The 72,089-nt window shown below is 34.6% G+C and overlaps 7 protein-coding genes and 1 long non-coding RNA gene across 14 annotated transcripts in view; 2 read left to right on the top strand and 6 right to left on the bottom strand.

Moving 5' to 3' along the window:
* Positions 1-9,091: 9,091 nt before the first annotated feature.
* On the top strand, positions 9,092-11,907 carry LOC130995539 (uncharacterized). The gene is made up of 2 exons (XR_009092190.1): positions 9,092-11,609; positions 11,729-11,907. It is a non-coding gene; the product is annotated as an uncharacterized LOC130995539 (long non-coding RNA).
* A 6,202-nt stretch (positions 11,908-18,109) lies between these two features.
* On the top strand, positions 18,110-19,143 carry LOC130995541 (uncharacterized). Its single transcript, XM_057920867.1, has one exon. It carries the CDS (start codon positions 18,298-18,300, stop codon positions 18,985-18,987), a length of 690 nt encoding a protein of 229 aa, XP_057776850.1. The 5' UTR covers positions 18,110-18,297; the 3' UTR covers positions 18,988-19,143.
* A 334-nt stretch (positions 19,144-19,477) lies between these two features.
* On the bottom strand, positions 19,478-25,047 carry LOC130995540 (uncharacterized). Of its 5 annotated transcripts, XM_057920866.1 has the most exons (7): positions 24,791-25,047; positions 24,381-24,448; positions 22,059-24,305; positions 21,521-21,821; positions 20,712-20,751; positions 19,783-19,889; positions 19,478-19,689 (listed from the first exon to the last, which is right to left on the bottom strand). In XM_057920866.1, the coding sequence occupies exons 1-7, from the start codon at positions 24,930-24,932 to the stop codon at positions 19,679-19,681; spliced, it is 2,916 nt and encodes a 971-aa protein (XP_057776849.1). In that variant the 5' UTR covers positions 24,933-25,047; the 3' UTR covers positions 19,478-19,678. The 5 variants fall into 5 exon arrangements, with proteins under 5 accessions (XP_057776849.1, XP_057776848.1, XP_057776845.1 ...); XM_057920865.1 differs by having other exon boundaries at positions 19,478-19,889; XM_057920862.1 differs by having other exon boundaries at positions 21,521-24,305.
* A 5,585-nt stretch (positions 25,048-30,632) lies between these two features.
* On the bottom strand, positions 30,633-33,289 carry LOC130995542 (very-long-chain 3-oxoacyl-CoA reductase-like protein At1g24470). Its single transcript, XM_057920868.1, has 4 exons — positions 32,630-33,289; positions 32,457-32,559; positions 31,809-31,878; positions 30,633-31,144 (listed from the first exon to the last, which is right to left on the bottom strand). Exons 1-4 carry the CDS (start codon positions 33,123-33,125, stop codon positions 30,893-30,895), a joined length of 921 nt encoding a protein of 306 aa, XP_057776851.1. The 5' UTR covers positions 33,126-33,289; the 3' UTR covers positions 30,633-30,892.
* Positions 33,290-35,932: 2,643 nt separating this feature from the next.
* Positions 35,933-38,813, bottom strand: LOC130995543 (uncharacterized). 2 transcript variants are annotated; one of them, XM_057920869.1, is made up of 8 exons: positions 38,635-38,813; positions 38,468-38,514; positions 38,090-38,346; positions 37,741-37,801; positions 37,211-37,335; positions 36,674-36,736; positions 36,465-36,589; positions 35,933-36,278 (listed from the first exon to the last, which is right to left on the bottom strand). In XM_057920869.1, the coding sequence occupies exons 3-8, from the start codon at positions 38,228-38,230 to the stop codon at positions 36,137-36,139; spliced, it is 657 nt and encodes a 218-aa protein (XP_057776852.1). In that variant the 5' UTR covers positions 38,231-38,346; positions 38,468-38,514; positions 38,635-38,813; the 3' UTR covers positions 35,933-36,136. The 2 variants fall into 2 exon arrangements, with proteins under 2 accessions (XP_057776852.1, XP_057776853.1); XM_057920870.1 differs by having other exon boundaries at positions 38,090-38,383; positions 38,635-38,796.
* A 1,580-nt stretch (positions 38,814-40,393) lies between these two features.
* Positions 40,394-49,859, bottom strand: LOC130995544 (trans-Golgi network-localized SYP41-interacting protein 1). The gene is given in 10 exon segments (XM_057920871.1): positions 40,394-40,687; positions 40,937-41,018; positions 41,093-41,243; positions 41,946-42,583; positions 42,665-43,562; positions 43,564-43,647; positions 44,588-47,914; positions 48,022-48,318; positions 49,342-49,508; positions 49,692-49,859. Coding segments are annotated over 9 exon segments (5,706 nt in total). The 5' UTR covers positions 49,468-49,508; positions 49,692-49,859; the 3' UTR covers positions 40,394-40,584.
* Positions 49,860-54,989: 5,130 nt separating this feature from the next.
* LOC130995545 (E3 ubiquitin-protein ligase AIRP2-like) lies at positions 54,990-58,346 on the bottom strand. The gene is made up of 5 exons (XM_057920872.1): positions 57,515-58,346; positions 56,055-56,217; positions 55,834-55,900; positions 55,536-55,758; positions 54,990-55,449 (listed from the first exon to the last, which is right to left on the bottom strand). Exons 1-5 carry the CDS (start codon positions 57,604-57,606, stop codon positions 55,239-55,241), a joined length of 756 nt encoding a protein of 251 aa, XP_057776855.1. The 5' UTR covers positions 57,607-58,346; the 3' UTR covers positions 54,990-55,238.
* An 11,855-nt stretch (positions 58,347-70,201) lies between these two features.
* Positions 70,202-72,089, bottom strand: part of LOC130995547 (probable LRR receptor-like serine/threonine-protein kinase At1g67720) — a 6,119-nt gene continuing 4,231 nt past the window's right edge. For both annotated transcript variants that reach the window (XM_057920874.1, XM_057920873.1), the window contains 3 exons: positions 71,873-72,059; positions 71,664-71,796; positions 70,202-70,693 (listed from right to left, as the gene is read on the bottom strand). In XM_057920874.1, the coding sequence (XP_057776857.1) occupies positions 70,376-70,693; positions 71,664-71,796; positions 71,873-72,059 (638 nt within the window). In that variant the 3' untranslated portion in view covers positions 70,202-70,375. The remainder of the gene's footprint in view (positions 70,694-71,663; positions 71,797-71,872; positions 72,060-72,089) is intronic.

Consider the following 72,089-nt stretch of genomic DNA (forward strand, 5'->3'; position numbering starts at 1 on the left):
ATCTACAGGGACTGACACAACGAAACTACTTTAGCTATCTCCTAAACAAACTTAAGTAGTAGACATGCAACATAACGTATAGATTGGTTGGCTTAAATTAAAACACAAATAACAATAATTAAAATCACGTAGGAAATATCAAATATAAAAGACAACTGATCCTAGGGTAGTAAATTCATTAACTAAATCTACATAATTAACCTATTAATCATATGTACCAGTTTAATCCAGTTATGATGAGAGATCACTTAATTAATCAATTACTCTCGCTAGAGCAGCAACGATCGTATATTAGTAAATTCTCTATCTCCGTTAGGTCTCAAGAAAATCTACTAACTCCCAATAGCTCCTAAGAATAGCTCCTTATGATCCACCTATCTCCGCTAGGTCTCAAGGTTAAAATCATATCATACATTCCTGAATCCGCTAAACAGTTATCTCCGCTAGGTCTCAAACCGAATAGCTAAACATGCAAACTATTGATCAGATAATTCACAAGAAAATAAGCATCAGGAATTATGAATCATAAACTGGAAGGCACAAAGGTATTAACAAATAAATCACATAAATTCAATCAACTATTTACAAACCCTAGAATCAGCTAAAGGAAACTAGCTAGACATAGTAAAATAAAACATAAACATGATTAAAAAGAACGCAGTTGTAAAAACGAATTATATAAAAACCGAAGGAAAACTGAAGTAGCAACTTGAATCTTCAATCTTGATCCAAGCCTTGAAAACTAGAAAACAATAAAATTCTAAAGCTAGAAAACTGAAATATGAATGCTCGGGTTCGGGGTGTTTTTTTAATAGGTCAAAAGATGACCTATTTATAGATTTCAGATTTCCTTCGGATCACCATGGAAGTTACCATGCAAAGTAGAATTCTAAAGGTAATAGAATCGTGTGAAATAAGGCAACTCTCCAGCTGGATGCGCACTCCGGAAAATACTCATACTCTCGCCGAATTCGCAGCTCTCGCCAGAGGAATTGTGATTTCTCTGGTCTCGCCAGAGGAACGGCTATCGTCAGGGAAACAGCTACCGCGCCAGAGAAATGGGTCGCCAGCGGAATGGTGATTTCTCTGCAATCTCCAGAGAAACGGTGATTTCTCTGGCTTCTCGATTCCGCTGTAATGGACATTGCGATTCCGCTGTAATGACTTCTCTCCCCTCTGCTCTGACTCTCACTTGGCTGCTCTGATTATTGACTCCTCTGGTGATGACTTCGCTACACTGGCTTCTTGATTTCGCTGACTCCAGAGAAATGGTGATTTCTCTGGCGATTGATTTCACTGCACTGGAGACTTCGGTTCCTCTGCTCTAGAGACCAGAACACCTAGAAAACGCCAAATTCATCCAAAATTCTCCAAAACTGCATTTTTTCATCTCGAAAGCCTAAATCTCCTGCAAAGCATAAAATACACCATAAACGCACCAATTTCCAGAAGATTATCTTAAAACATGCACATACAAACCCTTAAAAATAGAGTAAATTAAGTATAAATCAACTCCCCCACACTTAGCCTTTTGCTTGTTCTCAAGCAAAATCTATATGAATCCTAGGAAGAGATTGATTTCAACAATGTTCATTTCCATCCAAACACTCACAAAGTCAATTCAACACTTTACAATCAACATACATCTCTCGGTCATGCAAGTAACTCAAAGTTTAAGAAGCAACAAAAGAGTAATGCAAGTAATTCGATCAGACCCAATTCTCCGCTAGAAGTGAGTTCCCTAATGTGATCGCCTTTATAATCAATATCACCAATTTTCACACTTTGTGTGCTTGAGATTTTCGACAGTTGAGCCAAAATTCATGAAATAAAACCATTTGGATGTAATCCAAAGTCTTTTCACGTGGTTTCCCATGCTCATAGTTAGACTAAAGGAGCAGAGACTCAGAGCTATCACATTTCAGAACAGGCCAGATGTTTCAGAGCTGGCAATTTTTAAAGTTGGCAATTCGTCCAACATTTTCACAGATAAGATACGATCGTAGGCAATCACAATGACAACACTCCTTCTAGCATCTACCGGACAAATCACGTTTTACTTACTTACAAAAGTGTTGCAACAAAACTCATAATTCTTTGCACAATCAAGAAACATATATTAAAAGTAAAGTAAGAATAACCACCACAAAAACACAAACCCTAAATGCACATCGAAAACCATATTCTCTTCCACAAATTCATAAAAATTAGCCAGATTCGAGACCAAAAACTAAGCATAGAAAAATAAATTTCGCCCAATTTTTGAAAAATCTAAGCTCCAAAATACCCCCCCACACTTAAAGCATGCCATGTCCTCAGGGCATAAAAAGAAATAAGAAGAGTGTAGAAAACATCCCTGATTATTGGCATTGACAAACTGAATCATCGTGAAAGGCGGTGAAGAGGGGAATTTGCGGTCTGTTGCAGAGGGAGAGTGGCGGCGCTGGGTAGGGCAGCGAAGAGTAGAAAAGGTTGCGCTGGACAGGGCAGCGAAGAGAGCGGCTTCTCTGGACAGGAAGACCTCCAGAAATCTGGCAGATAAACACATGTTCCTCTGGCGGTGGCATGAACAAAGCGCGAGCTCTCGCAACTTCCAAGCTCAACACCGCACTAAAAACCCAAACAAAACAACAAAACAAAAAGAAACAAAACGAAGCAAAACGAAACTGGAAGAAAGAAAAACAAAACAAAGAAAAACAGTTGGGTTACCTCCCAACAAGTGCTTAATTTAACGTCTAGAGCTCGACGATACCTCATGGTCTCAATGAACATCAAACACAGCGGGCGTGACAGAACCCTTAGCACGAACAGAGGTAGAAGACCCATGCGCATCATCTGCGTGAAAAATGACGTTTCCATTCGGCACATCTATCATAGCTCTTCCCGTAGCTAAGAATGATCGACCAAGAATCAACGGCGGATTTGTATCTTCAGGAATATCGAGGACCAAGAAATTCGTAGGGAAGACTAGCTTGTAAACCTTCACAAAGATGTCTTCAAGCTTTCCTCTCGGCTTCACTCTTGATCTATCCATCATTTGAATCTCCATCGAGGTCGGCTTGAGATCTCCAATTCCCAACCGCTTGAACACAGAGATGGGCATCACATTGACACTAGCCCCTAAATCACAAAGAGCCTCGGGAAAGAGCTCTCCTCCAATCTCGCACTCAATGGTGAAGCTACCCGGATCTTTCTTCTTCGACAGTAGCTTCATTGGCAGCTCAGTGCACACAGCTTTCGCCTGCGAGATTTTCTTATCCTCATCCCCCATCTTCTTGGTGTGAACAATTGCCTTTTCTTCTTTATCATTGGCAGAGGAACGGATGTTGGCAGAGAAATGGCTGATTTTTGTGCTCTGGCTGTTGAGCACTGAGCTTCGCTTCGCTGCTCTGATATCTTGAGGCTGTGCACGCCGGTCTGATTCTTCAAGTAGCCTCTCTAACTCATCCACTATGCATCTATGCTCTGTCTCCTCGGGATTGGCAATTTTTTTCTCATTCTTGCAATGGGAGACCTCCAGCTTGATTTCCTTGGCATCCTTGCCATCCCGCTGCTCTGGCTGATCCCGCTGCTCTGGCCCGCTTCTCAATTGAATTGCGTTACACTTTTTGCTCGGCTTCACAGCACATTGCTCTTCAAGTACCTCCCTCTTCATCAGACTACGGGGGAATGGAGCTTTTGGGATGTACTCCCTAAGTGGAATAAGAGATTTGTATGGTTCCTCACTTGGTTGTTCGTTCTCCTTGCTCATCCTCCTGTCTTTTGGAGACAGAGTGCCATCGAAAATAGCATTGCATTGGCCTTTTGGATTGACAGTAGTGTTGCTCGGGAATTGGCCCGACTTGTGCAACGCGGCTGCTTGGTTGGCAATCTGACCAATTTGAGTCTCCAACATCTGCATTTGCTTGGACAGTGTTGAGAAATTATTTTCTATGTTAGAAATTTTATTTTCCACATTTGTCTCCATTCCAGTCATCTTCATGAGCATCTGCTTCATTATGTCCTCCATTGAATCTTTCTTTGGCTCATTGATAACTCCCCCACTAGAAACAGAAAATCCTGGTGGAGGTTGCACAGCATTATTTGGGTTGCCATAAGAAAGATTCGGATGCGGGCGTCCTCCTGGCTGGAATTGCTGTTGACTCGGCTGATACTGCTGACCTCTGCTATATACTCCTGACTGTCCTTGCTGAAAATTCCCATAATTTCTGTCATTGATATAATTGACGTTTTCCACGCCTGATGGGTCTTTCACAGCTTGCTTAGGATGTTTAACATTAAATTCATTGATCTTAGCAGTCAGCTCTGCCAGCTGTGTAGCCATTGCTGTCTGCTGTGTAGCCATCGCTGCTTGTTGAGTCACCATTGCTGCAATAGGATCAGAACTGGACGCAGCTGCAACCCTCTTCAATTGTATTCGCTCAGATGGCCATTGAAAACTCGTAGCAGCCATACTCTCTATGATATTCCAAGCCTCTGAACTGCCTTTCTGAAGCAGCGAACCTCCTGCAGCTGTGTCCAAATGCATTCTTGTACGCTCTCCACAAGCATTATAGAACATGATAATGAATGTGCCTTCATCAAATCCATGGCTCGGACACTTTCTCAACTTCTCTTGATACCTATCCCATGTATCTGCCAGCTTTTCTCCCTCAAACTGCTGGAACTGCACAATGTCCATCTTTAATTTTAGGGTCAGGCTAGGAGGATGGAACTTGCGTAGGAACGCATGAGCCAAATCATCCCACACGATATTCTCTCCCAGCTGCAGCGTATGATACCACGACTTCGCCTTATCCCGCAGTGAGAAAGGAAAAAGACGAAGACGGATAATGTCATCGGGAACACCATTCATCTTTACCGTGCTGCATAGCTCCAGAAAATGCGCCAGGTGCGCATTAGGGTCTTCGGTTGCATGTCCACCGTATTGGCTCTGTTGGACCATTGTAATCAACCCCGTCTTCAGCTCAAAATTGTTCACGTTCACTCGTGGAGGTTCCTGGTATATATATTGCGGTATGAATGTCTCATTAATCGGAGGCTTATGAGCCTCTGCAGCCGCCTTTTCATCAAGTATCTTTTTCATTTGATCTTGCAAAGCTCGAATTTGAATTTGCTCAGGGGTAGCCATCGTATCTTCCTCAACTTGATTCTTCTGCTTCTTAAGATTGCGCAAAGTCTGGTTGATTTCAAGGTCCAACTTAAAAAGAGGATTTCCGTGAGATCTAGTGTTCATACGCAACCTACAGAAACACACCTAAAAAAAAAATTAGAACAAAAAAATAAAAACAAATAAAAACCTGAAGTACTATAAAGTCCTATCGGAAATATTAAAGTAACTTCTAATCAGTCCCCGGCAACGGCGCCAAAAAGTTGATCACTAATTTCTTAGCAACAAGAATGACTGCAACTAACACAGGTAATTGTACCAAGCAACAAGTAATCGAGTATCGTATCCACAGGGACTGACACAACGAAACTACTTTAGCTATCTCCTAAACAAACTTAAGTAGTAGACAGGCAACAGAACGTATAGATTGGTTGGCTTAAATTAAAACACAAATAACAATAATTAAAATCACGTAGGAAATATCAAATATAAAAGACAACTGATCCTAGGGTAGTAAATTCATTAACTAAATCTACATAATTAACCTATTAATCCTATGTACCAGTTTAATCCAGTTATGATGAGAGATCACTTAATTAATCAATTACTCTCGCTAGAGCAGCAACGATCGTAGATTAGTAAATTCTCTATCTCCGTTAGGTCTCAAGAAAATCTACTAACTCCCAATAGCTCCTAAGAATAGCTCCCTATGATCCACCTATCTTCGCTAGGTCTCAAGGTTAAAATCATATCATACATTCCTGAATCCGCTAAACAGTTATCTCCGCTAGGTCTCAAACCGAATAGCTAAACATGCAAACTATTGATCAGATAATTCACAAGAAAATAAGCACCAGGAATTATGAATCATAAACTGGAAGGCACAAAGGTATTAACAAATAAATCACATAAATTCAATCAACTATTTACAAACCCTAGAATCAGCTAAAGGAAACTAGCTAGACATAGTAAAATAAAACATAAACATGATTAAAAAGAATGCAGTTGTAAAAACGAATTATATAAAAACCGAAGGAAAACTGAAGTAGCGACTTGAATCTTCAATCTTGATCCAAGCCTTGAAAACTAGAAAACAATAAAATTCTAAAGCTAGAAAACTGAAATATGAATGCTCGGGTTCGGGGTGTTTTTTTAATAGGTCAAAAGATGACCTATTTATAGATTTCAGATTTCCTTCGGATCACCATGGAAGTTGCCATGCAAAGTAGAATTCTAAAGGTAATAGAATCGTGTGAAATAAGGCAACTCTCCAACTGGATGCGCGCTCCGGAAAATACTCCTACTCTCGCCGAATTCGTAGCTCTTGCCAGAGGAATTGTGATTTCTCTGGTCTCGCCAGAGGAACGGCTATCGTCAGGGAAACGGCTATCGCGCCAGAGAAATGGGTCGCCAGCGGAATGGTGATTTCTCTGCAATCTCCAGAGAAACGGTGATTTCTCTGGCTTCTCGATTCCGCTGTAATGGACATTGCGATTCCGCTGTAATGACTTCTCTCCCCTCTGCTCTGACTCTCACTTGGCTGCTCTGATTATTGACTCCTCTGGTGATGACTTCGCTACACTGGCTTCTTGATTTCGCTGACTCCAGAGAAATGGTGATTTCTCTGGCGATTGATTCCGCTGCACTGGAGACTTCGGTTCCTCTGCTCTGGAGACCAGAACACCTAGAAAATGCCAAATTCATCCAAAATTCTCCAAAACTGCATTCTTCCATCTCGAAAGCCTAAAGCTCTTGCAAAGCATAAAATACACCATAAACGCACCAATTTCCAAAAGATTATCTTAAAACATGCACATACAAACCCTTAAAAATAGAGTAAATTAAGCATAAATCAATATACTGATAATCTGATGGGCGAACTGAGAGCCCCTGAACATGTATTTCAACATGGCTAATATTCTGAACATGTATTTCTACATGGCTGAAATTCTGAACATGTATTTCTACATGGCTGAGCAAGTATAATCAAATATGAAATAAGAGCATATAAAAATATACATGAATATAACCACAAGCATATATATAATCCCTCACCTTAATGTCCAAACAAAACAAATCCAAAATGAAGGTTTTAATTGCGTCGCACCTAATCACATAAATATGATTACTAACTATACTCTAAAATTCTATAAATAAATCTTATATAATCGTGTATATACTTATAACAAATTTAATTAACTTCATTAAAAACTCCGAAAAAAAAAGTAGCAGCACTAGGCAAACGAAGTGAAAAAAAACAATCATTACTAAATTGAACTAATTCTCTTTAAAAAAATAATCCTAAACATTCGAAGGATTACTTGAGTAATTGAAATTGATTTACTCAAAACCGAAAAACACATGTTACGTGCATATGACTTACGTCATAATCACTTCATCTGAACAGTTTAATTAGTTCTTTCTACCTATAAGGCTATAATAATTCTAGCATATTCGGAACTAAAAACACCAAACTACCTTGCCTACACTTTAAATTAAAAATTATTAAAAACAATCGGTCAAAACGTAAATAAGAATAAGAGGAATACCTTATTTAATGCTCCCTTCAAGATGTTTGTATATATGTCTTAGGATAAATATTATGCCTCTATTTATACTAGTCTTTAAAGAGTTTGATAATTATAAAGATTGTATTATGTATCTATCTCCTAATAGAATAAGGAATATAGATGATAGAAAAGTTCTAATTCTAATAGGAATCAATAATAATAATAATAATAATCTAGATAAAAAAAATAAAAAAAATTGCTCCCTTCAAGATTCGAACCCAGGATCTGCATTCATCCAATAAGATGATACATCCACCGTAGATCTTGATAATCGAATGACTAAAAAGGGTTCTCCGTTCTTTTTTTATTTATGGTTCTTTCCTGAACCTCTCCCTAAATATATATATATATATATATATATATATATATATATATATTATAATTATCTAAAAAAAATAAGTTGTACAAGAAAATATTAATAATTAAACTTATATAATAAATCTAAATATTTGGGGTGTTACAAATTTTGTATATCCTTCCTTTTCTCATGATAAATTTACAACCAAAGAGAACGCACCCTAAAGGCATAAATTTTTGTTATCCCTCCATTTAGAGGGATAAAAAGCAAACACACCCTTAGGGTTTAAATTCTCCATTTAGGGTTTAAATTCTCCATTTAGGGTGTGTTTGCTTTTTATTCCTCTAATTAAATGGAAGGATAATATAATGAGGTATAAATTTATCACTTAAAGTGGGGACCAAAAATTTTATATCTTATTTGATTTGAAGGATAATATATTTATCCCAACTTATAAAGTGATATAAAATTATACTACCTTTTCTTAGGTATAAAATTATCCATTTCTCATAGGATAAGGAGCTGCCCGAAAAATTATACAACTTGCCCGAATTTTTTTATACATCAAAGAAAACGAGGTATAAGGTGATAAATGTAGCTTATCCCTTCCTTATACCTCAAAACAAACGCACCCTTAGCGTTTAGATTATCATTTAGGGTTCAGATTCCCTATTTGGGGTTTAGATTATCCATTTAGGGTTTAGATTCTCCATTTAGGGTGTTGCACGAATGGTACTTATAACCATATTAGTGTCATTAGTGCCATATATATACTCTCTCTTATGGTCACTAGTACCATTCGTGCATGGCACTATTGGCACTAATAGTGCCAAAAGTACCATCTTATTTAGATTTTTTATTTTTTTTCGGTTGATACTTTTGGCACTAATAGTGCCATGATCATATGTGCATACCTGCGGGCAAACTCGAATTCGGTCCACCCTATTAAGGGAAAATTAGTCTTAAAACGTAAAAAATGGCAAGATTTTGTGTTTTTCCAATTAGCAACAAAATATTGTGTTTTATTCTTCAAAATGGCTATTTCAAAAGCGCTCACATTTTAAAAAATAGGATTAATAGCAGTTTATGGTCATATTTTTATTGACTTTTTAATTTATGATCTTAGTTTTTATTTATTTTTAATTTATTGCTTCACTCTAATACAACCGCCTCTTACACTTCTCTCTCGAATTCTCTGTCGGTGCAACCCCTTCTCTGTGCAAACCTGCCCAAATCCATCATTCGTCGTCCGCCGTAACGACGAAAAAGAAGACAAGCTCCGATCCTCCATCGACGACCCTCGATTCTTTGGGGTTAGATGACGATATGAGCGACCTCATCGTCGCCGACTTACTGCCACCATGGTCCAACATATTTCTCGACGACATAGTAGACGAATCGATATGGGCAAGCACTTATGAAGGCTGGATGGATGTCCCCAAGACTGAGGAGCAGGTGGTTTGAGCGAAGCCTTCTACAAGTGATGACATGTTGTGAATCTTGCTACCCCTAATCTGCAAATTTGTGAGGAGTTTCCTTTTACACTTGTTTTTTTTATTGTAGGTAGGTTAAATTAAATTAAAATAATAATTTTTTTATCACACTATATTTGAGATATTTGAATGCCCTACACTCGATTATATTGTTACGATTTGGGGTACGTGGGCTAGTACTATGTCGTCAGTATTGAAATTATGCTGAAATGATTATTTTTGCCTACATTTTATTTGAAAATTTTCAATGATTTAAGGTTATGACCCTGTTGGATTGTGTGTTGTGGTTGTAGGCCGGTTGTTGCCTTCATATGTAAAGCATGTAGAGTTCATGGATTAAAAAAAAAATATCATCTTTACACCTTAAACAAGTAGACTATGTTGCTACACACATGTTTTCGAGGCATAAAAAACAGTGCCTTTACAAAAAAAAAAAAAAAAAACAATAGGCATCTTTACATGTTTTCTGTCTTTACAAAAATATCTAACATCATTTTCTAAATTCCTCATTGTAGGAACTGATCCATTAGCCCTTCCACACAAAGCATTGAAGCATTTTCAAATATGTAAATTATGCACTCTTCTACTAAGTTAAGTGGCACTTCCAAGTTAGTTAGGAGTAGTTGATCCACTCTCTAGTGCATCTTTTTTCATACGTAGTATCCTGTAGGCATTGTGGCCCATTTTATTCCGTGATTTCTTGCATTGTAGCCTTGCAAGCTCATGAATACTTTGTTTAAAGTATGCAGAGATAGTTGTGCATATGATTCATCAATTGCATTGATCAATTGGTCAACATTATAGCATGTTGATTCAATTTAAATACTTTGAATAACTCTAAATCATCTCAGATCATTCACATTTGTGTCAGGTGAATTTTGGAGTTGATGAACTATTCTAATGTCAAAGCTATCTTCAGAGGTTGTAGCCCTAGGGTCTGGGTCCTGAATGTGAGACTTTGCATTATCTTATTGAATGAAGATCATCTTGCATGCATTTGCATGCCACTTTGACCTTATTACTGGTAATTAATAAGGTGTGAAAACAAATTTCATTGCATACACCACTAAAGAGCAGCATTACATTGCATACAAATTATAGGGTCTTTCCATACCTTATTGATAAAGCATACCTTGATTACATCCTTGGTAAGTGATTGAATAGACTTTGTTTCAAGTGTCCCCAAAGGCCTGTTTTTATTGTTTCTTTGGGCTAGAACTTGATGTGTAGATGGGAAGATATCTATCTTATGCGGTTAGCCGCGTTTTTGAATAAGTGGGAGAGTGATTAAGTCATGGTCGAAGATAGTATGGGACAATTCAATTATTTAAAAATAACTATTAACGACAAATTATTTATTTATCTATTGATATGTCTTTAAATTAATTATAAAAAAAAGGACCACAAGGCTATTACTAATTTATAGAACCGTGACTTTTAAAAAAAATTGTCTTCCATCAATTACCCAAATTCCATTATTAGATTATATCATAAAATAAATTCCAAAACACATTAAAACTTTCAAACTCTTCAAATAATACTCCATCAGCGAAGTGGAGTTAAAAGTGGGGTGAGTTGGAGCTACTTTCATCCAATTCCCTATTTTTTCGATTTATTAGAGATGGTGGGATTTCTTCATATCAATCTCTTAACAATCATAGATTCATTCGTATATTTAAATGAAATAAAGAGCAGCACAACTCATTTTTCTTTTCATTATATCTGTTTAGCTATTCATTGGTCTGCCAACCCAGCGAGGTGGGATCACCATAGCCTACGAAGCGCATGCCAAATAGAGATCCCATCTACGACTGCATTATCCATATTTTGGTCCTCATCTTATTATTGTTCCCAATGTTGTATTTGTAAACTGGAAGGTAAGGGCTCATTGTTGTACCTATTTGAATTCTTAGATGGGATCTAACTGTGATGGTGAATGAATTTCATTAAAGTTGATTATTTTTTGGAAGGTAAGGGGCCTAAGGGCCCATTGTTGTGTTTGTTCCCAATGTTTCTCTTTGTCTCGTTTTGATGATGTCTAATATGTCGAAACATTTTTACTTCCAAGTGGGGTGGTGAAAAAGAAGATAAGTTCTTTGCTACAGATTCCATTCTTGCGCTTTATGTGCCTGAGTTGGGTGAGGAAATCAATACAATATTCTTATAATTTCAATACATTTACATCTTAGTTATTTATACTTTATAATATATGATATTGTGCATCTCAAATAATATTGTGTTTTTATTATCTTAACAGAAATAACTGAAGCAGATTGTCAAGATGCAATTAACCAATACGTTGGATTATTTTTCGTCAACGAAGCTTCATAGAGTAAAATTGTTTGATCAATTGTGTAGTGTTATTATGTAAAGCTTGTAGTTGTGACATAAATAATGTGCTTTGATATTATTAATAAAGTAAATATTTTTATATAATCATTTTTTTATTACCCATAATTAAATTTATTTATGACATAAATAAATATTATTATTTTTTTGCAATCAATTATCAAATGCCACGTAATTTCCACATCATTATTATATTATAATAAAAACTTATTACCCACTCATATGATATATCAATTACCTACACATATAAATTGTCACCTGTCAATATCAAATGCGACATCACCATCCACGTAATTTCCACATCAACATTATATTATGACAAAAACCTATTTAACCACACATAAAAACCATTTTTGGCGACATATATATGTGTAGGCAATATTAATAGATTTATCCACACATAAATATATGTGTGGATAAAAACTTTTCTCTACACTTTTATTGTGACACATGTTGACATTTTTATTATGTGTGGGTAAATATGTATACCCACACATAACCTTACCTTTAACCACATTTACGTGTGTGGCTGAAAATCCAAATTCTTGTATAGTTTCTATTTTTTAGGAACATGATGTCAATCAATATTCCACAAGCTGATTGACTAGCAGTTTTTTGGGAGTGGATTGTAGCGTTTGTATGAGGGTTATAAAAGTGGGAAATGGAACAAACTGACTATGACATGTAACTCTATAAAGGCTGCAAGATGAGGCTCTCTCACGCACGACTTAAAAATGTGATTTCACCGAGCTAACATTCACCATAACCATTCGTTATTTTTCTGCTGCAAACGTGATACGATTGCTTCAAGTCTTGTTTTAACAGAGGATTCTTCGATAGTTAATCTGTAAATGATATATATGTATTGTCGGGAGGGCAAGGACAAGAATCGAATGCCAAGTCATCATTGGAGCGTAACAGGTTATTATTTGATCGTTTAACTTTATGTTACTCGATTGGATTTTTTCTATGTTGAATCAATATTCTAAGAACAGTTAGTAGAGAGATGTGTTAATGTCAAGTAACAATTCTATTAAAGTTAATCACCAATAATCTTGTATTATATCTTTGTAATGTTGTTAAATATAGTAAATTTTGTATTTATATAACCAGTGAAAAAGTATCTTGTGTGTTTTTTATTTTCCGTTCCGTGTTAACTCGAGTCTTAGTAATATTCCAGTTAACATTTGCTCTTGAATATTACACAATTTACTTATGATAATTTAGAGCATTAAATTATTTCAATAACAAAGTAAATACTCCCTCCGTCCCTGAAATGACTTCCTCTTTGGGGACGGCACGAGTTTTAATGAAAACTTGTAAAGTGTATTGATAGTGAAGAAAAAGTGATATAATTATTATTGGAAGTTGTGAAAAGTGTTATAATTAGTATTGAGAGTGGTGAAAAGTGAAAAGTAAGAATAAATAAAATATTATTAGTGGTGGGATAGGTGTCCAAAAATGGAAAGAAAGAAAGAGGAAGTTATTTGGGGGGACGTCCCAAAATGGAAAAAGATGAAGTTATTTTAGGGACGGAGGGAGTAACTTTTTCTTCTGTATTAATTAAAAATCAATTTGTACCATTAATGGTTATATATATATATATATATATATATATGTAGGGGAGGGCTACGGTAAAAACACTTCTTAAAATATAAATATAAACGTTTTTTAATGTACAAATTTTATCCAACAGAGTTACGAATTCATCAAACATGGTTACGAATTGTGAAAAATAATTTTTTGCTACCTTTGGGATTCGAACCCAGGACCACGAATTCATCCAACAGGGTTACGAATCAACCGTAGATCTTGATGATCTAAGGGCTGAAAATCATTTATATTTTATACACTTAAGAGTGTTTTTATTCTAGCCCTCCCCTATATATATATATATATATATATATATATATATATATGATAGAGAGCGCTTTTGAAATAGCCATTTTGAAGAAGGAAACATAATATTTGGCCACTAAATGGATAATTTAAACCCTACGGGGAAGTGTTCAAAATAATCATATAACTATACTCATCTAAATAATATGAGCACACAAGTATTAAGTATATGATACTAATGACACTAATATGGTCATAAGTAATATTCGTGCAGCACTGAGTATATGACACTAATGACACTAATAGTTGTGTCTAACCCGTGCGCAAACCCGAATCTGGTCCGCCCTAATTAAGGGCAAAATAGTTCTAAAACGTAAAAAAATGACAAGATTTTATGTTTTTTCAGTTAGTGGCCAAATATTGTGTTTCCTTCTTCAAAATGGTCATGCAAGTATATTATTTCTATATGATATACGTATCGTCGTTGTTGTTAAAAGAAACAGTAATATAATATACGAAAAATATTAATATATACATACATACATTAATGTCTATATAAATGAATAATGATTTATAGTTTCTACCGATTAAATTTTTTATAATAACTATTCATTTTATTTATATTAATTTCTGAACAACTTAGAAACTGTAAAATGAGGGTATATATATACATCAATGATTGGAAATTTGAAACGTAAAGGTCGGCCACTCTCTCGAACCCAACTCTATAATGTGCACTAGGTAATATTTTACTAATTTCCTACGTTTTTGCTCAACTTACAAGAGATGCTGAACTTCCCCTTAAAAAGTAGACTTCATCATATGCATCCATCTGGTGCAATAGCCATAATCAAGATCACTAAACTTAACTTACCCCTCATGAAAAAAAAGATCACTAAACTTAACTTACCCCTCATGAAAAAAATAGTGAAATATCGAGTGTTTAAGGTTTTTTTTATTTCAAAAAAAATAATTAATAAGAATTTCAATTTATTATTTTTTGATAAATTAATAATATATTATCAATATTAAATAAATAAATTTAAAGAACACGTCATAGGGGCTCGAACTAAAGACCTTTGACCTTGAGCATTAATCTCTTACAAGTTGGCCAACAATACACACACATTAATAATTATTTATTAATTCTTCATGTGGTGTTTGAAACGTCCTATCGCCTGTTAATTAAATTTTTCAAAAAGACGATAATAATGATTTCTCATTTCATCATCTGATAATTGAAACCTCCAACATGTTAATGTTAATAGGAAGGGAGCTCCTCTTTCAAATTCTCATATTTATATCAATAGATTGAGCTAAATAGCTAATTAATCCCACATCATTTGCTTATACCGTTTACTTCTCATACATGTATAACTAAAATTTCTTGACATGCGTAGGAAAGTAAATGTACATAATTTTTTTATAAATAGTGACACTTATAAATATAACTGATTAAAATTGTGACATGTTTAAGTAGTTGTTTTGCGTGTCACAAAAATAAAGATATATCACTATAAATTTAGTGACATTTGAACGAATAACTATTTTTATGACATGTAAAATCATTTTTGTGACATGTGAAAGTGCAACTATTTTTTTATAACAATATAGTTTATAATTAATTAATTATTTAAAAATAGTTTTATTAATAGTTAAAAGTAATATAAGTAATACTTGTGTGTATATATAAAATATTTGTGAGTGTGTGATACATCATACATTCACACACATAAAGAGAAAAAGAGAGAAAACAAAATATATTGTGACACCCAATAAAATATTTTGTGATAATTTTTGGATGTCATAAAATCTGTGTTCTAATATCTTTCAGAATAACTTCTTATTAAAACTAATATATACTCACATGAAAATTATGTCCAATTTCCAATCTTTGATTTATATATGTTTCATACGTGTGCTACCAGCTACCATGCAAACTCTGTAGGGGTGTGCAGACCCAACCCGAACCTGTCAAATCCGTCCGGACCGACGGGTTCGGCCCGGACCGAACCGACCCAAGACCTATGTTCGGTTCGGTACGGGTCAATTTTCTTGGACCGAACTTTTGTCGGGTCGGTCCGGGTCGAAATTCGGTCGAACCCGTCGAACTCGGACCGACCCATGTATTTATAAATTAATTATATTTAATATATTTAATATTTAAAATAGTATTAATAAAATTAAAAATTCAAATTTCTAACCCTAAAGATTGAGTTTGGATTGCAAATGATGGAACTATGATATTGATATGTATTGGTATCGTATTTATTATGTTTTATGTATGAAAATTAAGTGCGAAATAGGAAAAAAAATAATTTCGACCTCGGCGGGTCGGATCCGGACCCGTTGTTCGGATTCGGTCCGGGTCGGCCCGCACACATTTTTCGGTCCGTTCTCTCAAAATTTTCGGTCCAGCAAACCCGGCGAGTCGGTCCGGGTCCGACCCGCTGCACACCCCTAAAACTCTGTAGAGTTTACTTTTCAAAAAAACATGTGGGGTGTGTTTACTTTTTATCCCTCTAAATGAAGGGATAATATAATGAGGTATAAAGTGGGGACTATATTTTTTATATTTTGTTTGGTTTGAAGGATAATATATTTATCAACTCCTTATAAAGTGGTTATACACTTTGCCCGAATTTTTTCATACATCAAAGTAAACGAAGTATAAAGTGGTAAATATAGCTTATCCCTGCCTTATACTTCAAAGTAAAGGAAACACAGCCGTAGAGTTTTCTCCATAACATATAAATGTAATTTCTTGCACGTAGAAAATCCGGTATCATATCATTTGAAGGGCAAGAAAAACAAACCTTTCTTTCACAGCACCACCAGACAAAACTCACAAAATTTCACAGCACCATCAGACTGTTAAATAACATAATTTGTCTCTTGACCTTTTGCATTGTAGTGCATATTCAGTGCCTTGTTAGATTAAGAGTCTTTCATAAGTGTGGTATGTTAAAAGTCATGCATTTATTAGCCTATTAATACCTAGTGTCTCTAGAATCATCCATTGCACACTATAAATAGTGTTGCTCATTTGTAAAAACAAGAAAAACATATTAATTAAGTAAAAATATATGAGTCAATAAAGTTGTAGAGATCTTCCGCAAAACCAACACAGACACCATAATTAAGCACGATTCAGTTTGATGGGAAGGGAGACAAACTGCAGATGTAAATAAAACATTACATGCACATTATATAATTGAGAGAGCTTAACACTTAGGAAAATTGAGGAGGGAGACAGTAGAGGGGTGGACCACCCACCCTCGCAGGGGTCGAGGCGGACGCGCAGCGGCGAACAGGGTAGGGGTCGGATCAGCGCGGGGTAGGCGGCGCAGCAGGGACGGGACTGAGGGTGCTCTAAGCCCAACTGCCAAAGAAGAGCTAGCCACCTCCAAAATATATACTGTTTTCAACAATATATATGTACGTAAAATGTTCAAAAAAAATATATATGTAAAACCTTTTCACCGCGTATGAGATACTCGGTCCATTCTATTATAATTTTATAAATGGTTTATTTCATAAATAGCAAAAAATAACCATTAAAAAAAGATCCTATTATTTTTAATTAATTTACACTTTTTCATTATGCTCAAGAGTTTTTTTCTACTTATAATGAAATGAAATGAGTTCAATTTATTCGACATAGAAGTGAAAAGAGAATTTGAAAGAGAAATAAAAAGGGATGCAAGTCCAAAAATAAAATAAAATAGTATTCAAATACAACTGAAACAAATCGATTGAGTTGTGAGATTCTTCATGCATGTCGAAATTTGAATAGCTATCAATATATATAATCACGTCTCACTAGTGTTGATGATTTTATGTTGTCTTCAAACACAAGATAATTTCGCCCTTTACTTACGCTAAATGAAGTGATGAATATATGAACGTTCTATCATTGAAATTAGCAACTCAACTTTCATACTACAGTAGCTAGCATATATAATTTGCAGCGTACAGGATAGGAGGCCCATCAACATGTAATCAATATATATATGGGGTTTGTCTAGTGACATTCCCAGACTTGTTCTCTACAACAAACCACATTATCAATAAACGTTCATTTTATATCAACGACAACATTTAAAGAGTCTAAACCAAAGTAGCAATTATTTATTTAGGTTAATAATGTGTGTACTATAGTGTACGTTACTGATATGATGTAACAAAGAAAAAAGAAATAATGTATATATGTACTTGATCTATTAATGCTTGTCAGCTACATACATCTAAAGTTCAGTGATCAAGTAAAGTAAGACAAAATAAATAAAGCAGAGTTGTTAAATGAAGGCGATCATTCAATTCATAAACAGGTAGCGATCGAATATTAGAAACAATTAGTTTAATAAAATTTCAAAGAAGGCCACACCAAACAAAACTCTCTGAAGTACGTCATTGCAATATTAAAGATATATTAAGAATATTAAAATCGTTTCTCCAAAAAAAAAAAAAAAAAAAAAAGGAATATTAAAATCCTGTGGCTCTATAGGGCAACAACACATTGATATAAGCGCGTAGTCACATATGTTGAACATGCATCTCCACACTCTACACCTGTTGTATAAGTTGTGCAAAAACAGACATGCAAAGCAGTGTATAAACTAGGCATGCAATTGCAAGATGAAACCCAAACCCAAACACATCATCACCTTTTTCATCCTCTCCATTCCTTGTCTCTTCCTCCTCCTCAATGTCTTCATCTCCCCCAAAACCACCCCGGGCCTCAAGATCCGACCCGGATACACCTCCTACGACGCCTACATCCAGCGCCAGCTCAACAAAACCCTAAACCCCAAACTCCGCAAGATATGGACCACCCGTGACTGGGAGCGCAAGATCCGAGTGTTCGCCGCCTTCTTCGAGGATCTGAAGCGCAGCGGCCTCCTCTCCAACTCCTCGAGGGCGCTCTGCGTCGGGGCCAGAATGGGGCAGGAGGTGGAGGCTCTCAGGCGGGTCGGGGTGTCCGACTCCGTGGGTCTGGATCTCGTGCCGTCTCCGCCGCTGGTGGTGCGCGGGGATTTCCACCGGCAGCCCTTCCGCGACGCCACATTCGACTTCGAGTTTTCGAACGTGTTTGATCACGCGCTCTATCCGGACAAGTTCGTCGGGGAGATCCAACGGACGCTGAGGCCCGGAGGGGTTTGCGTGCTCCACGTGGCGCTTTCTCGACGCTCCGATAAGTACTCCGCCAACGACTTGTTTAGCGTTGACCCGCTCAAGAACCTGTTTAACAGATCCCATTTCCTTCGTCTTCGCGCCGTTGACGGCTTCGGCTTGGACACTGAGCTTGTTTTTCGAAAAAACCGTTAATCAATTTCCTAAATTCCTATAGCTTCTTTTCACCTACACTGTTAAAGTTTTATTTAATTCTTCATTCTTTTTTCCTTGTCTGTCCAAACTTGTGTAGTAGCAAAGCCTATCAGGTAATTTACTAGTATTCCTCAATTAAACTCCAATTACAACTAAGAATCTGCATTCCTTCTCTATTTTACAGTAGGAAGGGAATATTTCAATACTCCCTATTATACAGATTTTTTTTTTTAAATCAATTTCCTTATATTAAATTGTAGTAAGAATTAAAATAAGAACTGAAACAATTGAATATATATTAAAAAAATGCCACAATGAACAGGACGCTAAATGTTGCGCTTATATATTTAATAACCAAATATAAAAGGGTAACTTTTTTCGTTATACAATATCCCTTAACCCACAGTGTTACGTCTCGTTTCCCCTATCATCTGCATAATAATTTCACACATTAACACAAAAAAGGTAGAAAACCCATCCAACACCATAATTTACAGAGTAACACAAGATGCTACATAATTTGATTAAAGAGAATCAAAATGGTTGAATACGGTGGTTATTTTATGCTAAAGCAATTAAACAAAGCACAAATGTTGTAAGAAAACAAAAAAACGGGACATCTTCCTCTCTCAACACCCAAAACTGAGGAAGGTAATCTTTCTCCAAGGTGTAAGTCTACGGCATCTTACTCTCAACGAACACCTACAAAAATGGGGGGGGGAAAGTTAATACTTTTCTTTTCCCTTTTCCTGCAATTTATTTATTTATTTTGGCGGGGAGGTTAAAAGGGCTGACTATCAGGAACAAATTCGATGGGCTGGGTTTCGCTCTGAGAGGCAACTTCCTTTGCCTTCTTGAACCGCTTTGAGCTTCTTAAGATCACATCCATCGTCAAATCCTCCCTGTACCAACATATACGCAATCAATCAAATCGTATCAATGCGCTTACAAACAAAAATGCAGAAAAAAATGAAGATTCAGGAGCCAAATGTCGTCGTATTAGTGCTCGTTTGGTTCAAGTAGAGGAATGGAAAGGGAATGAAATCAAATAAAGGAGTGGAATTGTAACAATAACCATTATATTTATTAAGTGTTTGATTTAACAATGGAAATGAAACATTAGTAAGGGATTCGCTTTCTTTTGTTTCCCTCTATTTTGAGGGGTAACAAATTGAGTGATTGGATTACCCTCAAGTAAGGGTAATGATTATCTCATTACCCAAACCAAACAACAAGTAATAAATTCAATGACTTGATTCCCTTTCCAACCCTCTAAAAATATCCAACCAAACGTGGGCTTACAGTGTTGCATTTAGGGGCCGCTACCTCAAGAATTTACAATATGTAGGAACTAGTATCTAAAGGTTACTTGGGTGATTCCAGTCGCACCTCATCTAGTTGGATACACATCAAATAAGTCATCACAAATATTGAAGAATAACCTATTCGTACTATCACTCATGGAGCGTTCATAGATTAGATTTACAATGTACATGATTGAGTATATGAAAGATCACATGATCCAACAAGCTCGAATTTGCTCAATCTATCCAAGTGTGCACGCAAGCTATCACCCAAGTAAACATCCAGAATAATATAGGATATGCATGGACTAGATAAACAATAAGCAGAAGACACAAAAACTGCAGCCATTTTCATGCTTATAAAAAGTTAAAATCAGCAGAGCGAGCCACAAGGGATCAAAAAGCAGATGATGGACTTACTCTAACTTTGACATGGATTTTTCTTTTGCGTCACTGGATCCTGTCATTACAACATATAAAATGTTAATCATAGAGGCCAAGATAACATCAATAAAATAGGCAATCATTGGATAACATACAAAAAAATTATACCAATCCCCATATCAGCACCCCCTAAAACCTACATGAAAGACCTAGCACAAGTCAAATAGAATCGCATCACCCAAACATGCTATTTGATACCCTATAGAATCATAGCTCAAATCTCAAAACTGGTTTCTTTACAAAAATGTAGTTTTTGTACTTCATTAAATTGTAAAATTAACAAGAAAAAATGTAGAGAATAAATTCGAGGGAAAATAAGTCTAGAGAAATCATAACAAACTACACCCAATACAAACACAAACCATTATCAATGTATAAAAAGATACCAGCATTCAAGATGCACCACAGTATTCAATCTAGTCGAGAATTTAGGCTATGGGTGGCCCTAGGCAAGATTTTGTTTGACTTGATTTTTTCTATTTTTTGAATAGAATTGTACAAGATATACGGATTTCTTGATGAGTTAGTAATATATAGTACTTTGAATATTGACAAACATTACTACTAAATAATAGTGGATGAAGACTAAACAACGAAGAAAAAAACCATTAAATTAATGGGGGTTAGCTCTTAAAAGGCAGTCACCTAGGTGCTAGTTCTGCAGCCCATTGGTAACTAGTGAGCATTGAAATATACAAGTTAAAAAATAAATGAGATACACATAAAAGGAAGTTTTCCTAAGATCAGATTAACTATGTTCAGTTTTAGTGCAATATGAAACATACCATTGCTATTTGAATTCTGACTTAACTCACTTTCCCCGGCAGAGTCACCTGACATGGATGAACTATCTGATGGACTGAGGGTGCTATCATCCGAATGCATGGTTCCATTGTCATCCCCAGAACTTTCACCACTATTTTCCTGAAAAATTGCTCCTGTAGCCAACAAACTCTTTTTCTTTGGGGTCTTCATCAGCATCATATTTGTTACACTTTGACCAGGGAGCAGTCTTTCTTTTCCCCTATTCTTGTGTAATGTCTCGGACCTTTCTGAGCTTAATTTATCCAAAGAAGGGTTTTTGTTCTGAAAGGATGAAGGAGAAACAATGTCATTGGGTTCCTGACGAGCCATCTCACAAAACTCAGGACAAGAATTTTTCAGCCCTTTCACAACAGCTTCTGAAGATCTTTTGAAAGAATTATGAGTCATTTCATCCCGATCAGTTATGGAGTTCTGTAGTTCAGCTGAGATGTTTATAGAAGGTGAATCATTATCTTTAGCTTTTGTTGAACTCCTCTTTAACTTGGTAGTCTTTCTTACCTTGTTACTGAAATCAACTTGATTCTGGAGTTGGTCAGCCACAAAGTAATGCTTGAAGTTGATTCCTTCATCGCCCTCTTCAGTATTTTTTTTGAGACCATCAGTCTTTAGGACAAGCTCATGATTCTCATCAACCTTTTCTTCATTTTTACGAGACAGAAGTTGGGATGAATCAACATATCTGCCCTCTATTTCAGAATTTGCGAAAGCAATTGAAGTTTCCTTTGATGTTACAGGTTCATTATTAACCTGTTGATCCTTAACTGGCAAGTTGTCTTGGACATCTGTTGCAGTATGCTTTTGCTTCTTTCTTTTCTTTGTTGCTTTTCTAGATTTATTCTCAGTATTCTCATTGTCCTTGTCCGCTTTATTGGACTCCATAATGGTATTCTCTGTTTCTGCAGTGGGAAAAACTGCACGGCAAACACCAGGAGAACTTTTGGTCTTCTCTTTCATCATTTTATTTCTAACACTCACTTCTTCCAAAGTTCGCTCTGCTTGAGTCTCTACTAAATCTTCTTCTTTTCTATTTACATCCCATACTTTCTCCTGAACATCATGGTTGGAGGCATCCAACAATCTCATCTCAACATCCATTCCTTCATTGCGCCTGGTGCTTACTTCTTTTCCTGTTCCCTTGGTGATATGATCCCGTGATGGAGAAGGCAAGTCCAAAGAACCTCTGATGCCATTAGGAATTTCTTTAATGCCTGAATTCTCTATATTAGTGCCGACAGACTTCTTTTCCCGCTTCTTTTTCTTTCTCAACTTAATGCAACTGGAGATTTCAGGCTCCATTACAGTATCTGCATCCCGCATAATACTGGCCTCTTTCAGTGCTAAATCTGGTTCAACATGGTTAGGATCTTTGCCGTCTGCAGGCAGTATAACTTCATTATCATGCTCTAAAGATGCACCCTTTTCTTCTGGCCTAATAGTTTCAGTATCAGGCTTATCCATTTCACCAATTTTAATCTGCTTCACATCACTTGTATCCTGAACTTTTGCAATTTTGTGAACTTTGTTTTTCTTTTTCTTCTTCCCATCAATATTGGTATCTCCTGTGCTGCCACCAACATCCATCAATGTAGCAGAAATATCTGAAATGTTAATGCAAACACCTCCTGAATGCACTGTAGGAACATCCTGGCCAAGTTCATAGTCTACTTTATTCTCTAATGCATTCTCTTCTTTTCTCTCATCAGAACGTAAAATTTTATGGGAATTCACAATGCTAAAATTACTCTTTTCTGCATCCTGCAAAAAGCTTGCTTCATTCGGTGCTAAATCTGGACCAACATGGTCTGGAGCTTTGCTATTTGACGGCATTAATACTTCATGATCATGATTATGCTCTAAGGACAAGCCAAATCCTTCTTCCATTTTATCAGTAGAAGGCTTGATCCTTTCACCTTTTCTGATCTGATCCATATCTGTCCTATCATGAACTTTTGCTGCTGTTTTCTTGGCTTTCATTTTCTTCCTCTTTCCCCCCGGAAGATTGATATCTCCACCTCCACCACTGGTATCCATCATTCTAGCTGAAGAACCTGGTACCATAACTGAAACAACCCCCAATGGATGAACATCTTCGCCCAGTCCATGATCCAACCCACTGTCATCTTTTCTTCTATCAGAACCATTTAGGTTCTGGGAGTCCAAAATGCTTCTCAAATGACCTTTTTCTGCCACGTTGAGTAGATAACTTTCCTCAGATACAAGCCTGCCCTCAACACCATACTGATCATTCCTCATACCTGAGACCTTAGCAATTGAGTCAGGCATATTAGGCTTCACATCTTTACCATTTGGACGAGACATGGCATCACCATTTCCCAATCCAGAATTATGAAATACATCTTTTGTGTGTCTCACTTTACGCTTCTTCTTCAAAGGAGACTTGGTTCCCATACAATGTTCCTCTGAATAAATACCTCCATGGTCAACCTTAGGCTTAGCAATCAACTCTGAAACAGCGTTCTTTTCAGCAGCACAATCTGGCAAAGCAAAAGAAATGATGTCCTTCTTGTTCGCATCAGATATGAAACCTCTGCAATCATCATCAATATCAGTCATACCAGTCTTCACACCACTACTTGTGCCAAGCTCCAAAGAACTTCTGATTGAGAGACATATGGGAACATTGGAGGCATCGATCGCAAGAAACCAATTTCTTTTTATCCCGTGAAATGCACTCCAAACAAGCATACTATCTGGCAGATGATAATAGCTTGACCTGCGTTTTACCTACAGAAGTTTCAGATAATCATCAGGCACAGATTACAAAAACTCCACTGTAGACCTCTAAAACAACGCATGTACCTTCACAGAATGGATCTGTATCTCACCAATTTCCGGAAAGCATTGCTTATGCTCCACGGCCACCTTCTCTGCGTGTGTAGATTTATAAAAATGGTCAGCAAAGTTGGGGTGTGATAATCTGAGTAAAGTATGTGTCTTGAGAAAAATAAAGCACATACGTCTAATTTGCAGGCTCAAGAAAAATACGTAAGAACCACTTCTCAGATTCCACATTTATGCGACTATATTTGCCAAAAAAATAATTTCATCCACAAATTGTGCACTAGTCAAGTTCAAATAAACAATTTTTGCGCGTTCAAGAGCACATATAATACATTTATCAGTGAAAGCGGTCCCATAATCACATTGAAAATTGATTTTAGAAAGGAAACGAAAAACAAAAGAAATAGAGATAGAGATAGAATCGATACTTTTTAAGTCCGAAGCTGTATCAGAGCTGCAGACGAGTATGGCGAGGTGCGTGCCGAGGCTGGTGTCTACGAACACTGTGTTGATCTCCGCCGTTTCTGCAGCTGCGCCATCGTAATCCAGCTCACGGCGTCGTTTCGCCATTGAACAAGGCAGGGTTGTCGTTCCAAAGGTGGCGCTGGAGCGCGGTCTCGAGGGTTTTGGTTGGGGTTTTATTTTACGTCTTCTTTCACAATTGGGGCTTACAAGTATCAATTAAAGCAAAGCTCAAATACGGAGTATTGAAGATTTATTGCTTCCTTGGTTCGTATAGATAATGGAAAGAGAATTGAATCAGATAAGGAAAAGAAATAGTAATAATAATTGTTATTTTTGTTAAATTTTCTATTTAATAATTAAAATAGATTATTAATAATGGATTCTTTTTTCTTTCTTTTTTTCTCTATTTTAAAAGGTAATAAATTGAACAATCGGATTATTGGAGTAATAAAATTAAGTATATTCTAACCTTCAAAAATGCCGTATCAAACATGAGCTAATTTTGAATTGATGAACTCAATTATTATCTGGCTTAACTGGCGTCACTAGCCGCCGAAAAATTATCAAATAAGGAAAAGAAATAGTAATATATTTATATCTATAAAAATAATCCACATCTAAATATATCACTAGTCGCCGATAACTCTTAGCCGCCGTCACTAGCCGCCAGGAAATTATCCCCGCGGCTAGTGACGGCAACTAAGAGTTATCGACGGCTAGTTAAGCCATTAGCTTCGGAATTTTTTAATTTCATAATATATATAAGTTTGTATTTTTTTTCGCCTTCGTATTAATGTTTTTATAACACAAACGTGCCATAATTTTTTCAAATTTTCAAACCTACAGTATATTAGGGTTACAAAGTAACGTGAGTTAGCAATAAATGCTTCTTTCTCATATTTTGTACAATTTTCAACTAACAATCTTATATTTTTCTTACACAAGTACAATTATATAAGAACTTTTACAAAAAATAATGCAAGTCCATCAACATCACTTGACTTTTGGGTAGGGGTAGATTGAGTAGATAAGTTATGAATGTGGGTACTTTTCGCCTATTAACACTTACTAATATAATCCAAATATAAATAAATGTAAAATATATTTTAAAAATAAAATAATTCACACCAATTTTTATTAAAATCCTAAATTAAGAAACGCAAGATTTCAACTTTGTATATATATAATGATAATTAGAGTTATTAAATACTTTTAAATTATTTGATTATAAAAATTAGCATTACACATTATTATTATAGAGTATTATACGTTATGATAAATAAATAGATATTTTTATATATACACATAATAAAAACTTGTAAAATTTTAATGAAGAGAGAAAATAAAATATTTTCAATGTTAGAAATTTCATTTTTTTATTATTTTTATACCAGTAAAATTTAATTTAAGATGCATATTAAATATTTTTCACAAATCAATTTAACGATTTTTTTAAATTAATTTAACGATGTTTAAAATATAATTAAAATTAAAAAATAAATAGATAGGAGAAAAGAGTGAAAAACAATTTTAAAAAAATGGTGGAAAAAGAGAGGGGAAAATGGAGGAGAAAAATTCCACTTTTATATATTATATAGATATAGATTAAATATAATTATGATTGACCAAACTCTAATTAGGATTTATTAATATTTAATTAAAAATATTTAATCGTAATTAAATTATTTAATTAGGAACTATGCATATCCGTTTACCTCTTCTCGTAATTTTGTTCTTTTCCTTTATTGGCATGTATTTGTGTCGTTGTACTTAATGACATTAAAAAATAAGTGTTAATATATAAGAGTAGCCACTTTTATATAGTAAAAATAAATTTTACCCACTAATATAAAAACTTAAAAAAATACTCACATTTACCATTTTACCCTTGCATATAATTTTTTTACAAATATCCACGAATTCACAACCAGTGAATTCACAACTGAATACACAAGTATTGGTTGTGAATTCAAGGTTTTAAAGTTTGAATTCACAACAATAAATAGGTTAGTTGTGAATTCGCGGAATTCACAACCCACACCTATTTCAAGTTGTGAAGATAAAACTTGAATTCACAACCACCATTTTTTCAAAGTTGTGAATTCACAACCAATAAACTTGAATTCACAATCAACACTATTTCAATTGTGAATTAATTCAATTGTGAATTCATAAACTTGGTTGTGAATTCAATAACATTTATACAAAATTGCGCGATTTTCATCAATTTCTTCAATCTGTGATCCAATATACTTAGTATTCAATCAAAGCAAAGCTTATGCAGAAAATTTATTACATTCCTTTCTTGAAACGAATTACATCGCTTGTAAACATAAAAAATCCCCAAATAAGAAAAATTTAAAAAAGCCCCAAGTTCATCTCAAATTAGGGCACGATTTCCCCAAATTAGGAAACTAAATCAAAAACTAAATCACCAGAGACTTCGGCCTCTGCAGATTCGGGGCAGCGCGGCGCTGAGGCGGCGGCGTGGTAAAGGACGGGGTGGCGCGGCCGAGGCCAAGCTCCGCTGGACGCCATCAGAAGCGGAAACCGAGAGAGATCGAGAGAGAGAGAGAGAGAGAGAGAGAGAAATCGGCGCCGGCTGAGATCCGACGGCGGATGCGCCGCTGTCGGGGTTGATAGCTCTGCTTCTGGCCTCGTCGTGGGCGACGGAGTTGGCGGTGGCCGTGGGAGCGTGCGGCGGCGCCGCTTGGAAAAGAGAAATCCAGAGGGGAAGTCCTACGAAGCTGCTGACAGGACGCGAGAGATGGCGGAAGAGACGGACGCCAGAGCCAGGGAGGCGTGGGAGTACACGGCGAAGAGGACGAAGGGGGCGGCCGACGCCGCTGCACAGAAGGCCGTATAGACTAAGGATGCGACGGCGGAGAAGAGAGAGGAGAGAGCGTGCAGAGAGAGAGAAAAAAAAAATGAGAGAATGAGAGGAGGTTAGGGTTTGCCCATTTATATAGAAGGGTAATTTAATCCTTTAACACAAAAAGTGGGTATTTTTTTATGTTTTTATTTGAGTGGGTAAAATTTATTTTTACTATATAAAAGTGGCTATTTTCAAAATCCACTCATACAATAAGCTATAATTAAACCATGACATTATTCACAAATTAATATCCAAAACAATAGTTTAATTCATGTTTAAAGTATGATAAAAACTTTTTTATATAAAATTTTTAATCACCGACATGTACAATAAAATAAAAATATTGTAAATCTAGTCGATAAATCAAAATACTTTTTGAAGCCTAAAACAATATTCTTCCATCCTTAAAAAGTAATGAAGAATGCGAGTTTTGATTAAAAAAATATGTTAAATATATTGTGAAAAATATTTCATTATAGAGATAATGTTAAACAAAATAATTAATTATATTGTGAATGAAGAAACATATTTACCATATAATAAAATAGATAAATTATTTGATATATTAGGAATAATATATTGCGAAATAGTCTATAAATAAAAAGAAATAATATATCATAGATGTATTAAAATAAAAAAGAAAAAAATAGAGAAAAATAAATATTTTATTTATTTATAATAAATTATACAAATAAATAAAAGATCGTATCACGACGAATTTAAATTACCTTGTACATTAATTACATGCGGGCTGATCAACTCATACTCACAAACAGACAGACGAAGTATTTGCATGACAATAAATGGCTCCGACAAATGAAAATGATTCTTAGAAATTGGAATGGGCCGAATGGCGCTACGGTACAAAATATCATCATATTCTGATATAAATATATGTAAAGAATGAGTCATTATGAATTGGCCCGAGCACGACTGGACCATGAGACAAATTGATTTTTTTTTTTTTTTTGGTTTGGGGTAGTTGGGGAGGGGGAGCAGCGACGTGTGAACAGTGACGTTTGAACTCGGGACCTCACTGTTCACACATAGGAGGTCGCACCGCTTGGTGTCCTCCTTAGGGACAATCATGAGACAAATTGTTATATTCTGATATAATTGTAAACAAGTCATTTTCAACTTATTTATCAGACCCCGATCAAATTAAGAGCCCAATACATACCAATTTAGCTATATAGATATACTGTCTATGTGTAATAGTAAATTCTCTCTATTTCCACAAAAATTTTACCATAATTTTTTTCACAAATTTTTTTTTCATTTACATTTATAATAGTAAAGTGAATTTTCACTCCATTAACAATTTAATTAATATTTTATTAAAAATTTGTGTAGTTCACAATGTGACTAATAGATTTTGTTGTTTGATTCTTGTGTTGCTCATAGATTTTGTGTATTATTTTTGTTTATTTTGCAAAAAACTACTATTTCTACAAAATCGTCAACTGTGAGTCTTCTAGTAATATTCCAATTCCCATATTATATTAATTTATGTTTATACTCTTTATTTATATTTAATTAGTTGTATTGTTTATTTAAATTTTTAGTTTTAGTTGGTATCTTATGTTTTGTAATTGTGATATGTTTAGAAGATTTCGTTGAATAACTTTAATCACTGCAAAAAAAAAAAAAAAAATCCGCCAGTGACATCATGAGGCTTGGTAGCTATTATGTGTGTCATAAAAATTAGTGACATTTGATAATGTCACTAATAGTTACACTTTCATACCAAGTCTCATGTCACTAATAAAAACTTTTTTTGTTGTGAATAAATTAGAGTTGTAATACAAAATATGAATGTGTCTATGAATAAATTGGAGGGTATTGGGATAACGAACTTAAGACAATGACATTATACCGCGCACATTATATGTGAACTTGTGAAATGACATATCTACCCTTGGGGCGCATGAACGGATCGAGGAAATGACGATGAAGCCCTTGATCTAGATTTTGCCAACAACTACTAGATCCTCTTGTCATTGCACGTTTTTTCGCATACTCTAGATATTTGTAAACTTATTTTCAGTGTTATAAGAGTTTTCTCTAGTTTCCTGAGTGTTAATCATTTTTCAGTTTCTGTCTCATATTTTCACCGTTATACTATTTGTTATTGTTCTTGAATACGACCTTCAGTTCCCATCAAATCGTCATAAATTAAACTACGCCACCAATCGTTCAGCTTGGACATTGAAGATTATACTGGAATCGATCTCTTATAATTCTCAGTTTAGTTCATATTTTACACTAGGTTTTTCATTTTTTTTTCTTTAAATTTATGATTTAATTTATTGCATGGTTGAAACCCAGCACAATAAAAAAAAATGTTCAATAAGTCGTCGAAAAATGAAGAAGAAGATGCGTTTGAAAAACCCGGCCAGCACAATAGTTCTCTAGTTATTGCCTTATATAGGTCCCTCAATTCTCTTGATATAACATAAACTATAATTTATTTATTTTTTATTCCAAACATAAACTATAATTGAAAGCATATAATAGTATTTGTAATCAAACCGAACCTCAAAAATTGAATTCATATAAACAATTCCGAGCATACTAAATTCAGTTACATTAAACACCATATATATATAGTTACATAAATGACGGTATTTTTTTTTTTTGAGTACTTAATTAAATGACGGTATTATTAATATATACACTTCAACGGCGAGCTATATAGATTATTTCGAACCCAATAAATGTTCATCACAAAATAGCTAGGGTGACGAGCCACATGCATTGAGCATACTAGAGTTACGTACATTAGATAAATAACGGTATTGTTAGATTATTTATATGTAAGCTGCGAGCTAAATAAGATTATTTCGAACCAAATAAATGTTTCATCACAAAATAGGGTGACGAGCCACATGCATGTACGCATGAATACCTATATACAAAAGCCATAAACATACTAGAACAAATTAATGATGAAACTTGAAAGTCGAGACAGGTTACAAAATGATAGAAGAAAGATAACACTATAAATTTACGTACAAAACATGGGCAGATTAAGAGTTAATTACTAATTAAATAAATAATGGTTTTTTGCTCTATTTTATAAATGTTCAATAAAATCATCACCTCTACAAATCAAAAGGTGATAATATTATGGATAGAGCAAAAGTCATTATTTATTTAACAGCTACTATTCCTTAATTAAATTAAGTAATTAAGGAGAGGTGGGTTTTTTTTGAGTTCTTGTAATGGCAACAGAGAGCCTCCAAGAATGAAGAAGAGAATGAGGCAACATTGAAGCAAAGAACCACTGTAGAGAATGGGCCCAGTAAGGACTGCACCTGCTTTCATAACCTATCCACTTAACTGCTGCTTCCACATATCTCTCAGCTGTTGGTATGAATATTGTTGATTTCTCCACATATGCAACTTCTGATGCCATTCTTGTTGATACATATAGTGGTACCTGATTATATATTGTATATTCTCATAAATGTTAGTCAAGTGAGATAATTGGGTTTCAAGGGCATGTTGAATTAAGCAAAATCAAAATTAACATTATTGTTGTATGAATACTTTACAAAAATAAAAGGGGTTTTGGCAAATAAAATTATGAACTATTTTGAATTTGCAATTTTAACGTGACTTTTGAAGTGTTGCAAATTAAATCACCACCTTTTCAATTTTTGCAATTTCATCCCTCCAATTTTTTTCGATCGTCGTATTGTTGAGTTGGAGTTTACGTAGATTAGTTCTTCACGTAATATTCATGTTACGACGTCGTTTGGAATAAAATTACTAAATATTGGAAATTATGGTGCAAATATAGGATATAGTCCCTTTATATTTTGGAGAAATTTTTAATTGAAATTGTATGAAACGACATCATTTTGACCTCACAAAAATAATTTCGTCTTTACTAATTTCCATAAGCTCCATTTCAACACTCTGCGACCGAAAAAAAATTGAGAGGACGAAATTGCAAAAATTGAAAAGATGGTGATTTAATTCGCCACACTTCAAAAATCACGTTAAATTTACAAATTCGAAATTGTTCGTAATTTTATTTGCCAAAACCCCAAAATAAAATAAAAATTATATTATAATTTTGGAACCCTTGATGATAATACCTGACACTGGATGTCAATTCCATAGTGTTTGTACTCTACATACAGGCTTCTTGATAACTGATCCACATACCTGCAAGTAATTAACCACATCATATGCTCTCATTAAAAGGAATTTTAATTAAAAAAGCTTCATAGAGAAACTCAAACACCCTGTTTCATAATTATGTAAGCAGTACGTCTATAACTAGTTCGGATCACGTGTCCCGCTGCTAATTTCACTGTTCTAACCAATCCTTATTTATGAACTAACCAATCCTTATGAATCCTAATTGGATTAGTGAACCCTTATTAATAATTTTCAAATTAAACTAAAACACAAAAAAATATTTTTTTTTTAAAATGATAATAGAACATAAAAAATAGGATAAAAGATTTCAAGTACACTATATCTCACACACATTTATTAGTTACTATAATCGAAAATTTGGCAGGTAAAAAAAAAAAAAAGGCTTGATAGCTATATCTAGTATCTACATCATATGCGTACATATATAGTAAGCTTGCCGGAAATAAGTAGAAAGTAACGCTGCCTAATCGGCCATCATATCAACAACACGATAAAACATTAATTAGAGCACGTGGAAATGAGCCGGGGTAGTTCGCTAATCAAAGGTGGTGGCGCGACGGCCGTGGAGAGGAAATGCTTACGCTTTGGTGGCGGCGTAAATGGCATATAATGGATGAGAGGGTACAACAACTGATGCACCCGACCCAATGTTAAGAATTGCGCCTCTTCCCCTATGGATCATACCTGCATATATGCTTTGAAATTTATTTATTTTATTTATAAAAAAAAAGGAGAAAAATTGGCATATATATACCTGCTATAACTGCTCTGGTAACGTGAGTTGTTCCTTGTAGATTGACCCTCACCAAATTCATCCACACTTGGTCATCCACCTCATGGAAGTACATGGGCCGTGGATAAGTAACGCCGACGTTGTTGATCAACACCCCGATGTCGAGACCCTTGACGGCCTCCTTCAGTTGGGCCGGGCCCACGTCTCCGCTTGAAAAGTCGAGCTCGAATACTTTGATCTTTATGTGGGGAAAGCTAGCCTGGATTTGGGCGGAGACCGTTTTGAGCTTTGCGGAGTTCCTGCTGAGCAGGACTAGGTTGAGGCCGAGGGCGGCCAGTTTGAAAGCAAAGGCTTTCCCGATTCCATCGGTGGAACCAGTGACGAGAGCCCAGGAGCCGTAACTCGTGAGATCCTTTGCGGGTCGGAGAAGCAGGTTGAGGATCCATCTCACAAGGGAGGTTAGATTCTTCAAGAGGCAGACGAAGCCGATGCACGAAACTAGAATGATCCACGTCATCTTGTTCTTGTGAGAGAGATGCAAGATGGTTTTAATGTATAACAAGTGTCTAGAAATGAGAAATATATACTTACATGGCTTGTGTTCAATGGATACAACAACCTAGCTCCACGTTTTCCTCGTATATTATTATTACACCAATAAAAGTATTTCCCCATTGATGGGTTTCAAACACAAATGACTGCTATACATAAAGACTCCAATCTATACATCAATATTTATGCTCACCTAATATTTTACTGTCTTATAACCAATTTTTACAATTACTTGTATCCCAAAAGTTACCTAGCTACTTTTATTATCGTCTGCACTTTAAATTCACTTAATAACTGTGCCGTCTCAAAAAAAAAAAATGTAAATTGTACGATAGATAATTCAAATCTATCTAACTTTTGTACCGACACCAGAAATATAATTGTACATTTTCCTCCTTTTTCAAGTGCCTACGGTCACCAAATTGGAAATTACACGTACCAAGAAAGTAGTAAAATTTACATTTGCAGCTTTATTAATTATTTTCTTTTTCTTGTGGAGCTTTATTATTGTTCAAATAAAAAAAGGGTAAGATAGAAATAATTCGGATGAGATCTTTTGTCCCACAATTTAATGTGTCTCACTCTCGATCTCTTTATTTTATGATTGTTTGTTAAAAATAAAAATATTAGTATTATATAATGAACTATAATCAATATTTATCACTAAAGATTGAGATTTAAAAAAATATAGTACTATTCTAACTTTGAATTAATTAATTCAATAATTAATTCAAATAAATATAAAAAATAATTATAAATCCTAACTGGATGAGTAAACCCTTGTTAATTATTTTTTATTATATTAAAATATAATAATTTAAAATTAAAAATAAAATAAAAATTATAACAAATTAAGAGTACTGGGATATGGTGAAATATACTAAATTATGAAACAAATGGTCCCATCCAAAGATAATGCCACAATTTTATTACGGCTCAAATTTTAAAATAAGACACTTATTAGAAAACAAGCAAAAGATCAAAATATGACACTTGAAAACAAAATGAATGTGTATATCAATAAGCTTTTCACTCAATATGAGTGTAGCAAAAGTGGAAAAACTACACTATTTAGCACTCCCAGCAGATCACCTAAATGCATCACTAACTCTAAATTTAGGCTAAAATAATTGAAAATGAGATAAAAAATGCATCCAGCAGATCCCCTAAATTGGATGGGGCCCACAAAAAATTTTACACCTACCTAAATTCAATCTTAAATTTACACCCACCCTAAATTTATTTTAAACTTATAATTAATAGGGCCCACACATAATTATTGTTTTTATGTAGAAAATAGGAGATCTGGTGTATGCATTTATAAAATCGAGATCCTAAAATTAAATAGAAAATCTTTAGGGAGGAATATAGGAGCATAATTTTGGGATTTCTGCAGAATTAAACTTAAAACTTCTCACACATGAAATTTTTTTAGTGCCTCTCATTGCAATATAAGTGTCGAGTTAAATTGTGAAGTAGGTTTCGTTTCGTGTCTTTCAAATAAGTGGTATTCGGATATCGGAATCCGAGAAATAAGCAATGTGAATCATGTTGACACCTGTCTTTTAAGGGAATTAAAGTATATCAAATTTGATGAAATTCAATATCTCATAATTTTTTGGATGTCACTATGTCGCGTTTTTATATTTTTTGCAATTAAATTTTTATAATATTATAAATTATACTTAAATTTTATTTTAAAAAATTAAAATTTTAAAAATTATATACCATAACTTTGAATTTATCAATTTATTATTAGTTTATAAAAGTAAAAATAAAAAATAATTATATATCCTAATTAAATAGAATAAGTCCTAATTAATAATTGCAAAATTAAAACTAAAGCATACAAAATTGCAATTGAAGAAAAAAATATTAAAAAATAAATAAACAAAATTAAAAATAATACACAAAGTAAAACATCAAATATGGTACACACATCTCAATCCATCAAACTATCCCTTTTACTGCATCTCTGTTTTAAAGCCAGATCCTCAACTTATTCTCGGTTCTCAAAGGGCTCTCTTGGGCTGATTTTTTTAAAATTGCACAAAATCTGAAGAACAATCCATTTTTTCATTCATATTTTGGAAATTTATTTATTTTCCAAGAGTTTAGGATTTTAATATGCAACGAGAAACGACGCTGCACAGTAATTAGGTGGATTTTAATTTCTTTTTTCTATTCGAAAAATGTCATGTAATCTTAATCGTCCACATGTGCTTGTCTCTTGGTGGCACTGGCACACTTCAGTTCTCTGGCACCGAATAATTTTCACGAAACATACTATTTTGTAATTACTTTTAAATGGGACATTTTAAAAAAAATGCTAAAACAATGAGATATAAACAAGTATTTACCTAAACAATGAGGCGAATTTGTAAGACCATTACAAATAAGTGATAGTAGGCTTTAATCAATGACGACGCTGACACGCATAAATAAAAGCGCTCTATCTACAATTATATTTATGCTTAAAGTGAGAGATTTATTAGACAATAAATCTATCTCGCTACATAAATGCGTTCTTAAATAAGTAATAAAGATATAAGTGTTGATTTTTTTTTAGAAGAAATATTAGTGTTGAATAATACTCCATCGTAGTGATAGCATTTCTCTCGCCTATTCTAGTGAGAGCTTTGAATAAGTTTCAAAACTTGAATTTTGAAATTAATCTCTCTCCATATCAATAGGAATTTGAGGAAAGAAAACGGTGAAGTTTGAAACTTGGATATCCTCAAGGAACATGTTAATTATAAATTAGGCACAATCTTTAACAAATAAAAACATATTGGAGATCCTATGTACAATATTTTGGTACATTATCATTTATTCAGTTCTGCAAGACTAGAGCAGCAAAGTAAAGAAACAATGAGTAATGCAGCACAACATTTGCGCTGCTAAAGCAATGGCTCACTGTTTTAGTTCATTTTGTATGATAAAATGCTTTTACAAGATGCAGCAGCAAGCGATTACCTAATCTGCTTTCAGTGAGTCGGACGAGAGACGCCAGCTAACGCCTCCAACCAAGTTGTTCAGCGCATGAGAAGCCATAGGCACAGCGATACTTGACGACAAACTTGTCGCATAACCATACACAATCCCAACAAAAGTTGCCCTGTCATATGTTTCAAGAACAACATTATTAACTTACAAAGCAGTATGTTTGTTCCCAATTTATCGTTGCCTATGTGCTATTTGCGCATCTTATAAGTTTTTATTTAGTACAGAATATGTGAACTTAATGTCGTTAAAGCAGAAAAACATAAATGCATGGGGTTTTTAAAGCTATGTGTGAATGTACCAGACTGCAAACGAAGATTTCCGGCCACTTCCCAGGTGTAGGACACCAAATAGTGCCGCAACTGCGAAGATACTCATCCAGTTAATGCCAAACAGAGGCAATAATGCCCCACGGAAGAGAAGTTCCTGCTCGATTCCAGTAACTTGGCAATGTTAGTTTATATAGAGAACTAAGAGAACAGTTACCAGTTACCATTACACACTTATTACCTCACTGATTCCAGGTAAAAATGCTACGACCAAGTAATCGAGAGGCTCCAATGAAGTAAGAACCTGCAGTTCAATAAGAAAGGCATCCACGGTCACAATCAATGCTACTACCTCCGTCCATGAAAACTATGGCACTTTGGGTTGACACAAGTTTTAATAAAATAGTTCGTGAATGTGTTTGCAGTGGACAAAGGGTCCCTCCATGTATGAAATGAGTGGTTGAGGTTGAATTAAGTGTGCCCATGGGTGGTTTTTTTTTGGTAAATAAGAGCTATTTGTAAGGATAAAGTCTAAGGATAAATGGTGGGGTCATGAAATAAAATGGAAAGTAGTATACTTTTGGTGGACGGAGGGAGTATAATAGTTCCTCAAATCTGTAGGAGTCAACTGTGAAGTAACTTGACTATTATCTTGCCACTTTCAGGCTGTCAATCACAAATTTATAGGCCCTAATTGAGAGAGAGCTAGCAGAGGGATCAAAACACGTTTCCAGATACGACTCGCTCTAGAAAGGAGGCAACGGATTAATGAATATACCTGCTGATTAGCTGCTTTACTAGACTCTGCAAAATCTGGCCATATCCTCAGTAGCAAGAGACGACATGATGATACCAGAATAACTGATCCCATAATCAATCCAAAATGCCATGACTCGAAACTAACTGCACAAAATGCAGGATTTTAAGGTAATTGCTGAAGACAGATATTAACTGTTAAAAGTATCTCCAAATTAGCAAGCTGAATAACTTTCGGACCATTTCCTGTTTTCCACTATGCTAAATCTTTCCTAATGGGTACTTAAAGATTTTGTAGTAACTTTTTCAGTCTACCTATCACCTAGGAAAGGTGTGACTACATAAGAGCATAGGAAAAGTGAGTCCTCATCTTGTAGAGTTATGATACGAATCACTAGATTTACTTGTAAAATCATCATACATGTTTAATCTCCAACTGTCAGCAGCCGCGTACACTAAAGTACATATCATAGATGATACACTTTAACCCCCTCTACATTTAGTTTGATGTTGAACATGATGCATATGAAAAAGAGTGACAATCAATCTTACAAGTTATATCCTCAGAACAGTCAAGAACAGGCCATCCCTCTCTCGATGCAAAATGAGAAACCTACAAGCCCGACCAGAACATATAGTTTATGTAATTTCAAGAAACTGTAGATGCACCATATACGAGCACATTAACAAAATGCACATAATTTTCAAGTATCCAATTGTAGTAGCTGAAGCATGATCAGTGCACCAGCAGAATTATCTCAGGCTAATCAACTTACGATGAATCCACCAACAATATGAACATTCAAGATTTTCCACTCGAACATAATGCAGGATCCATCAAAACAAAACAACTAAACTGCAGGAGTTTGAAATGTTTCGAAATTAACAGAATAAAATGTACCTGCCTAATGAAAAGCCCCAAAGCAGCTATGGAAGCAGAAGTGAAAGTGCATGCTTGAAGCACAGCACTCCTCGATGGGACTACAACTAAAGGCTGAACTTCATCAGTTTCAGAAGAAGACAGTCTTAGCTTCATTTTCATCTAAATTCTCCTCTCTCTGCAGTAAATCCTGCTCCTCTTTCTGCATTTTCTGTCGTTTTCTCAACTTTTTGGCCCGATTCCTGACTAGCCAAAGCTCTTATACAACCTCCATATCTCTTTAGAGATGAAAATGACAAGAAAATAAAAACAAGTCTGTTATATTATTAGCTTGAAATGAAATGACTTTTCGAGCGAGAAAGGAAAAAGGTTAGAAGAATTGCAGAATTGAAGACTCACAGAGCATAATTTGGTGGAGAACTTTCGACAAATATGTATATCTCTTCCTGATAAAATTTTGAACAACATATCAAGAGTTGTGCAACATTCTTGAAGAGCCCACAAGAATACAATTTCAAGAAACAGGAGGATTACAAGAGTGTCGAGTAATGATGAAGAGAAATTACCGAGGAATCGGGACGGAGACGGCATGTGAAGATTGCAAGATTTTAGCCGAAAGAAGCAGTTGGGGTTGAGCAAATCCATGTGTATCTACTCTCTCAATGCAACCTTAATTCTGATGGAAGATTGAACATCGCATGTCTTCAAAATATTTTTGTTTATTTATTTTTCTAGAGGGTCTTTGTTTTTATTATTACGCGGTGTACAATTGTGCGTACTCTCTCATTCCCACCAAAAATAGTGTTTGACGTGTTTTAATAAAAATAATTATTGTAATATAAGTATATAAAGAAATTCACTTAAAAAGAAATATTTATAAATAATTAATTATATTCCGAGTGGAGAATAAGACCCACCATATGATAAAATAGTTTTTAAAAATAAAAAGAGATTAATTTTTGTTGATATCTCAAAATAACAAAAAGTAACTATTCCATTTTTTATGGACGAATGAAGTATTTATCAATTAAAAATTTAGGGCATCTCGATGACTCGACCACGGCTCCCTAGGCAAGCTCGAGCCGCGCTCCAGTGAGCCGCTTGCCACTGTCGCTCCACCAGGCTTGAGAGGGGATTCCAAATTTTCATTAAAAAAGCAGATTTTGTGTTTCCAACGGTTGAACTCGAATTTTTCATTCTTTTTTATAAATCTAGCCGTTAATGCAACAGTTGTTTTGGTTTTTTATTTTATTTTATGTCTTATTCTTTTCTATAAATATCACTTCTCCTTTAGTTTTACACTATAATTTCCATTTTTCTCTTTAACTCTTCTTCCTCTTTATTTTTTTTTTATAACTTATTCATCTATTTTTCCTCCTTTAAAAAATGGACCGTGACTCTACTAATTGATTGAAGAACCGAGCATCTTCGTCGGAGATCTCAACTTCTTCTCCTAATGACGACGATGTCCATTCATCAAAGAGCTCGATGAATACTGCTGAAGAGGTGTACATGACGAGTTCCTCCGATCCGAGCATCACGACTTGGTCCATAGGCCAAAAGGTGGTGAAGCGTGACAAGGAAAAAGACAAAAAGGTAGAATTGTCAGCGCCCACATTAAAGGAGCGATACTTCTCTGCAATGGATAAAATCGCAACATCCATCGAAGATTTCAACAAGACGCAACACGATATAGTCGACTCTCAAATTATGGGAATGGACAAATCAAAAATGGACGCGAAAGAATTGGCCATCCACAAGGCAATGATTGCGGAAATATGCAAACTGTGAAGGATTGAATTTATAATTTTTTTTATTTATTGTAATTTAATTTTTATTATTATTTGTAATTTTTTTAAATCATTCTAAGGTTCGAAATTCATTTTAATGAAATTTGCCTCTTAAAATTCAATATTTATTTTATTTAAAAAAGCATTTATTCTAAAAAAGTAAAAATATATTTTATTGAGCCCAAAAGAAGTGGAGACCACTGCGGTGGAGGGTTTTTAAGTGGAGACCACTTCTATTTTGCCCCAAAGAAGTTCTTAAGTGGAGATGCTCTTATAAGTGAAAGTTGAAACTCAGTTTTTATTTCTGTGAGGGACGGGTTGGAACTCAAGAGTTACAAGTGAGACTGTGAGAGCTGACTCTTTATCTATCTTTTAATTGAAGAGATAAAAAATTTAAAGATGAGGTTGTCCCTCCATTTTGAATGAATGACAAGCATCAATGGATTCTTGAAACATATGATTGTTGGATAATTTTAATCTTGGGCAGCATATATTCCTGAACATCACCAACACAACTGGATCCAAACCATGACTATTGACTAAATAAATCATTGATTCATTCTGAAATACCAAATTTATTTCCTCACACTGAAGCAAGAACAGTTCCTGGGGGTAAATTCTCTGAATCCCTAATATTAGATTGCAGAGAAACAAATTGGGAGAGTGATGGAACATTTACATTTACATATGGAAGTAACCTTCACTAAACCCTATTCTACAATCCTATCACAAAAATGTGGCGACTAACCAAATATGCAACACGAGCCAATAAGCAATCACGCCTAGCCTCCCTCTTGGATGGCTCATCAAAGCTCGACTCCCATTCACCCTGAATACCATACCAAAGAAGCATCAGAAATCACATCTACAACCATATTATTTATGGCGTTTTTACTCACGGAATCAATACTTCATCCAATCTCACAAATCAATTCAAGTCTCAAGATTATTTTTCTTCATTGCATTTGAAACTAATTCATTGTCCCTCGAAATCGTTTCAATAAAAGGTGTTGCCTTTAGAAGAAGTATAATAATAAAATGTCCAAAATAGATAGCATAGATTGTAGTAGCATTTTACCAGATTCCATCAACTCGATCTGCAAGTGTTCTCCCCTGTCTAGGAATCATACCAGAAGTAACCAGCGGCTTGAATGCATGACCTGCAAACACAAGTTGCTGTTAATTCCAACACCTCAGACTTCCAATGGAGCTCAGTGTTTCTTGATACACTCACCTTTATCTTCATCAGATCCCTTATCATTAATGAACCGTTCGGTCTCAGACTCGATATTGATAGCAAGGTGATCGCTCGAACCCTTCCTCAACGTACGCACGTGTGCAGCAGATGAAACAGAAGGAATGTTGTTGCTCTTGGGAAGTGTTGCCTGCAGGTTTTAAGAGGTAAGTATTTTGCACTATTTATGGCCACATACTTGCAATCCTGAAAAATACTGTAGTCACACTTTGTTTTGTATCAATGTTTTAACTACAAGCATGCCATCTAGTCAAGCAAGCAAGGATCTATGATTCTTCCTCTCTGTATATTTTCCTTTGGAGTTAAAGCCTTCATGGAGAACTTCTCTTATTATTAGGATGTTTGGGGGTTCAAGAAGATATATGGGTCTTCCAAAGAGTGACTAAACGTGTGGTACGCACACAGTGCAAAATTGACTATATAGTAGTATAGTCCAAGAGAATGCAACTGTTACCAAAATCATCACCCCCCGCTCCCCACCTCCCCAAATGAATAAATCAGACAATAAACAACCAGAAAGCACAAATCATAACCTAGTTCTTGACAACTCATACATGTAGTAGTAGAAATATAACAATATGCAATCAATGGTAAGTACTGAAGGAGCCAAACTCATTATTTGGATGTTGAGAGGGTGCATCCAACAATAGTGTATTAATCTAGCCTTCTCATTAGCTAAAAGTTCCAAGTAGGCAACGGATATTTCCAAATGTTAGTTTGATTGCACCTTTTCTCTCCTTTACATGGAAATGAGAGTTTACTGTATCAAAAGAAGGATAACAAAAACTATGGATCAGCAGTTCAAGAATAAAAAGCATAAAACAGAATTTACCACATCTTGCATTTCTGATATCTCTGTCTGAGTAGACAAGGAAGCTAGGGATGTTCCTCTTTCCTGGTCTATCTCCCCTACAATTTCTCTGGCTTGATTAGACTCTTCTAGTAATTTAACCTTGTTTGACAAATCATCCACAGCCTTTTGGGCCCCAAGCAGTTTGGCACCGAGATCTTCATTTTTAAGTTTCAGAGTTTCAGATTCATGCATCACAGCTGCAACTAGTTTTTCAAGCAAGGGAAGGAGCCATAGACCCCCATTTACTTTGGAATCATCCATCACATCACCGCCCCCCAGCTTCTTTGCAATAAGCTGCAAACCCGATTCGAGCTCTAACAACTTGTTCAATTTTTCAGAATTTTTCTCATTGGCCACGTAATCTTCAACTTGCCTCTTCAGCTGTTCCATGTCAAGAACCTGCTTATCAATGGTCGAGTGTAGCTCTCCATTCTGATGAGATAACGAGCTAACCTGATCCATATATCCACTAAAACTATCTAGGACATAGAATAGCTTTCTTACATTGGCTGAATTATCTGAGTCTCCAAATGCAAATGCAGCATCAGGGACATCAACGAGTTTTATTTTATCAAGAATGGATTTAACTTGAGATGCTGATAAAGTCTCCTCCAGTTCTGAAACGAAACCATGAAAAGGGGGTAAATTACAGAGTTACTAACAAGGAAATAAGAGAATATATCAGATGGCTAAAGTACCGCGAAATTTGGAGAACGAGGTAGACAATTCTGCTTCTCTTTTTCTCAGTTCATTCTCTTTTTTCCTCTGATCTTCTAGCTTAATTGCCATCTCATTAATTTCATCTTGCTGTGCTTTCAGATCAGTCTCTGATTTCAAGATTTTTTCTTTGTATAGATCTCTTTCCTCCAAGGCTTCGTCACAAGTTACTTGCATTTCTTTCAGTTTGCTCCGCATATCTTCTAGTTCTATAGTAATCTCATGGTGCAAGTTTTGCTGTTCTTTCAAATCAGTCTCCAGTTTCAAGATTTTATCTTTGTATAGATCTCTCTCTTCCAAGATTTCATCAGAAGTCAGCTGAGTTGCTTTCAGTTTGTTTTGCATATTCTCTGTCATATTCGTCAACTTACTTATAGCATCCTGAAACAGGATACCGAGATCTTGATTCCGTCTTGCAGCAAGTAGTAGCTCATGAGCCTTCTTCACATGGTCAGTAGCAAGTGCTATTTCTTGATCATCATTGACTGCTTCCATATCCATGGACCTTCTGCCATCTAGGTTTACCAATTCATTGATAGATCTCAGCTTGGACACAACTTCATTTACATTCAAATCCAATCCTTGAGTGGCATCAGTACAAGCAGACAACAAAATTTTGATATCACGTTCCAGTGACGCTATAGTATCCTCCTGTCTCTTCTTATCCATTTCAATGTCCTTCACTTGATCTTTGAGAGAGCATGTATATTTCATTGCATTGACTATTTTATCCTTTCTCAACTGTAACCCTCTCAGCAGAGCATCCATTGATTCATCGAAAAGTGTGGACAACTTACCGAAATTATCAGCAAGAATTTTGCTTCTCAGATGATATCTTTTAACCATCTTCTCAATGTCCGACATGCTCTCTCCATCAATCGGCATTTCCCTCATCATTCAATATTTCCAAGTTTGGAGCAATATCAGTGTTAGATGGGAAAGTAGTAGAAATAGACGAATCGTCCTACAAAGGTAAAGAGCTTCCATTAGGTAAAAGAATTAAAAGACGAACTCATAACCGGATGCAATACATAATCACACCATAACAATCTCTCTCTCTCACTCACACACACAGACATACAAAGACATACATAGATATATAAATATGTGAGTGTGTGTATGTATATATATACACACAGAGGGAGAGAGGAGACACATAAATATATAAAACATATACGTTGAATATAAACAAATGTCAGATGTTATCTCTCTAATAGGTAATGTTTTGGTAGTCAGCAAACATGGTATTAGAGCCAAAGTGCCAAACCAAACAAGGTCTTGTGTTTGAATCTCACCACTCATTAATAAGAACTTGCACCAAAAAGGATTCAAAATAAAGTAACTAGCATACACATGAGGAGGTATGTTAAGATGTGTGCGTGTGTGGGTGTGGGTGTAAGAGAGAGAGAGAGAGATAACCATATCAATGGAGCAACAAGACAGATATGCCTTGAAAAGGAATACTATAGAAGAAAGGCACGTATTTGTCCTAAAGAAAAGCTCATGGAGAAAAACAACCATATACCCACTACAAGATTTTGAACGATGAAAGTTAGAAGATGGGATAGACTAGAAAGAACAGAACTATAAACAACACTCTTTCTGATTGATCTACTGTGTAAATAGAGAACACCGATAGTGAAATTAAACTGATAGAAATACATAACACAATTACTAATAACAGTTAATCACATGTTTATTATGAAACAATTGAAAGCAAAGAAATTAATCAGTAGAAGAGTTACAGAGTGACACTTGAGGTATTTTATTTTGCAGTGTGATTAGCTTTTTCCTGAAACTCTGAAAGAATTGTATGTGTGCAAGGAGATTAATTCAGACGTAGTGCATTCACACAAAAAACATAGTAACATAACACAATATGCACATATAAACAAGAACTATACCTTCATGATAAGACTGTTTTGCTGCATATCAGAGTCCATTTCCAGGGAACAGTCCCAGATTTCTTTAAGTATAAAATCTATGTTCTTTAGGCTCTCAAATTTTCTCTGGAAACATTGTCCTAGCAAGGTTGAAAGTGTCTCATCTTTTAGAAGTAACTGAAGACTGTCAAGCTGACCAGAGAGCTCCAAAGTCCGACTCTGTATGCTACTTCGGTTGCCAGCTAACTCCTCCATACAAGATTTCAGTTGAGAGGTAAGTGAATTTATCTCTTCCTCAGCATTTCTCTTTTCCTGAACCAGATCTGCCATGTTATTCTGTGAATTTAGTAATTCTCCCTCAAGCGATTGGATTGTTACGAAGGATTCAGAAAGCTTGCTAGCAAGCAAGTCAGCTTCTTCACTGATTCTCTTTATCTCACCATCCAAATCAGCCTGTCCAGTTTGAACTTTACTGTTCTCTTCCGCAAGAAGTGAAGCATTCTTCTGAGCCTGAGACAATGCATCTTCAAGGGACTGAATAATTTTGTCAGCATCGCCAAGTTTTTTAACATGATCAGAGAGCTCCTCGTTTAATTTATTTAGCCGCTCTTCAGCAAGAGGTTTGCCTTCTATAGCTGCATCTCTCTCATTCGTGACCCTGGAAACATTCTCCTCTGCTATTGACAGAGCATCTTCAAGTGCTTTTGTACTCATAAAAAGCTCCTCATACTTGCTTGTATGTGAATAAGCTTGGTTTTTTTCCTTCTGCAGTTCCTCCTCCATAAGAGCCTTGGAAACCTCAAGTTCTTTCTTCTCGTCCAAGAGCTCAGACCTGTTTTTTTCTATAACTGATAAGGAATCTTCAAGTGACTTCATCACTGTCTGGACTTCAGACAATTTGCTGGCCAATGAACTGGCTTCATCATTTACAGTCCTCAGTTCTTGTTCCATTTGTGCCTTGGAAATTTCACATTCACTAAGATATCCAGCAAGCCATTTTACCTTTTCTATGGAATCATTGACGAAGAGATCAGTCGGAGTACTAATGCCTTCAATTGACTCCATGACTCTTTGTAGCATGCTGTTGCTCTCTGCTAAGAACTGCTCAAGTTGATCTTTTTGTTCCTTGGTAGAGACTAGGTCTCTCTCCAAGAGAGATATACGTTCCACATCAACTAACAATTTAGAGATCTGATCCTGGCATTCAGCATATTTCGTCACATATTGCTGCAATTCAGCCTTCAAATTCTCGATTTCAGCATTCTTTTCATTTATAGAACCTTTCAGGTTCTCCCGTTCTTGAACAAGCCCCTTGCCTTTTTTGACTGCCATAGATAGCTTCTCCTTCACTAAAGCACATCTATCCTCTAATTGATCAAGGCTTTTCTGCATAACTGCCTTTTCATCCTTAAGGGAATTAAGTTCTAGAGTTTTCATTTTCAACTCCTCTGACAAATGAAAGACCTGGGCCCTATCCAATATACCTTCCTCTGTTAGTTGCTTATATAGAGTCATTTCCAGATCTCTGACATACAGAAGACTGGCAAAGCTTTCAAAGGACTCAGTTTTAACTAGTGAAGGTTCATTGGCACATGCATTTTCCCTAATCTTTGCAACACAAGAATCAACAATGGAGCTCGTGTAAGAGCTCTCTAGATGAACCTCTCTATGACCATCATTTGCCAGTCCAGATGCTTCCAGCAATATACCTACTATTTTATCCTTCTCAAGTGAAACCTGATATTCCTTTTCCACAACTTCTTCGTATTTCTGTCTCATGTTCTCCAGTTCCAACTGAAGATGGCTCTTCTCCTGTGATTCTGCTAAAAGAGATGATGTTAGGCGATCAATCTCATTGTTTTCAGCCTGCCTAGTTTCAGCTAGCTCATTTTGTGACCTTTCATGAGCTTCATGATTACTTCTCAAAACCTCCAGTTCTGTTTGAAGATCATTTTTCTCCTGTATTTCAGCTAATAGTGATGTGGTAAGGTGCTCTATCTTCCCATTTGCAGCCTCTACTGCTTTAGCTATCTCATGTTGCAATTTCATAGCTTCTTCTTTAAACACGTAACATGATTCTGCAAGCCAATGGACACGCACATCTAGTTCACTTGAAGCCACTGCTTCAGGAAAATCAAAGGACGATAATGCATCAGTCAGTTTACGATATTGTAGAGATATATCCTTAAGTGATTTGTTCTCATCTGCAAGCCATCTGATCATCTCAGCAATATCTGTTGGCTGAAGTTCCTTAGTTTCCAAACTCTCGGATAATATTTCTCCACATTTCTGAAGAACCATTTCCTTCTCTGCAAGAGACTCTTGCAGCGAAGCAGCAAATTTTTCAGTAGATGCAACCATTTCCTTTTCCCTTTCTGCAGCCTCCAGAGCAGTAGACTTCTCTTGCAGTTCAATTGAGCATCTATCCAACTCGCTAGTTTTCTCTTGCAACAATTGCCTTAGCGAGTCTCTCTGCTGTACCAATGCCTTTCCTTTTGTCACGGCCATGCTAAGCTTCTCTTTTGTGTTTGCATACCTGTTCTTTTCTTGATCAACTTCTGCACTAAGTCTTCGAATCTCTGCATTCACATTTTCAAGAGCTAAGTTTTGCTTCTCTAGTTGTTCCACCAAATTCCTATTTTCAACTTCTAAATTGCTAAGGTTTTGATACATGTCCTCTTCCTTCCTTTTGAGTTCGAGAATTTTATCATGGGCCAAGGCAAAAGTTCCAATTTCATCAATCCTGTTGAAATCTGATCCTACCTCATTTAAACATCCCTTAAGCTGGTCACTTCCAGAAACAAGAGTATTATACTTTTCAACCACAAATGTGACAGATTTCTCAATACTATAAATCTTTTCTATAAGAGACCTGTTCCACAGTTCATCCTGATAATCCACCATGGTAAGGGATGATAGAATCCTGTTTGCAGTTTCCTCAATATGCCGATCAGTCTCAAGCCGCGCTTCATATAATCGAGACATATCATCATGCTTTGAATTTGCATCAGACCAAGCTAAATTGCTTGATTCAGTTAAGTCAGCAACCTTTGCATTGAGAAAATCAATTTCCTGATCTTTTGAATATAATACAGAATGGAGCTCATTCACTTTCTCCTCGGTCTGCTGACGTTTATTCGTGGAAACTTCAAGCAATCTAGAGCACTCACTTATAATCTCATGCAGAGAGGCACCAGATCCCACAGTTGCATCCCAAGTTACCACTTCATTTTGATGATGATTAATGAATCCATCGACATTGTCATCTGCTGCAAGGTGTTGCTCGTTCAAAACCTTCAACTGGTGACAAAATTGGGAAAGTTCTCGCAAAAGCACTGCTCTTTCTCCCTGCAGAAGGAATAAAAGAAAGAAAAGGGGAGGCATTTAGGAAAATTTACTCATTGATAAATTAAATAATAAAAGAAAAAGAAAAAAAGAGGCATCAAAAGGTCAACCTCGTACTCTTGTGCCAATTGCTCTTTCTCAAAAACACTCTTCTCAAGCTTATCTCGCAGCAGTTCTATCTCAGCTATCATTTCAGGGACTTTGATTCCACTATCTGATTCATCAGCTTGATCATCTTGTAGATCATCCTTCTCCTCAGAATTCTGTTGGGATTCAGAAGGTTCTATTTCATCTGGACAATCAACAAATGTATCTTCCCTTACCCCATCCTCTGCTGGCCTTGTGTCTTTTGGTAAACTTTGGAAAGAATCTAATGCAGATCTGTTACTTGGGCTGACGGGATCTATCTGCATGGTCAAAACCCAAAACAAGCCACTGAGTTCTGTCATTGTTTGGAAATATATGTATATACACACACATGCTATCTCTGTGTGTGTGCAAATGTAGCATCTATCATGTCCACAATAATGCATGGGTAGTTTTTTATAGATGCAATTTGAAGAATGCTATTACATCCCGAAACATGATAAAAATCACGTTTGAGAAACAGGAACCAATGTAGACAGACTTATTGTCGAGTTTACTGTACTAAGCAAAGAAAGATGTATTTTATTACAGGATAAACAGTTAGGTCCCAGTGGTCAATTTTCCTCTAGAGGAAGATCCTCAAATCTTTTTACTGACAACTGTAAGTATAATTCAACAAAATAGCAAGCTAGAGAATGGGAAAACAAGCAGTAAACATTTCATACAATACTATAGTGGCTACAAACAAACAATTTGTATAGGGACATAGGAGCAGATTATCTAATTTTAAGTGTGCTTGAATAGCAAAGTGCACATCACACTTCACTTCCAGATTCCATTTCCTAGTACACAAAAACAAAGTTCACATTGCTACTTGGGATGACACAACTTAACAAGATCCTTCATCCAAAATGGTCTCGTTTCTAACACACAAATATACAAATCAACATAAAATGACTACAAGTTGTAATCAGTTGCTTACACAATCTTTTGCGACCTATCCCAGATTAACAACTTTGGCACTGTATTACTAGTTCATCCATTTAATAAAAAAGTTCCAAAATTACTTTCATGGTCATGCCTCGTGGCATAGCAGCACCAATGCAATGACATTGTTAATCAGTAGAGATGATCCCTAATTATCAAGGAACCTATAATACTGCATTGGCAGAGACAACAGACATTTGCGATTACCAAGTGACAAACTGACGCCTTACATTACCAAACTTCCCGCATTAGGCATTCTAAGGTTCAGATTCAACTCTACAATTTTCTTTCTATTCTGACTCTATCCTCCACATTCTAATTCTTGAAATTTGAATCATTGGATTAAAAATGATCACCTGATCAACTGAATCGGCAGCACTCTCAGCTACTGTTGCATCATAGAGGATTTCCACAGAAGCAAGCCCCTCGCCTTCCCCAGCTGCTGGAGAGCCTTGTCTCTCATGATTATCTTCCATTTCCATCAAACAAGACTCCCACTGCCTACTTCACCCAAGGCCCAGATCTGAAATTAATACAAAGATTCAATCTTTCTTCCACCCAGAATTCATTTCTTGAACTAAATCACAAAATCACGCACCCCACCCCTCACATCCACGTCTACAAGAAGACAAAAATTATTAATTAAAATTTAGAAAAAAGAAAATAAGAAGAAGACGGAAACGAGAACGACATAGCAGGATTCTACCTCGAAAAGAGGGGTCTGATTATTGGGTTTTTGTTGAAGAAAACTAAAAAAGGAGGGATCTTGTGTTGCAGTTGGAGCGGTGAGACAGTATCGTGGAGGATTGTGCATTTGTTTGTTTGTTACTACTACGCATCGAAAAGAGTTTCATGAATTATGGTTGATTGAGTGGTATCGGTACGACATCGTGTTAGGCAGGTTCATTAAAAGTCAAAACCTGCCGTTAAATGTAGACCGCCCCGGTCCGGCCCAAATCTGTGCATCTTCTTTTATTAGGAAGAATTGTTCCATTTCAATAATTTACCATATATAATATAATCTTTATTATTTATTAATTAATTAACTATTACATTCCATATAAAGATTCATTAATTTTAATAAATATAATTAATAATAAATGTGTATATATATATATATAATATTAACTTACATATAATCTAAATTAATAAATTTTATTATTTATTTTATCTCGATAAAAATTAGATTTACATGTCTGACAAGAAAAAAATTATAATTTATATACAATAATAATCTTCTTTATAATAGGATTAAACCTTAACATATGTGGCATGCTTAGAATTGTTCCATTTCAATAATTTACCATATATAGACCTCATTATTTATTAATTAATTGACTATTACATTCCATATAAAGATTCATTAATTTTAATAAATCTTCTTTATAATAGGATTAAGTCTTAACCTATGTGGCATGCTTAGAATTGTTGAAAAAAAATTATAATTTATTTACAATAAATAATTTTAATTGAATGTTAGTGATTAGATGTATATTTGTTACTATTAATTTTATATTTCTCAAAAGCGTATATATTATATGTATATATTGCAATATATTATATTGTATAAATTTATATATATATATATATATATATACATATATAATATTTATCTTCTTAATTTTCAATAAAATCAATTTTAAATTAAGTTTGAATTGAGACATGCACGTGTATGTAAATTATAAACCTGATTACTTTAAAACAAAATCTTATTTTATGTCTATCAAAATAATTAAAATTTAATTTTTATTTTTTATAAAATATGTCCGTACATTTCATTTGTATAGGGAAGAAAAATATATTTTTCATATCTAAAAACTTTATTTGTTTCAATTTCGTCAATAATAATAATAATAATAATAATAATAATAATAATAATAAATTGTGAAATTAGTAATGCATAAATGAAGAATTTAGATAAAGAACAATAGCGGACATGATGTTAAAATACATTGGAAATATTTAATTATGTATTAAATTTATAATAATCTCAATCGAGTGAAGAATTCATATAAATCACATCATTTCACATTGATTTTTTTATAAGGTTTCACTAAAATAAAACTTATACGAGAAGAAGTTCTTGCTCTCCAAATTAAAAATCTATATTTAATTGACGGAATAATTGAGACTAATACAATTTGAATTGCTCCAAGCGAGATGATTCTCGGAACCCAATTAAATGATGATACTCACAAGTTAAATTTGTTATTTCAAACTCCAAACGAGATGATTCTTAACCCAATTATAATGCATAAAAGTTTGTCAAGATTTTTTCAAGTTCCATACAAAATGATGTTTACAAGCTAGTTATGATATTAGAAGCTCCAAATCATACAATCTCACGAGTCAAATTTGATTTTTAAACCTCCAGATAGTGATGTTAAAAAATTGACGCATAAAAGTTCATTTTTTGTATTTTACGGTCTAGATGAGATGATGCTCAAAAGTCTTGTGTTCAAACATTAGATGTCGTCTTCTGGGCTTTAGATGATGATATGATCCTACAGGGTGGTTCAGACGAGATGATGCGCAGATGAAATAAAATCTTCAATATTGACCTTTTACCAAAATATTATTAAATAAAAATTTATATAAAAATAATATTTATTATTCTAACAAAAGGTTAACATTTAATTGAGGAATATGATTCAAATTAATATAATTTCAACTATGTTACCTTAAATTAAATAAACTTAAAAATAATTTATATATAAATATTATTTATACAAAAATAATACTCCCCCATCCCCCAAAATTATACATGAAAGTTTGTAATAATGATAGTGGAGAAATGGTCCCACAGTGAGGGTATTGTTAAATAGATTATGAATAAATAGTGTAAATTACAAGGGTAAAATTGTAAGAATTATATGTGGGGTAGTGTCTAAAAATAGGGTATGCATAATTTTGGGGGCTGTACCAAATGTATGCATAATTTTAGAAGATGGAGGGAGTATCATATAATTTAAATAATAATTTAAAATAATTTTTCGTCGAATTTCGACAGGTTATGCACTAGTTTTATGTATATACTTATATACTCTCTCCGTCTCATTATTAATGACACATATCTCATTGTGGGGTATACCAAGTTAAATGACTCAATTCTATTTTTTTATAATAATTTTACACTACAAATCAAATAAGTCCACATACATTTACATATTTTTACACTATAAATTACATGGGCTCACATACATTTACACACTTTTACATTACAATCTTATTTTCCTTAATCTTAACGTTCACCAAAATTATACCGTAATTGGCTTGTTAAAATTGCATAAAAAAATAAATAAATTAAGACATGGAATTCACACTTTATACTTATAATTTAATAATCTTTGGGGTTATGGGAAAAAAATATAAAAATTTTAGAATTTTTTTAATAATTTTTACCTAAATTTTTAATTAAGCTAAAAAAATACATAAATTTATATTTGTTGCAATTTTCACCTGAGTTTGACTTTCGGTGAAATTAGAGCTTAGTTGACAGTCAGAAGTTCATATTATGTTGGTCTAACTTTTGATGATGAGACGTATTTAGAAGCTCGGATGTGTAAAAATGCAAAATTTAATATATTTGACTTCATTTCGACTGTCGACTAAGCTCTAATTCTGTTGAAAGTTAAATTTATGTAAAAATTACAATAAAATATAAATTCATATATTTTTTACTTAATTGAAAGTTCAAGTAAAAATTGTAGTTTTTTAAAAAATCGAATACTTTTTTTGCCATAACCCCTTGATCTTACAACCATCTTATCTTATACTACTAACTAAAAGAATCACCTAATAGCTCACGCTCTATCCACTGAAAACACATTCATCAATCATTTAAATTATAATCAATATATCTCAAATTATCTACATATCTCATTTAAAGGAGTTGGTACGTATCTCACAAACTTGTAAATCAACATCGTAAATAACTAGCAAACGAGTTCAAGTACATCTAATTGATTATCCTAAAGCCAAAATAGGCTACAATAATTTCCAACATTTGCAAAGTTCGTAGTTTTGAGAAAGAGCGTGAAATCAAGCCTCAAATATGATTGCATTACAAGATTTGTGGATCTGATATGTCTCTTTTGGGGTCGCTCAAATAATAATATCAATGTGATCAATCAATTATCGTTATTTTATGATGTTCTTTCCGAAAATGTTGTGACAGTGCAATTTGAGGCCAACAATACTCATTTTATTACGAGCTACTACTTAACTGACGGAATCTACTTGAATTGGCCAGTCTTCGTCAAGAGTCCTCCATTCCATTTGAACGAGAAGAAGAAGAGATTTCAATTGATACAAAAAACTGCGAGAAAGAACATAGAACATACTTTTGGTGTTCTTCAAGTTCGTTGGGCTATTATCAAAAGTCTGACTCGTCTTTGGAAGAATGATCAACTGAGCGATGTTATGTTTGCATGCATTACTTTGCACAACGTGATAATCGAGGATGAAGGAGAGTATAATGGCAACCCGAGGGGAACGACGAGGCTTCAAGTAGCAGTTCTCAACCTCATACTAATATCCAAGCTCCGCTGAAATTTCATGTGTATTTGGCTCGAGACTCCACCCTTCACCATAAATGATGGCACGCCCACCTCCAAGATGAGTTAATCAAGAACATTTGGGCACAATTTGGTCCTATCCAACCGTAGTTCAAAGAATGTAATTTTTTAAAATTATTGTATTTTTTTAATAAATGTAAGGTTGAATTTTAATTTTAATGAAATTTTAATTTAATTTACAAATGCATTAAAAATAAAGATAAAATAGAAATAAAAATTAGAGAGTCCGATTTGAGAGAGCTCCAATGTGAAGAAAAGACTCTCTAGGAGTAGGGAGTCTAGGGACCACTCAAGATGTTGGGTGTGGATGCTCTTAGGCTAAAGGTGGTTAGTTGGTACTCCCTCCGTCCACCATAGTTATGTCACTTTTGGTTTTTAGGATATGACCCAACATTTTTCCTTTATCATTTATCCTTACAAATATGTCTTATTTACAAAAAAAATCACCTCTTATTCAATCTCAATCATTCATTTTATACAATGGTGGAATCATTTCTCCACTATAAAAAAATCACCAAGTATTTTATCAAAACTCGTGCTCAGCCAAGATGACATACTTATGACGGACAGATGGCTTATTTAACAAAACAAACAAGAAGCTATGTTTTCCCTAAGACCAAGGAATCCATGGATTAGAAAGTTTAATGATGTGTGCGTGTGTGGCCTAGCGGTGAGTGGTTAATGCCCAAGGTTTGAGATCCTATGTTCGAGTCCATCGTCATGCGGTCTTTTTTTTTTTTTTTTTACTTGTGTAATTTATCCAATAAAAGAGGTATTGACCTAAAAATACTCGAACTTTTTCTATTTTCTGATTTTGCATCCCAACTTTAAAATCTACATATAAATACTTGAATCTTGTATTCTTTCTGATTTTGCACCCGACGAATTTTTAACCCCAAATCGTTGTTGGCATGTCAGTCGAATATACATTTCAAATCCTACAATTACATGTTCTAGATCTCACATTGACAACAAACTTATCTACTAATATTATGCACTTCAAACTTCCCTCTCAATCCGGCTGTCATGTCAACAATGATTTATGGGTAAAAAATCGTCGGGTGAAAAATCAGAAGAAAAAAAAATACAAAAATTTAGGTTTTTATAGGTAGATTTTAAAGTTGGGGTGCAAATTAAAAAATGAAAAAATTTGAGTATTTACAAGCCAATACACAAAAAAAAAATGCATTTGATAATAAGAGTAGTCGCAAATGCAAACCGATGATATGGAAGAGTGTTCCGATAGGTTTCGAGGCACAAGTGGATTGGTTCAAGAAATACATCCCAAATATGAAATATCTAGGACAAATTTACCATAAAACTTCAAAGCAACATATAATCTTGGACAAAGAAACTAGAGATGTCCAAACTGACTTCACCAATAGGCTGATCCAAGAAAATTGTACTATCCAGGATAGACAAAGAACTGAGTCTAATAAAAAGCTGATAATATCATACTCCAATACACTAAATAATGGGCAATAGTTGTTTATCCTGATAATATAGCTTTGAGATCACATTTAGCAGAGCATTATAAGTATACAACATAAAGATTCGAAGAGATGAGAATACTTGTATTTTACTCACATATTCAGACAGCATTCCCTTACCGGACTCTATTTACATTTGAGGTCGGCTTCTTCTATATATATACCCTCATTCCTCTCAATCCCTCATCATATTAAATATTCATAATACATCAAGAACAAAGCATCTGGTAAATCTTTAGGCAGATTTCTGATATACAGGTAGAATCGTCTCAAGTCCTCCGTGGACACGGCGCCACGCTCAATCACTTCATCCTTGCCGGTCAGCACCCATAAGTCTCTCGACTCCACTCGTCTTAGACTACCGCGGCAAAAGGGGCACGACTCGGATCTTGTGCTCCTGAAAGTTGAGCAAGCGGCTTTCATATTTCATACCATGAAAATGTGATGAGTAACATATTTTCTCTTTCTTTCTTACTTACTTACCAATCTCGATAGCAGTTGATGCACATCGCATGGCAGCAATTAGGCATCACCATCTTGGTGCAAGCCTCTAAGCATATTCCACATTCGTCGTCTCTCTCTGAATCTCCGCCATCTCCCTCCAATCTCTTCTCACTCAAGCTTTTCCGAGCAATGCTTTTGCAGTCACCATCATCCAGCTCTACCAAGTCATAGTGAAGCTGCTCAAGTGACGGCAATATCACCGCTGCAATTGAAGCGATAATTAGAAGTCGGTGATTTACATTAGTTCAGATGTAAAGAAACAGATGCAACAAACAACCATAAAAGTCTTTAATAGTCGCTTTGCGCCCAATTGTGGAAATCTTTGGCCTTCCATCTGTGTATACCTGCCAAAAATAAATAAATAAATGCTAGAATGAGAAAAGAGAAGACAAATCACATTACTCAACAGAAACAGAAAACAAAAGACAAATCTTGGTTCAAACAATGCTTTGACTGCTTTTTGATATTGGGTAAGCCAATTTTTTACTACATTCATACCTTATAAATGAGTATGTGAAAAGGATTTAAGACTCTTGGTAGGAAATATGTGCAGGAACAGTCGATCCATTTTAGAAAATACAGAAACAGAGGTGCCAAGTGATTGCAGACCAATTTCATTTGAAGACGTGCACCTCCCTTAGCTTTTGGGATTGCAGCAGCCCTAGAACGACATAAAATATGAAGTAATCAGACAGGTATCTCATCACTCTCTGTATTTTGACATCGAACAGAATCAGATCGAGACATCATAAATTTGCAATAGAATGTCTTTGGGTTTTGCCTGGGTCCGTGCAACCAAACAAACATTTCTTGCAGCAGAGACAACAGTGCAAATATAAAGTTGACAAGAATAATGGATATGAGACAATATCAACATTTGAATGTACAATATCATCCAAAGACGAGCCCGAGCAGATTACTTTGGCTGATACAATCCATGCTCACATAGTTCGGAAACCATTTGAGTCTCTAGGGTTTCTTAACTTCTTTTGGTAATTCTTGATTGGGATTCAGGTGCACGTCAATCAACATCATATTTTAGATTATGAAGATGCTAGCCCTAGATAGGATGCCTTTGATAGTTTTGGTCTTCCACATCTATAACCTTTAGCCATCTTTTTCGGAAAACATAAACATCAAGGCACTTCTTACAACTGAAATGGAAGTCATTTGATTAGTGTATTCGAAATTATTTCTAGCCAAAATGCCACTGAGAGAGATTCTCAAGCAGCGATTTGCACACTTCAGGCTTGCATATCCTTAAAAGGTAGGCCAAAGACACTAGATGAATCTTTACCACATAAAAGTATTTGCAGATAAGGAAGGAAGGCTTAGCCCGAGAAGTGTTTCATTAAAGGGCAGTGGGAAAATGCAGTAAATGACATAAAAGTGTTGCATTCCCAGATTGATTATCCAATGCAAAAGCTAATATATACTCCCCTTTTAACAATACAACATTGCATAGCAGAGACCTTAAAACAACAAAGAAGACTTTCACATTGGACAAGAATCAACAGTCGGTCAAATTAAAAACCCCAGAATAAACACACAAATCTTTCCATTTCAGCAACAACAAAACTGACATTATAGCAACATGTAACAGCCAAATATGACATGCAAAATTTGTGAATCTAAGTAAAGCAACAATATCTTCATATGGGCCTTCTAAAATACACAACTCAAATCATCAATGAACCATAAGACTTAACAAATGGCGTTGTTACCATCTAAGAAAAAGAGAACCCATGCCTCAAATTGAATAAACAGCACAATCATTGACTCCTCTACTCCGCTCATTACAAAAAAAGAGAGTAAAATTAAGAGTAATCACTCTACAATCAAAACCCAATATTGCCAAAATATGCAAGAAGAAACCAAATACATGCCAAGAAAAGGAGAATTGCATAAGAACAGAAAAAGTATTAGTTAAAAAAAAAAAAGGTAAAAGAAGAGCTTACAAAGCATTTGCATGCTGAATATCAGTCTCCAATAAACTCAAAGAATCCTTGTACGAAGTCCTCACCAGCTGCTGGTAATGCATCATCTCCATCTCTTCCTTCCTTTTCTCTTAAAATTCCCTTTTATATTATTCTGTGCTCTGTTTAGCACGAAAACTGCTTCTTTCCCCCAATAAAAAGTTCAAAGGCAAGAGAAAGAAGTCTTTTTTAGACAAATATGGAGGAACCCTCCAAGAAAAGAGAAGCACAAAGCTTGCTCTTTTTTTCAGAATTCAAACATTCATTACAAGACAACAAAAAGCTCAGAAAAGAAATATAGAGAGAGAAAAAAAAAATCGAATTTCTCTCTCCCCCCTCTCCCTCCTTCCTATCTAGTCTGTATCCCTTTATTTTCAAGAATCAAACTTTACCATCACTCTCCCCTTTTCTTGAGTGGAATTTGAGCTCGGCCGTTTTGATGTTTTTGTTGGGGTTGAGAGACACAAATTTATAATGTAAGAGAAAGAAGGTGAATTCGTTTCCTTCTTTAATTCCTATGATGAAAGATGGGTTGGCCTTGTTTGTTGTTACCAAAAAACAAAGAGAAAAATATAATGATGTAAATTCTTGTCATCATATATCTTGCCTTTTCTCTACTTGCTTCTCAACTAAGACCTCTAATTCTAAATTAAAAGGTTGGAAATAATAAATGGACCATAGAATATAATTGGGAATTATTTGTTTTGGAAAAATTTTAATGATAAAAGGCAAAGCAATGTCAAGGGATTGTGTATTCTTCGTAATAATTTAAATTTTTGAAAACTAGATTCTACTTACTGGATTAACAAAACGAAGCGTAAGCGTTATTAGTAGTAATGTAGTACTATAATGATAATGATGATTCGATTCTTGATTAATTTATTGTAGTTTTTAATTGCATCCCTTTATTGAAAAGTCAAAATTTGAAGCAGTTGGGTGCTGATTAGGTTATTAATTGTTTTCTATATTTTGTTTGGTGAATAGTTTTCTAGGTTTTTGGTATAATTATTGTAAAAGTTAGGTATTAGCTTGTGAAGGAACCCCTATGTGGTGTCTAAGGTCATCATTATTTAATTATGTGGCCGTGAATAATCAACTTTTCATTTATGTTCCAGTGGAAGTCATATTATTCTTTAAGAGATATCAAATGCATTTTTTATTACGTACCAAGCTTGGTAGTATTTCTTTTTTTTATGACGGAACTATTTTATTCTATTTAATCTATATAATATATGAAAGAGGTTTCTCTCTTATTTTATCAATTTTTTCACTATTTTTTTTCTCTCTCTTTTTTATAATTTTTATTCTTTTCTAAGCATAGTCAAATTTGACTTATAAATAAATATTCAATATACATCTTAAATTTAATTTTGTGATAAGGTCTTTAATATGATATAAAAATCATCAACAATTAATTTAAAACTAATAAGTTATAAAAAATTTAAAATATTTTATTTTCTCTCTCTCTCTTTTTTAAAATCTTACAAGTTTTTATTTATGTTTCTGTATAAAACTATTTATTTATTTATTATGACGTGTAATACTCATAATAATGTGTAATGTTAATTTTCATAATCAAATGATTATTTAATAACTATAATTATTGTTAAACTTTATACAGAGTTAATTTTTTTTTAATTCGAGATATTCTTGAGTAATTGATGTGGATTATTTTATTTTATTTTTTATTCTATTTAATATTTTTATTTATTTATTTAAACATATCGTTTAGTTTCGATTTTCGTCGTGCATCGCATGGATGAACGTATTAGTCTTATTATTATAATGCTGCTTGAGAATCAAGTCCATGGACAATCCAATACGCGTGGAAAACATTTAAGGTTTGTTCTATTTGGTTAATAAATTTAGGGTTAGTAGCACTTAAATACATAAATTTTAGATTTATTTTATTCCTTTTTATGAATTTTGAAAGTTATCAAAAAATACACATGAATTTTGATTCATTTTATTTTTTTCCCACGAACTTTGAGAATTGTAAAAAAATACACGAATTTTGGCTTATTTTATTTTTTTACCACAAAATATATTATAAAAAATGATCCAAATCATTCTTTTATGGCTAACTATCTAGTTTAATTAATTTAATTAATAATAGATGACAATTATTCATGGTGACATTAATATTTTTTTTTAAATTTAAAATATATTTTATAATTAAAACGTCGTCGTTCTGAAAAAAAATTAAAATAAAAGAATTATCTGTATCATTTTTTCTAACAATATATTTTGTGGGAAAAAATTAAAATGAACCAAAGTTTGTATAAGTTTTGATAATTCTCAAAGTTCGTGGAAAAAAACAAAATGAATCAAAGTTCATGGAAAAAATCAAAAAATGAGCCCAAAATTCATGTATTTAGGCGTCAATAACCCATAAATTATCATCGAAAAAAAAGAATAGTATAAATTTTCCCTTCGAACAACTCATTTCTTTTTTCTTCATTTGATACAAAAAGAGAATTTCATCATTTCTCATTCGTTTTTTTCATACAAAGTAGTTTTCCCTTTATTTTTTGTTTGATAATATTATTTCTCTTTGAAGTGAAAAAAATGAATGAGAAAAGGTGAAATTCTATTTTCTAGGAAATGTAAAAAAAGAAATGAGGCATTTTGTTTTTTTGAGAATGAAAAGAGGCATTTTGTTATTTCTCATTTTTCCATGATAAATTTATTAATGAAAAATAGCACATCCTAGTGTAAATTTATCTTCGGTAAAAAAATTAGGAAAATTATGAGTACACCTTTTTGGACAAATAGCGTCAAAATCCATAAAGTTTGAGCGAGTTCTTATTTTTCCCATGACTTCTGAATTTCTTGTAAAAATTCAAAACATTGCAATCGATTTTTTATTTTCCTTTAATTTGAAAATTCTCCCAAATTAATGCTTACTTGGCAATCAAAAATTGCACGTAAGCAACATCGTCCGGCAAGCACAGCTACGTTGTTTAATTCACAGTTAAACGCCGTCGTTTTGGGATAAATTCGTGGATTAAATTAGAAATTGAACAGCTTTTCTTCAAATTAGGGTTCTTCATTTTCAATTTCAAAAAACTCTTGAACGTGAATCTAGAGTTCCCATGTCTACTTCACACTCATCATCAAGCTCTCGCTCTCATCCCGATGAGCGAATACTATGTGGGCATGGGCTTCCAGCTGTAATTCGAATTTTGCACACAGAGAAAGATTCAGAGCGTCAATTTCATACGTGTTCCTGTGCTTCAGAGCGTTGATACAGTGGGACGATTTTGGATTGTAGGGCTGGATTAGAGCTTGTCAATAACATCAGAATGAAGTAAAAACCAAACACTGAAATGGATTGTGGAGAATATGATTCAGATTTGAAGACTTTGGTGCAAGAGCTTCAAGATGAACTCAAGAAATTCGAAAGTCATGGGGAGAACAAGAACTCGCTCAAATTGGGTGAATTTTGACGATATTTGCCCTAATTAATTCAATCTCAAAACGACGACGTTTAATCCTAATTTAATCTACTCTGCATAAGTATGACACGTAAGTTACACATCATTAATTTTATGGCCGGGAAACGTTATTAAGGGAAACTTAAAAATCGATTGCATGGTTATGAATTTTTACAATAAATTTGAAAGTCATGGAAAAAACAAGCACACGCTCAAACTTGGTGAATTTTGACACTATTTGCCCTACTTTTTTTTTTCAAAAGGAGATTTATATGCAAACGTTCACACGCTATAGATTATTTATATGTTTTAAACTTTTAATAGAATATTTCTAAATGTTATATTATAATATATAGGTGTTCGCACAATAAGGATTGCCACACAAGAAATTTGTACTCCCTTCGTCCAATAAAGAATTTTTTTTTTTTTTTGGACGTCCACAAAAGAACTTTATACTTATTTTTGAACTATATCCCACCACTTATAAATATCTCATTTATCCTTACTTTTTACTTTTTCACCACTCTCAATACTAATTAAAACACTTTTCACAATTTTCAATACGCTCAACAATATTTCTCTACTCTCATTACACTCAACAACCTTTTTCTTCTTCTTAAAACTCGTGTCATTCTCTCCTATGAAGTTTTTTTGTGGACGGGGAGAGTATTATTTTAATTGATTGTATAGAAGAACGTTTGATGTGTTTGCTTAAAATACGTTATATCGTATAAAGTATCAAAAATATCTTGAACTATAAGAAATATTTTTAAAAATCTCAAATTATTAGATTTGTATCAAAAATATACCACGTCATTTTTCGGTCTTCGGAATGACGTGACTCGTCGGATGCCATCGTGTAATTTATATTTTATTGTTTTAAATAAATGTACAAAACAACATTGTTTTTCGTCATATCATTTAGAAAAAATGACGTCGTTTAATGCCACGTCAATTGATTCAAATTGCTTTGAAGGCCAGTTTATCCAACGTCGACTTAATTTTTTAAAATAATATGGCATAAAACAACGTGATTTTGTGTCGTGTCATAACAAAAATAAAATATATAAATTATACGGTGGCATTCGGCGAGCCACGTCATGATTCTGGGGACCAAAAAATGAATGAGGGATATTTAATTTTTATACAAACCTAATAGTTTGGGATTTTTAAAACATTTCTTATAGTTTAGGATATTTTTGATAAAACTGTATAATTTAGGGTTTAATATGATATTTACCCAATAAGATAAGATAAGCAATATATTTAAACATTTTTTCTAATATTATTTTTATTTTCGAATTTATGGATTTAATGCACCTAAAACAGCGCATGTGGAAAAATAATAATAATGGCATATTTTTTTTTTGAAAGGGAAATAGTACGATTTTATTACTCAACGTCAAGACGTACAATATCCCTAAGCCAACGCGGGAAATCCTGCGTCCATTGACAACAACTATCTATTTTCCGCACATACTGCGCTAAACAATGTGCGGCCTCATTCGCCGATCTATACGTGTGGAACACACCAATAAGAATACTATCACGAGCAGCCTCAAGGATCTCGCGTATATCTAACAGTAAGAAATCCGCCTCCTCTGCCGGATCTGCCATTACTCTCGCGGCCAACATCGAATCCGTGTAAATACGAATCGCCCTGAATTCACACTCCACGCAAAACACTATACCAGCTACCACCGCCATAACTTCCGCTATCATCGAGTTCGTCGTGGGTTGAGTTCTCTTGGACATTGCAGCACAAATCGTCCCCAACTCATTCCTGACAATCACCCCAACTCCGAAAGCTCGAGCTCCTTCATCGAAAAGAACATCAACATCCACTCGGTATTCTCCTCGCTTTGGTCTCTTGACTCTCTTCCACTTCTTCTCACCCAAGGACAACCCCATGACAGTGTTCATCGCATATTAATTGCACTTCAAATAGAATAAAATTCCAATATATTCTTACAAAAACTTGCCTATTTTGTTTCGCTTTAATAGCGATTTCAACCAACTAGACTAATTAACAAATGACTCGAAAAGGGTAAAATATACTCTACTTATTATTTTTCTGCCGTCAGTCTTGTTTAAATTAGAAAGTTTGAAAACATGAAGTGTTTGAATTTGAGTTACGTCTTCTATTACACACACACACACACACACACACACACACACACACATATATATATATAGGGGCGCGCTCCAATGAGACCCCCTATTTTTCGTGTAACACGAGTACAATGAATAAGACATATAATATTAATGAACAAAACGTATATCTAATGAACAAGATGTATATACTGATGAAAAATAAAATTTAAAAAATTCGTAATGAATAAGACATATATATTGATGAACAGGGCCGTATATACTGATGAACAATGCAGGACATACAGATGAATAACAAAATTTAAAATATTATGCTCCCTCCAGGATTCGAACCCTGCGAAAAAAAAAATCACCCTCCAGATACAATATCAGCCATATGATTGATAAAATAAACGCACCAGATCGTGCCCTAGATCTCACTAAAATTAGGGGGTCTCATTGGAGCGGCCCCCTATATATATATATATATATATATATATATATATATATATATATATATAGGGATAGTATCTAGTGTAAATTTAGTCTAATTGTGAAACTTAGGAACCATCTTAGACCATAGTTTATCATTAATCCAGCGGCTTAGATTAAATCTTAGGCATTAATTTGTATCATAGATTTAATTATTAATCCACCGAATTTAATGAATAAGGTTAATAATGGTATTTGTTACAAATGTAAATACCATGTAAATGGGAAAGATTTCAATGAATCGCTAATTTACTACGCGTTGACCAATATCAAACAATGAAAGAGAATCCTCTTGGCTTTATGTTAATTTTAGGAGCACTTATTCACGTGATATTTTAATTTTAGGAGTATTATGCCATTATGGATATCTTCATTAATTTTAGGAGTATTATTCGTCATACATATAGTTGTTTTTGTTCAAAGTGTAATGTGTTATATATGTTCATTCATGACACTGATGATATCTTCATTGGAATTGTGGATCTTATTCACTGAGTCGTTGCATTGTTCAGAGTGTATTATATGTTCATTAGATATTGGAACCTGTTCATTGAGTCGTTGCATTGTTCATTGATTCAATTAGAGAAATGTTCACCTTAATAACGTTGCATCAAGTGAATATATATAATACGAACAGTATACTTAAAACAATGAACAACGAATTGTTCATCTATATACATAATATTATATATGAACAAATAATTGCATTAAGTGAACATATATAATACAAACAATATACTTAAAAACAATGAACAACGAATTGTTCATCTATATACATAATACTATACACAATGAACAATATACATAATAACAATGAACATACATAAAATTGCATTGTGTGAACATAAATAATATGAACAATATACGTGAAGTAATGAATAGTGAAGAAGATGCAGATTTCTAGAAAATATTATTCTTCATTCAAATTGAAATAGTTAATATATTTTGTAATAAACTAATATGTTAAAAACCTAAAATGTGATATCTAATATGTTGCCAAATATAGGAGATTTCATGCAATCATGGACACATGATTATAGGAGGCTATCGGTTATGATAATTAATAAAAGACAAATAAGTCCTTCCTTAGTTAAATTACGGTAGAATGATGATTAATTCACATTCGTTGGATCTTCCCAAATCTATGGTCTTGATTGGTTCCCCATTTTCACAAATATCTATTATTTACATATGATCATTTCCCTATATATATATATATATATATATATATATATATATATATATATATATATATAGGGTTAGGTTCAATGAAAAATGCCTAAATGTAAGAAAGAAGAGAGAAGTAATCTCATCCGTTGATCTTATCTAATCTAACGGACATGATTTGTTCACGCCATGTTCAACGGATTTTTTCATTGAACATTCGTGAACATATACAATATTTTTGGGGGTTCTGGGTTTCGACCCCCCATATGTTCAACGAAAAAATCCGTTGAACATGGCGTGAACAAATCATGTCCGTTAGATTAGATAAGATCAACGGATGAGATTACTTCTCTCTTCTTTCTTATATTTAGGCCTTCTTCATTGAACCTTGGCCTATATATATATATATATATATATATATATATAGGGTGCGGTTATAGTGAGAACCACACTTATCGTGAGAACATAAGAACCATTAAAATCAATGTATCTACTATATAAATTAATGCATTCGCTATTAAATTTAATGCATCCGAAAATAATAAATTTTTTGCTCCCTTCAGGATTCGAACCCATGATCTGCATTCATCCACCAAGATGATGCATCCACCGTAGATCTTGATGATCGAATGGTTTAAAATGGTTCTCTGTTCTAATTTTATTTAGTGGTTCTTATTTGAACCTCTCCCTATATATATATATATATATATATATAGAGGGAAATGTTCAATTGAGAAGGCCTATATATATGTAATTGAGAAAAGAGAATAAATCTAAAACCTTGATTTTTGTCTAATCAACGGATGAGATTAAATATTTTGTTTACTATCATAAAGCCTACAAATTATACGTAAGAGATAATAGAGTAAATTTAATTATAGTGTAACCGTCTTCACCCAATAAATAAGGAATCTCACGGTTTTATTTAAGGTAATTGTCTATTTGAATTTACTTAATATTCTTTATAGATTGTTGTTACTTAAATTCACACCAAACAACTAATAGCATTATTATAATGTTTTTATTAGCATTATTTTTCATGGTCCGGTCAAAGTAATTGAAGTGTTTGTTTTCTTTCTTTTTTTAGTTTTCATTAGCATTTTTTAAATACGTTTCTTAGAATTATGTAATGAATGTCATTTGATTTTTATTGAACACGATTGTATATTGTTTCGAATATAATAGATAAGTCTATGAACATAACATTTCTATGCATTGGAATATCACAATTTGGATGAACTTATTATACTATATTTTAATGAACTTACAACCAAATTGTTATGCATAAACAATACAAATTCAATAACCGATTTGCCCCATTTAGTGATTATAAGATTCAATTTATTTAAGAAATATATTAGGATTAAGGTACAAATCCACCTCTAAACTAGACACCCCTAGAGCGTATATCCCCCCATTCTCGACCTTGGCCCAAATACACACCCAGAGTCTATAAAAATGGTGCATTTAAACCCAACGAGTTAACGCCGTTATCTCTCCGTTAACTTTTTTTTTATATTTAAATTATGGATTTCGCCCCTTAAAACTTTTCCGGCCAGCCTTCGCCAGAACCCCGACCTTCACCGCCATTAAAAACACTCTTGGCTGCAGATCCGGTCTCAACTCCTCCAGCTTTACCTCCCGTCGTGACCGCTCCACCGGCACCAGTGGCAATGAGCTCACCCCCATTGCCGACACCGACAACTTCCCCCCTCTGTTGTATCATCGTCGTCGTCTCCCGGGTAAATTAAATTGTGCATTTTGCCGTTGAGGGGCGCGTCGGAGTAGAGGGACACGTCGGAGAATTTTTTGCCGTCACTAAGGATGATGTCGGCGGGGAAATCGCAGTCGATTGTGCCGGCACCGATAATGGTGAGCCACGGCGCGAGGTTGGTCAACGACATCTCGTTGGGGCTGTCGTTGCCAGCTGAGGAGGATACGAAAATCCCCCTCGAAACGGCGCCGTATGCGTCGATGCGATGGGTTCGAGGTAGTAAGGGGAGGAGATCCCCTCTTCGCCGCCGATTGGGATCGATCGAAATCACATCGACGCCACTTAGAAATTAAAAAAAAAAAGAATTTAAGTTAACTTGAGCGTATACCCCTCATTCTCGACCTTGGCTCAAATACACCCCCACAGTCCATAAAAAGGGTGCATTTAAACCCAACAAGTTAACGACAAGAAACGGCCGTTAACTTGCTGGATTTAAATGTACCCTTTTCATGGACTCTGGGGGTGTACTTGAGCCAAGGTCGAAAATGGAGGGGTATACGCTCTAGGGGTGTCTAGTTTAGGGGTGGATTTGAACCTTAACCCAATATATTATTCACTCCCTAAATTAACATGAATAACTTATTTAGAAGATTTTTACGTCTACATGTGCATATTATTGGGAGTGAATATTATTGTTTAACTTCATATTGAAATCTATCATTTAAGTTCGAAAGTTAGTATACGTCTATGTTGGAATTTAATCTGGTTTATCAGCAAATATTTGATATTTGGGTTCATATAGTTCAGTATATATTGTACGTTCGACAAATTCAATAAATTAGTTAAACATAAATATTTGATATTTGAGTTCATATAGTTTAATATATATCTTCATTTATTTTTTTTCACATCATTCTTATTCTACAACAATATATAATTACACACCATAGCAACACATGTAAACTTCAAACATCAGGGTTAATTCATCGAACAATTAATTTGTATCGATTGAACTTATATTGAATCGATTTTGAAAAAAATATATCCATCTTTATATTTCATCTTAAATTCATTGAACTTATATTGAATCAATTTTGAACAAATAGTTATACATATATGTATTAATTTCCTTTTCATCTAATCACAATTTACGACTCACAAATAAAAAGATAATAAAAAAAACATTTAAAAGTTGTTTGATTGACAGAAATAATAGTCGTTTGGGAATATGATTCTTGACATACGATTATGAGAAATGAAGCCTAGCTAGCACATTCCTTATATGAAACAATAGGGCCGAATGGCCCTATTCAACATACAACATCAAATTTTGTCCACCATTTGAAAAAACATAAATTTTAGCCATTTTTTGTATGTCATGACTATTCTACCCTTCTCTCTATTTCCTCTCTCTTTCTCATCTCCCTCTCTCTCTCCAGCGGCTGCGCTATCTCCTCTCTCCTTCTCATCTCCCTCTCTCTTTCTCCAGCGGCTACGCGGCAGCGGCGCCGAGCAGAAGTCACCGGAGCAGATCTGATCGCAGTGGCGGTGCCAAGCAGATCTGATCGCAGCTGATCTAATCGCAGCGGCGGAGCTGATCTGATCGCAGCGGCGCCGAGCAGAAGTCAGCGGCAGAATTCGTCGGAGTAGAGGATGAGGCGGCGGTGGTGGAGGAGATCCGATCCTCTGAAACGCGTGGATGAGGGATTGGTCAGGTGGCAGATGATGAGGCGGCGGCGGCGGCAGATCAGATCAGATCTGATCTGATCTGTGCTGATCTGATCTGTGCTGCACGTATGGCACTTATGGCACTATTAGTGCCATAAGTGCCATAAGTGCACACTTCCCCCTAGGGTTTAGATGTTCCATTTAGGGTTTAGATGTTCCATTTAGGGTTTAAATGATGTTGTTGTTTCTGTATTTGTGCTGCACGTATGGCACTATTAGTGCCATAAGTGCCCAAATGACCATTTTACTTAGTTTTATTTTGAATTTTCGTTGGCACTTATGACACTATTAGTGCCATAAGTGCCAAAATGACTATTTTACTTGGTTTTATTTTGGATTTCTGATGGCACTTATGGCACTATTAGTGCCATAAGTGCCATATATCTTGGCACTTATGGCACTAATAGTGCCATAAGTGCCTAACCCGACCCGGCACGCGACCCGCGTGCTTGATCCTACCCAGTCCGCCTCATTAAGGGCAAAAACGTCCAAATCAATAAAATGGCCAAAATTTGTGTTTTTTCAATGTGTGGCTATAAATTGTGTTTTATGCTTCATTTTGGCTACTTCAAAATTTTACTCTTCCTTATATTGTGCTTATTAAATATCAAGGAAACTATCATAAATTCAATTGCAGTGTTTGGTTCAAATAAATCAAATTAGATTTCCCCTCAGTCGTAGTTAAATATATTTAATTAAATTAATTAAAAAAATCTAAATATGATTATATATACAACATTCATAGTTGTACTACAAAAAAATAAAACAATATATTAACAAAATAAAAACTTTAATTAATATTTCATAAAAATCAAACTTTAATTAATATTTCATAAAAATCATTCAAACTTATGAAATATTAAAACAGTACAAACTTTAATTAATGTATGTAAACATTAAAATCTAGGGACTCGCATCTCACCCTTCATCTATACTCTAGATAAAAAAATACGTATACTCAATGAGACATAGTTCAAGTGGCAAAGTTGTTGCACCCAAAGATTTTAATTTGTGAGAGATTTTGGGTTTAATCTTGCGTGTGGGTAATTTTTTCACTTTTATGTGGATAGTGGTTTCGTCTGCGTACGGGTAATTTTCTCATCTTTGTATGTTATAGAGGTCCAATCCCTGTGCAAGTTGTTTATTTGATTATTAATTTATTATATAGATACATCTTGTAACTCAAAAAAAAAAAAGAAAAAAAAAAGTGGTATTAGGTATAAAAATTCATTCGCATTAAACTTTCTTTATTAATATAGAAAATAGAAGTTGCGAGTTCGATCATCATGTTTATCTTTTTCGGGGTTTTCCCACACAAAAGGAAATAAAATAGGTGTCACAAAAATAAAATTTCATAAATACATGGTGATTGGTGACATATTATGCAAAGCATTTTAAATGATCAAAGATTTCGAGAAGAATGACTCGGCGTCAAATCTTTTATGTTCCCACCGTTGCACTTGCATCTTCTGCTCAGGTAAAAGTTTCAACTTTCATCAATCCCACAACACCCTTTTCTTAAACGATGCCATAAATTCTGTCTCCCCATATAATTCTTAGTATTTTTTTTTTAATAAAACGTGTTGTGATATTTAAATTTCTTGCTTCTTACTTCTTACTTATTTTGTTCGCCAAGAAATGGATGACTTTGTGTTTTCATTCACTTAATGCCTCTTGACTTGACTATTTCAACTCGAAGATCCTCTCAGATACCGGGTCAATTCGATTAGCACAGCCATGAGATCAGCCAATCAATTTCAATTTCTCCTCATATAAGTTGACTGATACGAATAATCTATCAAACCAGATTTCTTTTATTTTATTTTTATCTTAAAAACCATTATCAATTTCTGTAAAAAATTCTTCATGTTTCCAATATTTTATATGTGAGCAGCAGCCTTTGGTTGGTGGAATTTCATCTGATCTGTTACTGTTGGGACCGTATGATCATGGTAATGCCACATCATCTCCGCGATGATGTGGCATGATCATGGTGAAATTTTCTTTGCTCTGCAGAACAAGAGGCCCCAACGAGGCATGTTAATGTTTAAAAATATAATCTTTCTGCATCTTTGATGCAAGTTTCAGTCATTTGTAAAGTGTGGAAACTAAGCACATTCAGAGTGTGTATCTACAATGAGGCTGGATAGTATAAACATGTAGTAAAAGTCCCAGACAAGATTGAGATGTTAGATGGAGGTTGAAGGTGGATTGTTATCTTGCTGATGGGACCAATGATCCATTGGAAAGGTCAGGGCTTTGGATGTCAAGAAAGCTTGTTAGGAGTGTTTTTCTAGAAGATTGTGCTCTTGCACTTTCGGACGAGTCTAACTTATCTGTTCCTTTCTCAATCTTGATTGCATCCTGTATGGCCAATATGATCTCTTGCATTCTTGGCCTCACGGAGCTGTGTTGCTCGACACACTGAATTGCTGCTTCTGCTATTCTCCAAACGGATTCAACTTTGACGGTCCCTGCCAGTGCAGGATCTATGATGCTGATCACGTCTCCTTTGCGGATCAGAGACCTTGCCTATGGAAGATCAATACAAGCATGTCAGAATTGGCTTTCTGGGGAATCGGAAGAATTAAGTTTGCATTCATTCATTCTCTTGTCACGCTAACTTACAAAAAAGAAGGTATAAAAAGACTTGCATATGAAGACTGAGAGCTGTGTGCAATACAAAAAGGAACAACACTCTATTTCTCTTGTATATTATGTTGACTGCTCTAATAGATATTTTTCTCTTAAAGAAGATCTTTTGGTTTTAGAGGTTGTGAGTTTCTCCTTTCATGATCCTGCATCTTGGTATAGTATTTAGTCTTAAAGTTTTCTGATAGGATTAGGTTCTGTAAATAAGGCACCCAGGCATGGCTATCTTGATTTTAATTTTTTTTATATATCTCTGATTATCCCCGTGTTTTTCATTATTCTACCTAGATTCTGATCAAACAGAAGAGATAGCTAGTTATTTCCTACTAATGAGGAACAAGTTTCTTATGTTAGCTATTTTAAGTTAGTTTGTTAAATGTTCAGTGATGAGTTATGACAAACTCAAGCATTTTGATTGATCCTTAACTAGTTGTGTTATATTATGTACTTATCCAGCAGGTTTCGACTATATAATCAGACCATTAACTGGTTCCAATTTGTGAAACCTTTGGATTGAAGTCTATCCAGCAAATGGAAATCTCCTTACAGGAGTCAATTAAGCTGTATAGAAATGGTATTATAACTAATTGGAGAATACATGGACCAAAACTGCTTGTTTCTGAATTGGAATTTCGATATTATATGACTAAGATCCATATTGTTTCTTTCTTCTAATAGTTAGATCCTACCCTTTTTCCTAGCTGCAGATGATATGCATATTAAAGTTCAGATGTAAATATGTGCCTTGAGAAGCTTTATGACATGAGCCCAGACCAAACTCATGAACATGACTCGTGTTACATAAATTGCTGAACTATCGTTAGAACAGACAGATTTCGTGAGAGCTTACCCAGTGAACAATGCTCCAATCAGAACTGTATTCCTCTATAGAGACAGGCTTCCTCCCCGAGATAAGTTCCAGCATAACAACACCAAAGCTATATACATCACTTTTTTCGGTCAATTGCTGATTTGCATAATACCTGGTAAAACATGATCGATTGTCAGTTTCTACAGTTAAGGCACCATTTCTGTAAGCCACCTAAGTTTTTCACTTACTCCGGATCAAGGTATCCCACCGTTCCTCTTGCCACACTAGATACATGTGTCAGGTCTTCCTCAGCTTGCCTTGAGAGCCCGAAATCTGATACTTTTGCCCTCATGTTTATATCTAGGAGAATGTTGCTTGTTTTCACATCACGGTGGATTATACTGGGGTTGCACCCGGTGTGCAAGTACTCCAGACCTGTAGTGTTTGACAATTGAGATTTTTTTG

The sequence above is a fragment of the Salvia miltiorrhiza genome, chromosome 7 (assembly GCF_028751815.1).
Source record: "Salvia miltiorrhiza cultivar Shanhuang (shh) chromosome 7, IMPLAD_Smil_shh, whole genome shotgun sequence".
In the NCBI taxonomy this organism is placed as follows: domain Eukaryota; kingdom Viridiplantae; phylum Streptophyta; class Magnoliopsida; order Lamiales; family Lamiaceae; genus Salvia; species Salvia miltiorrhiza.

Excerpts from the sequence above, each read along its gene's own strand:
- LOC130995545 (XM_057920872.1), bottom strand. The coding sequence starts at position 57,606 with ATGGAGATGATGCATTACCAGCAGCTGGTGAGGACTTCGTACAAGGAT. Across the intron at positions 55,901-56,054 it reads TTCACATACTCATTTATAAG|GTATACACAGATGGAAGGCC; the intron begins GTATGAATGTAG and ends TATTTTTGGCAG. Across the intron at positions 55,450-55,535 it reads ATCAACTGCTATCGAGATTG|GAGCACAAGATCCGAGTCGT; the intron begins GTAAGTAAGTAA and ends CTCAACTTTCAG.
- LOC130995540 (XM_057920861.1), bottom strand. The coding sequence starts at position 24,932 with ATGGCGAAACGACGCCGTGAGCTGGATTACGATGGCGCAGCTGCAGAA. Across the intron at positions 24,449-24,790 it reads TACAGCTTCGGACTTAAAAA|AGAAGGTGGCCGTGGAGCAT; the intron begins GTATCGATTCTA and ends CTACACACGCAG. Across the intron at positions 20,752-21,520 it reads TCAGAATTCAAATAGCAATG|GATCCAGTGACGCAAAAGAA; the intron begins GTATGTTTCATA and ends TTGTAATGACAG.
- LOC130995543 (XM_057920869.1), bottom strand. The coding sequence starts at position 38,230 with ATGAAAATGAAGCTAAGACTGTCTTCTTCTGAAACTGATGAAGTTCAG. Across the intron at positions 36,590-36,673 it reads TTTTACCTGGAATCAGTGAG|GAACTTCTCTTCCGTGGGGC; the intron begins GTAATAAGTGTG and ends GGAATCGAGCAG. Across the intron at positions 36,279-36,464 it reads AAATCTTCGTTTGCAGTCTG|GGCAACTTTTGTTGGGATTG; the intron begins GTACATTCACAC and ends AACATATGACAG.
- LOC130995542 (XM_057920868.1), bottom strand. The coding sequence starts at position 33,125 with ATGACGTGGATCATTCTAGTTTCGTGCATCGGCTTCGTCTGCCTCTTG. Across the intron at positions 32,560-32,629 it reads TACCAGAGCAGTTATAGCAG|GTATGATCCATAGGGGAAGA; the intron begins GTATATATATGC and ends GCATATATGCAG. Across the intron at positions 31,879-32,456 it reads ATTTACGCCGCCACCAAAGC|GTATGTGGATCAGTTATCAA; the intron begins GTAAGCATTTCC and ends AATTACTTGCAG.
- LOC130995541 (XM_057920867.1), top strand. The coding sequence starts at position 18,298 with ATGAAACCCAAACCCAAACACATCATCACCTTTTTCATCCTCTCCATT.